At 41.4% G+C, this 72,089-nt stretch overlaps 1 protein-coding gene across 1 annotated transcript; it reads left to right on the forward strand.

Moving 5' to 3' along the window:
- Window positions 1–3,459: 3,459 nt before the first annotated feature.
- LOC113407014 (spermatogenesis-associated protein 48-like) lies at window positions 3,460–45,234 on the forward strand. Its single transcript, XM_026654072.1, has 9 exons — window positions 3,460–3,973; window positions 13,563–13,660; window positions 14,785–14,861; window positions 18,056–18,194; window positions 21,694–21,761; window positions 22,809–22,850; window positions 23,382–23,489; window positions 40,466–40,573; window positions 45,111–45,234. Exons 1-9 carry the CDS (start codon window positions 3,460–3,462, stop codon window positions 45,232–45,234), a joined length of 1,278 nt encoding a protein of 425 aa, XP_026509857.1.
- Window positions 45,235–72,089: the final 26,855 nt, after the last annotated feature.

The raw sequence follows: 72,089 nt of genomic DNA on the forward strand, positions 1-72,089 counted from the left end.
TTTATTAACTAATAAAATATTACTAGAATGCTAAATTGGCATAGCTTCAGTTCATTTAGAAATGAAAGTTCCTTAAGGTGATGGAAAATGTTGGCATAAGACTATGGTAATAACTACAAAGTTTTAATTGTGTTTTGAAATGATTCTGCAGAGATTTCTGCAGCAAAAATATAGCAGCTAGCTTACTTACTCAAATATTCAAGTATTTTCCTTGTGATTTTAATTACAAATGGTATTTCTCAGCTGTCTGCTGTAAAAATTATTATGCTGAAATGCTATCATTTTTAGCAGTATAAGTATGAAAGCACAGTGGAAGAGACTGAAATCCAGTTTCCATTCTGCTCTAATACAGTTTAATGATAATAAAAAGAATTCTTATACTTAAAATGTTTATAGATTTTTTTTAAAATCACTCTTTTGATTGTTACTCAACTACTAAAGCATATTAGTTGTATATTGTATATTAGTTTGGAGTCCCTTGGAGTCACTGTAAGAAAGCTAGTATCACAAATGACATCACATTTCAGTGAGATGGACACCCCAGGCAGAGAGCTCAAATATGCCAACTGAAATTAAAAAAAACGAGGAGTCCTTGTGGCACCTTAGAGACTGACATATTTATTTGGGCATAAGCTTTTGTGGGCTAGAACCCACTTCCCAAATAAATTTGTCAGTCTCTAAGGTGCCACAAGGACTCCTCATTGTTTTTGCTGATACAGACTAACACAGCTACCACTCTGAAACTGTAATTAAGACATTTTTAAGAAACATTTCACACTTCATGATGACAGGTGTGTCACATCTTTGGACTCTTTAGACAGCTTGGACTGAGTAAGATTTTTCTTTAAAAATATAAAAGGAACTGATAGTTATGCTTTTCAGTAAACTGAAGGCAAAAAAGTCTTAAAGGTTCTTTTTCTTTAAAGCAATCTAAACTCAGTTTGCATCAGTGGCTCCCCACTGTAATAAATGGGGCTAATTATTTGCAATATTTTTTATTAATTATTATTAATTATTATTATGTAAATATTAAAAGTTACTGAATTGATTGGGTTATTCTATTTTATTAATTATGAATATCCAGGTATTATTGGGTTATTTATTTATTTATTTGCGCGCGCGTTATTGCAGCATTTAGGACCCGAGGACCAACACCTAGTCATTAACGATAAATAATTAATATCACGCCTCTCCCCGCTACCCCCCGGCGGCCCCAATGCTGGGGGTGGGGGGAGGTACCTGCGAGGGGTCTCTGAAGCAGGAGGAAGAGAAGGGTGACGCCGAGAGCCGGAAGGCGGAAGGCCGAGGAGGGAGAAGCCCCCACCCGCCGCCTCCTACCCCGGCCCCGCCGGCGCGTAGCCCCGGGGGGCGAGTCCGCCATCTCTAAAGCCCCAGCGCCTCGCACCGCTCGGTCCTGTGCCTCACGCGCGCGGCGGCCTAAAAGTTCGTTAGTCGGCGTCGAACCCCGGTAGCGTCACGCTGGCGCTCGAGGGGGAGGGGAAGAGGGCAAGCGCAGAGAAACTGGCGAGGCCCGGCGGCGGCGCGTGCCGACCACGTGCCGAGCCCGCTTCTGCTCGTCATTTCCGCTCTGTCCCCTGCCGGCGCGTGGGCGGCGCGAGGCGCGAAGACGAGCGATATTATTTTGCGGGCCTGAAGCCGACGAGTCGTCCTCTCCTTCCGACTGGGGAGGCCGCCGAACTCTGTGACCTTCCATGAGAAAGTGGGCTGGCCGCGTTGTTCACGGACCGCGCTGACTGCACCCGCTCCCCATTTGCGCTCCCCAGGCGGGCCTGCGTTCCCAGCCCCGCCCCTGGGTCCGGCGGCCCAGCCCTTCCTTGGCAGGTGGTGCCAGCACAGAGGGGAGCGTCCCGCGATCACTGAGCAGCCCAAGGCCACGTGTCTCTGCAGCCAGGCTTTGAAATCCCCCGGGAAGGATCTGTGTGGAGGGCAGCAAGCACCCCTGTGGGAAGCAAGCTGACCTTGGCAGGGGAACAGATCCATGAGCATGGCTGGCTACTGGGCCACGGGAAAAAGTTGGCACCTCCCTTTGTAAATCAACAAGGAATCAAAACAAAAAAGAGACATTCTTTGGACATCTTAATAAAAACGAGCAATTATTCAATTGACCTGGTATGGGGCTAGCTATGAGTGGCGCTTGTATCTAAATCAGTAGGGTGTGCTTAGGAAAAGTGACTATGTAAAAATGGCATAATCAGACAGCAGATTTATAGAGCCCTGCAGGTCTGCGGATAGCTGCTTTATATAATTTGTATCCATGCAGGGCTCTACAGTTTACTCTCTAGAGTGGTGATAGTCAGAGCAACACTTTTGTCACTGAAGACCAATGATAAGTTTTAATTGCTTTTTATTCTTTGTAGCGCCAACACAACAAAGATTGAGTGAGCTGTGAATTCTGTTCCATCTTATGCATCATCAACAGAATTCTTTATTAAATTCTTACTATTTGCAGCTACATAAAGCCAGTGTACATGAGAGAACATTCAGGGCCTGTTTGTCCAATCACATCTACGAGTTGCTCCTAACAGAATTGTAAACTAAAGCTTTAAGTCAGCATTTTCAACGTTAGATGCCTAAAGTTGGGCCCCTAAATCTGTATTTAAAGCACCCAATTAAAAATGGCTTGATTTTTGGAGGTGCTGAACACTTGCATTTAAATCAGTGGGAGTTGGGGGTACGCAACACCTCTGAAAGTTAGGCTGCTTTTTTTAGATCCCTAAATATAACTTTCCAAGCTAACATTAGGAAATCCGCTTTGAAAACTTTGGCTTTAGTCTTTAATGGATCATTGCCATCACGCCTAAAATAAGTTACAGTAAAAACAACTGGTGAAACTCTAGAGAAAAGCAATATTTTGTAAGAGTAGATAATGTTAATGCCAGTGGTCGGTAGAATTTATTTACTCCTATTAATATTTTTCTTTTGTATGTTTAATAACTCTCGTATCAGTTAAATCTGTTTCTGTTCTGTTCATCTTTCTAATCTAAATGTCAGTTTTGTAGTTTACTTTAAAAAGTATTGATTCAAAAATACTAAATAATTCTTGGGAAAATTAAAAACATTTTATTTGTGTATCCATGGAATAAATAGTTGTACTCTCATTTAAAGATCTCAACTGTGTTTCCTCAAGGGATCAGATTATTATGATATACACAATTACAAGTTTCATTGTGTCCTAGTGTTCCACCGTTGCCAAGCAACCAAGAGACTCTCTGCTCATTTGACAGCTTCATTCTTTCTCTGGCTGGATCACTCACTGCTTTTCAGGGAAGAATTCACCATTTGAACTCCTGTCTTGGCTTTTATGGTTTCTGTTCAGTAATTTTTTGGATGATGATCTCTAGCTTTACTGTGGTTTGTTGGACAGGATTTCAGAAAGTCTAAGAAATAGAAGAGAGCAGAGTCTTTTTAATTTACTGTCATCTAAAACAATAAAAGAAAATGACTCTGGTTTCCCAGGGAGCTGAAAGGCAGGTAAATGCCTTTAAAAGCTCCAGTCGGTCAGCTGAGCCACTTCACAAGATGGATCGTCATGAGTATCGAAGTCTGTTAAAGAAAATGTACATGCCTTTTGTGAGAGGTCCTGATGACAAACATGATTTTGCCAGCTTCCAAGAGAAAGACAGTAATTCTTTTCTTAAATTCAATCCTTACAGCCCTCCTGTGGGGCCAGATTACCCTTTATTCCCACACCGGGACAATGTGCCTTTAGCTGATCCCTGCTCAGGATTCATGAGCCCAGGAGCTGATGCTGATTTGCAGCCCTGCTGTGGCAGAACCATTGAGTCACTGGTGGATTACAGTGATGTGAAACCTCACCAGCGAGTCCCGCTCCCAGAAAAGACTGCACAGACTACACACACAAGGCATGTGGTCCTGTTGGAGGAGGTGAGCCAGGACAGACGGTGGAACTCCAGGGCAGTGTCAGATGCTTCTATCAGGGCAAGACTTGGAGGTAAAGCAAATTATTATTATGTATTAATTGTTAATTGCCGAAAAAAGGATGGTACTGTACAAGACACAAATAAGGAGAGTCTTCTCCCCAAAGAGCTTACAAACTATGAATTTAACAGAATATGTTTGCACTGGATGCTTCCACTGAAACCAGCAACTGGAAAGAAGTAGAACAGTTGGATGATTAATTGATTTAGCTGCAAGCATCAGCCAGGTGCCAAAATAGCAAATTGTAACATACATTGACCGAGCAGAGGTCTTTGGAAATAATTGATGTTTAAAAGAATTCATTTTCTGTAAAGAAAGAGGTAAAGTAGAATAATTAAAATGAGTCTCTACTGTAATGTGAGCTGATAGAGCAGATTATTTTGGAGAGTAAGGAAATCGCCCTGTACACTTCTGTGGCATTTTAATGTTATCTGGCAGATATTGTTAAGTGATTCATATTTAGGACCTGCTCCACGTCTATCCCCTTGGTAATCATAGAGAGGATCCAACCCTCTAGATCTGTCATCATGCCTTAGCAAGAATACACCCTATCCATTTATTTTCAAATCAGTGTGTTTTATACAACAAATTTTCAAACAGCATTCAGCTAGTAAAAAGATGACTCCTGTCAAAGTCAACAGCAACTCTTTCCAGGGCCGGCTCTAGGCACCAGCAAACCAAGCACGTGCTTGGGGCGGCACATTTTCAGGGGCGGCATTCCAGCCATCTTTTTTTTTTTTGCTTCAGGCGGCAAAAGCCTAGAGCCGGTCCTGGCAACAGCAGCGCGTCATGCGTGGGGGCGCCCTGGGGCTGCTGCGGTTCACGCCATGGGGGAGCAGCACCCACACCTTGTGGCTCGGCCAGGCAGGCTCCGAGTGGGGGACACTCGGGCTGGGGGTCGCCCCGCGGGACACACGGAGCCGCCTGCAGGTGTCGCAGGGCGGCCGCCCCCCAGCACCACAGCCGGAGCTGGGCGAAGTGGCCCGAGCCGCTCAGGGGCTGCAGCAGAGTGGCCAGAAGCAGCAGAAGCAGTGGGGCCATAGAGGACAGGGCGCTGCCTTGCGGGGCCCGAGTCCCGCTCTCTGGGGCTCCGCTCCCTCTGGGGCTACCCTGCCCCGGCTACTCAGCCCCTTGCCGGGGCGGTCCCCTGTTAAATGCTAGACTGCTGCTAGCTATGGATAAGTGAAAGAAGGTTGGGGAGACAGCACTCCATGGAGTTGTTATGATTATAGTCTCTTCAGCAGGCAGACAGCAGACTTTGGCAGCTGGAGATGATTTGGAAGGGGTAGAGAATAAATCTAGAACTCTCTGTGGCCAAGTCAATCGTTCAGTTCTCAGTCAGAGTAGTGACCTGAAATAGAGGATAGATCTGTGATGCAGGCACAGATCATCGGGCTTTTCTTCAGACACACAGTAGGGCCCAAGTTTTTTCTTGGTTGAAGTCCAGCAAATTCCCATTAATATCAATGGGGCCAGGAATTCACCCTTTAGAGTCTATCTTAGGAAAGAAATCCGTATACACAGCAAAGACCCAAGAACACAGAGAGCTCCAGCAGCAGTATTTTAACGGAGGTTGGACAAAGGTTTGCAAACCTAGTTTTTATATTTAGAAGTTTACCTGTGGTATTGGGGTGGCAGTTGGGAATATACAAATGTAGTTGGCATATAAGGGCATGGCTACACTTGCAGATGTAGAGTGCTTTGAGTTAAACCACCCTTCGTGGAGCGCAGTAGGGAAAGCGCTGTAGTCTGTCCACACTGACAGCTGACAGCGCACTGGCGTGGCCACATTAGCAGCTCTTGCAACGGCCACAGCGAGCAGTGCATTGTGGTAGCTATCCCAGCATGCAAGTGGCTGCGATGTGCTTTTCAAATGGAGGGTGGGGTGGGTGGAGTGTGACAGGGAGTGTGTTGTGTGTATGTGGGGGGGGGGAGAGTGGGTTTTTGGGGGGCTGAGAGCATGTCAGCATGCTGTCTTGTAAGTTCAGACAGCAGCAGACCTCCCCCCTACTCCCCACCTCTCTCTCACACACAGCATTCCACAGTAATGGTTGCTTTGTCTCGGAGCAGATAAGCATGCGGGCTGTTAAACGGAGCTTTCAAAGGGCATATCCAAAGCAATGACAAGAGTGGCCACTTGATTTAAGGGGATTATGGGACGTTTCCGGAGGCTGATCAGAGCACAGTAATGGAACACCTCGTTCATACTGATGCTGGGGCGCTCCAGCGGGGTCGCATCAAACGTTATTCTACTCGCCCAGGTGGAGTACCAGGAGCGCTCTAGCCATGGAGTCAGAGCACTCTACGTGCCTTGCCAGTGTGGACGGGTAGTGAGCTAGTGCGCCCGGGGCTCCTTTAATGTGCTGTAACTCACAAGTGTAGCCAAGACCTAAGAAGTGGTGGGATTATAAACTGGTCCTGCTAAGTTTCAACAGGATAGCAAAAGCAAATTCCTCATTTTAGCCTCACAATCCAAAGACCCACCAAGCAAGCCATGGTCATTTCAGCAAGTGATGAGTTAAGTTACAAATTTAGGCCCAGAGACATTCCACAGCTTGGCTATTTGGAGGATGCCTGCTGAAAAAGATGAATCTTGCATTATGACCTGGAGATTGCCAGACATGGGTTTGTGCTGATCTCTGGCAGTAAGACATTCTACAGCCAAGGGATCCTCACAAAGAACACCATTTTTCATTTCTTGTTGTTCTGGCCTGTTTTTGTATGACAGTCTCTATCCCTGTGCTCACCCCTTTTTCAAGACTATGATAAATTTTGTACAAACTATGTCTTGTAAGATATCACCTGAAAACTCATGATATGCTGATCATTACTGTCCTAGTGGAAAGTGGGCATAAGCTTTCGTGGGTAAAAACCTCACTTCTTCGGATGCATAGAGTGAAAGTTACAGATGCAGGCATTATATACTGACACATGGAGAGCAGGGAGTTACTTCGCAAGTGGAGAACCAGTGTTGACAGGGTCAATTCAATCAGGGTGGATATAGTCCACTCCCAATAATGGATGAGGAGGTGTCAATTCCAGGAGAGGAAAAGCTGCTTCTGTAATGAGCCAGCCACTCCCAGTCCCTATTCAAGCCCAGATTAATGGTGTTAAATTTGCAAATGAATTTTAGTTCTGCTGTTTCTCTTTGAAGTCTGTTTCTGAAGTTTTTTTGTTCAATGATAGTGACTTTTAAATCTGTAATAGAATGACCAGGGAGATTGAAGTGTTCACTTACTGGCTTATGTATGTTACCATTCCTAATGTCCGATTTGTGTCCATTTATTCTTTTGCGGAGGGACTGTCCGGTTTAGCCAATGTACATGGCAGAGGGGCATTGCTGGCACATGATGGCATATATAACATTAGTGGATGTGCAGGTGAATGAGCCCTTGATGGTGTGGCTGATGTGGTTGGGTCCTCTGATGGTGTCGCCAGAGTAGATATGGGGACAGAGTAGGCAATGAGGTTTGCTACAGGGATCGGTTCATGGGTTGGTGTTTCTGTGGTGTGGTGTGTAGTTGCTGGTGAGTATTTGCTTCAGGTTGGGGGGTTGTCTGTAAGCGAGGACTGGCCTGCCTCCCAAGGTCTGTGAGAGTGAAGGATCATTTTCCAGGATAGGTCATAGATCGTGGATAATGCGCTGGAGAGGTTTTAGCTGGGGGCTGTATGTGATGGCCAGTGGTGTTCTGTTATTGTCCTTGTTGGGCCTGTCCTGTAGTAGGTGATTTCTGGGTACCCGTCTTGCTCTGTCAATATGTTTCCTCACTTCCCCAGGTGGGTATTGTAGTTTTACGAATGCTTGATAAAGATCTTGTAGGTGTTTGTCTCTGTCTGAGGGGTTGGAGCAAATTCGGTTGTATCTTAGGGCTTGGCTGTAGACAATGGATCGTGTGATGTGTCTTGGATGGAAGCTGGAGGCATGTAGGTACGTATAGCAGTCAGTAGGTTTCCGGTATAGGGTGGTGTTTATGTGACCATCACTCCAAATAAATCTGTTAGTCTTTAAGGTGCCACCAGACTCCTTGTTGTTTTTGTAGATACAGACTAACACGGCTACCCCCTGATACTTGACACCATGCAAGGCACTGAATTTAGCCGTATGGAGTGGAAATCCATCAACCTCAACAAAAAACTTGCACAGATACAGACAGACATCATCTTCCTCTCCAAATGCAAACAGATGGAAATCATACCAAATGGACTGAAGGTAAAAAATCCATTGCAATCAACATACTACACTGACTATGGTGAGAGACTGTGCCACACACTCTCAAAGAAACTGAGGAACCACCTGATCAGCATCCTGTACAGCAGACAGGAGAAGATCAAGAATGACCTCTCAGAACTGGAGACTCTCATACAATACCAACCTTCCACACAAACTTCCACGTGGCTGGACTTTACAAAAATGAGACAAGCCATTTACAATGCACACTTCACTTCTCTACAGAGGAAAAAGGACAGTAAGCTATCTAAACTCCTACCTGCCACAGGGGGCTACAACAGTGGTACCCTCAACTCATCTAACAACATTGTCAATCTTTCCAACCACACACTTAGGACAGACTCTTCTGCTGGGCTATCTCGGGGGCTCTCTTTCTGTCCCACCATCCCCACGAACACGATACAGTTCTGCGGTGATCTGGAAGCCTACATAGTGTGTCAATGTTCAGAGAGCCCAAAAACATAAAATGAAAACTTTTTTTTAAAAGATCAAGCCTGGCCAATCACTCACCCAAATTACCATAGTTTACATAGTTCACAATCATTACCTTGTACTGCAGTATAAAAAGAGTTAACCAATAACACTGGTCTACAATTTTTGAGAAGTCGTCTGCTTCAGAGATAAAATGTGCTATTTATTATGTATTTTGATGTGCTGAATTCAAATATGACAATTAAAACAACTGATTGGCTACTGTTTCTAAGATATTTAAGTTTTTACATTTTATGTCTATGTATATTGTGTAGATAGTAGAGTTTTAATCATAAATTGTAAACCTAGGTCTTTTCATGTGTTTATGGTTGCTTTACATGATAATATTTCACCTGTCCTGTTTATGTAACACTTTAAAAATCAGCAAAAGGGTTATATAAATAAAATGTATTATGAAACAAAAGGCAAAAAACTATTATGTACATAGTTTAGTCCTATTCAGTGTCTACTCAGCGCTTCTTGGCTTGTCTCTTGTATTCATTAAATGGAGCATCTCTTGTCACTGTCCAGCAATAGTCTGCAAGCATTGATGGGCTCCATTTGTCCTGATAGCGTTTCTCCATTGTTGCAATGGCCTGGTGAAATCGCTCGCTGTGCTCGTCGCTCACTGCTCCGCAGTTCGGTGGAAAAAAATCTAGATGAGAGTGCAAAAAATGTATCTTTAGTGACATGTTGCAACCAAGGCTTTTGTATGCCTTGAGGAGGTTTTCCACCAACGACCTGTAGTTGTCTGCCTTGTTGTTTCCGAGAAAATTTATTGCCAATAACTGGAAGGCTTTCCATGCCGTCTTTTCCTTGCCATGCAGTGCATGGTCAAATGCATCATCTCGAAGAAGTTCACGAATCTGAGGACCAACAAAGACACCTTCCTTTATCTTCGCTTCACTTAACCTTGGAAATTTTCCACGGAGGTACTTGAAAGCTGCTTGTGTTTTGTCAATGGCCTTGACAAAGTTCTTCATCACACCCAGCTTGATGTGGAAGGGTGGTAACAAAATCTTCCTTGATTCAACAAGTGGTGGATGCTGAACACTTTTCCTCCCAGGCTCCAATGACTGTCGGAGTGGCCAATCTTTCTTGATGTAGTGGGAATCTCTTGCACGACTATCCCATTTGCAGAGAAAACAGCAGTACTTTGTGTATCCAGTCTTCAGACCAAGCAAGAGAGCAACAACCTTCAAATCGCCACAAAGCTGCCACTGATGTTGGTCATAGTTTATGCACCTCAAAAGTTGTTTCATGTTGTCCTAGGTTTCCTTCATATGGACTGCATGACCAACTGGAATTGATGGCAAAACATTGCCATTATGCAGTAAAACAGCTTTAAGACTCGTCTTCGATGAATCAATGAACAGTCTCCACTCATCTGGATCGTGAACGATGTTGAGGGCTGCCATCACACCATCGATGTTGTTGCAGGCTACAAGATCACCTTCCATGAAGAAGAATGGGACAAGATCATTTTGACGGTCACGGAACATGGAAACCCTAACATCACCTGCCAGGAGATTCCACTGCTGTAGTCTGGAGCCCAACAGCTCTGCCTTACTCTTGGGTAGTTCCAAATCCCTGACAAGTTCATTCAGTTCACCTTGTGTTATGAGGTGTGGTTCAGAGGAGGAGGATGGGAGAAAATGTGGGTCCTGTGACATTGATGGTTCAGGACCAGAAGTTTCATCCTCTTCCTCTTCCTCGTCTGACTCAAGTGAGAATGATTCTGGTGCATCAGGAACCGGCAGTCCTTCTCCGTGGGGTACTGGGCGTATAGCTGATGAAATGTTTGGATAATGCACAGTCCACTTTTTCTTCTTTGACACACCTTTCCCAACTGGAGGCACCATGCAGAAGTAACAATTGCTGGTATGATCTGTTGGCTCTCTCCAAATCATTGGCACTGCAAAAGGCATAGATTTCCTTTTCCTGTTCAACCACTGGCGAAGATTTGTTGCACAAGTGTTGCAGCATATGTGTGGGATCCACCTCTTGTCCTGATCTCCAATTTTGCAGCCAAAATAAAGGTGATAGGCTTTCTTAACCATAGTGGTTATACTGCGCTTTTGTGATGCAAAAGTCACTTCACCACAAACATAGCAGAAGTTATCCGCACTGTTCACACAAGTACGAGGCATCTCTGCTCACTTTGGCTAAACAGAAATGTGTCCCTTTGCAAAATCAAACACTGACAAATAAGAGAGCACGACACTGTATGATTTCTAGAGCTGATATAGGGCAATTTGTTCAGCAGAGTGATGTAAGCTTCGTTATGATTGCATCATCCATGACTTCTAGGAATAACATGATGCAATTCATATCATGTATGATGCAATACCAGCTTCAGATTGCATCATTCATTGTTTTGCCTAAAAAGCAAGTACTGTCCAAACCCAGTCATAGATGTATTTTAGTCATTTCTGGTTTAAATTGAGATCCCTTCCCTTTATAACTCACTTATCCTCCGCCATTCCCAAGTCAAGGGTCGTATATACTGACCCAATAGCATATCTTGAAAACTAGAGCCAATCAACAATTTTAAGCATCATTTTCATTCTCAGTGACCCAGAATTAGTAAAGTGTGACTACATTTATTTCAGAAGCATTTTGGCTGTAGAGCAGTGTGAAAAATGCCAGCTGGTACTAACCAAAATAAAATGTTCTTAGCAACATATGTTCTTAAATAATTATCAAGCATGCATTGAAATGTGTAATAGTGTGCTTCCTGTTAATCCTGTAAGTAGCTCATCAAGAAAGTACCACATAAAAATCCAAAGTAATCCCTTGCGCTATTAGTAAAACCAATTGTATTTCCTCAAGGGATTTGATTATTATGATTTACAGTTACATATTTCATTGTGTGATAGTTTTTCACTGGTACCAAGTAACAGAGAAATTCTTTGCGTCTTCAGCAGCCCCAGTCCTTCCCTGTTGCTTCTCCTATCATGAAAGTCTTTACAATTTACACTACCATTTTTCATTTTTATGTTTCTCTGAAATCATTTTTCAGTGGCTGATCTGTAGCTTCAATTTGTTGGATAGGAGTAGAGAAAGGAGGAGAACGGCCACAGGGTATATTTATTTTCAGTTATATAAAGCAGTACAGTACAGTTTACACAGAGATTTAAAAAAAAAACATTTATGCTTGATTAAATGATTTACCTCTAGGGCTTCAATCACTTCAACAAGGGGGCACGTGAACTGCATTACCTGCTGTTAGGGTCTGATCCTGCTCCCTTTGACATCAATACCAACACTTCCATTGACTTCGGTGGCTGTCCGGTACAGTGCATCACTTTCACAAGAGGATCGCACTGTTGCCAACTCTTGTAACTTTTTGTGACTCTTGCAATATTAGGTGTTTTTCATAAAGCCTTAGCTCCTGGTTTTATGTGATTACATAAGAACCACAACTTTCACTTAAAAAAATAACAAAAAAACCAACCAATTGTTTAGTTCTTGTAGTTGTGCAGAAAATTTTGAAACTGTGACCAAATGCACCCTAAAGAGGTTCAGGCTCAGAAAACATCATACAAATAAAATGGACACAAAATGTATTATAGACATCATTGATCCTTGTGATGTGATGAGTGAAGGCCAACTTCAAAAAACAAACCAGCTCTGATAGGATCATTAAGTTCTTGGTAAATAAAAGTGTCATGCAACCAAGCTATTGAGTTCCCAACGTGGTCCAGAGAGGCCAGACTGTGCCATCTTCAATCCTGTGGGATGAGCAAGACCAGGAGGGACATTGGGACCTCCAGACACTTGAGCTCTGGACCAGAATTACTCCAAGTATGCTGAATCTCTCCACAGAAACTAGAAAGAGAGAGAGAGAAAACTGTTAGAAGATTAATTATCCTAACAGCAAAAACCAGATGTGAAAATAGCAAATTATAACATACAGCAGAGATCTCTGAAAATGTGTGTTCAATTTAGGGTGACCAGATGTCTCAATTTTATGGGGACAGTCCTGATTTTGGGGTCTTTTCTTATATAGGCTCCTATTACCCCCTGTCCCCATTTTTCACATTTGCTGTCTGGTCACCCTAGTTCAATTAGTAAAGCAAATGTAACATTAGAATTATCTGTGTCTTCTGTATAAGACATGCAGGCAGCACAGCTGTCATATTTACTTTATATATACAGCATGAGGAACAGTGCTCACAGCCTTTGGCACCAAATCTACGTTCTTTAACCAAAGAGCTGAAGGAACAATGTTTTAGCATAACCAGAGACAGTGCCTATGTGTATATAAGCAGGACTGCTTCTCTGCAGTAGAGGGCAGTAGTATGCATACATGTACCAATTAATTACAGCATTACAGGAATAAAACTATTCAGAGCAAGGTTCCTACATGAGTGTGTTGAATTTACTGGTCCCAACTAGCCTTTGAAATTCACAACACACTGAGGCAAATGGGGATGACTTTCACTGTGCTATAGTGAGATCCACATGGGATGTTGCTGTGCAGCATGCTGGAGTGTTGTAGATTCATACCCTGGCTTGCTGTGCAGTAGCTCACTATATAGATAACTTCCTAGTGAAGTTTTACCATAATTGCTGATTTGGATAGTTTTCCTGTATATGTTATATAAGATAGCTTCATTTTCATTGATGATACATTGCATTTTGTTAAGTAGGGCCAAATCACAGCAGATGAAATGCTAATTATTGTTTCTTTCAGCTGCATTTTACTTGAATTTATTTTGCTGAAAGCCTGTAAGTAACTCTCTCTAAAGAGTCAGGAATGGGTAAATATATATCGATGTACTGTATTATAATCTTTATGGTAATGTACAAACTATCTCATTTCATTTGTTTAATTTCTGTTAAAGAAATTAAGTAGAGCTGTAGAATGAATAGCACAATACCAAGTCTTTTCTTTCAGGTTGGACAAGTCCAATGAAAGTTACTCCTGCTTCATCTAAACAAAGAGATTCTTTTCAAATTCATAGCTTTGCATTTCATGTGGACCCAAAACTTAAGGTAGTGTGTCTGGTACTGTTTGTTTCAATGATTATACAAGCCTGGATGACAGAACAAACTTTTAAATCTGCAAACTTCTAGTCTTCAGAGCTATAGTGGTCAATGTTCAAAATCAACTTTTGCCAACACTTACCATGCAGTGGTATAATCTAGGATTCTATATTCTTTTCCTAGTCTAATTACAGTGAAATAAGCATAGTATCCTGTTGACATACTCACTTTGTAATATTGACCACTGGCCCTGATTTTTTTTAAATCTTCTTTTTTATCACAAACCATGAATGAATGCTTAAAAGTAAGATTCATACTGGTGAGATGATTTCATCAACTACATGCAGCCCTGATCCTTGACTGAGGTTTCTAAGTGCTGCTATAAGCTAAATAATTATAATATACAGAAGGCATATATACTTATACGCCCACACCACACACAGAGCTGATGCAGATTTCCAGAATTTACATCATGTGATACAATTGAAATTAAAATAAGCATACCCTGTTTATATCAGTTACTTCCCCTTTAGTCTTTCGCATCAAACAGTTAACTTCCAACAGTACAATTCTATAGTGAAAAGTCTAGTGGTCTTTCATCCTTCCACATCAAGGCCCTGATCTTATTTGAAATCAATGAGACTAATCACATGCTTTTAGTTACACACATGCTTAAGTACTTTGTTGGATTGGGGCCCAAGAACATAATTTTTTCTGGTAGCAACCAACATACACTATAATAGGCATGTCTCAGGGGCTGAGAAAGGTAAGTTTGCACTGCCATTCCTAAAGAACGTTAGAAGTGGAGTCAGCTGGTACATACATTTCAGATGATTAAAGAGATGAGCTGAGTGAGAACATTGAATCAGAAATATCAATAAAACACACAGGAAGCAGAGCCAAATAAAGAGGCATTTTGCATAGCCTTGTGTGGTGCAAGTGAGATCATTTATGAAGAATGTGAAACTACTTGTTTCACATTTTGATATTAATAAATGTCTACAGAAAGAGACCACAAATCCTGCTCAGCTCATCTTTAAAAAAAGTTCAGAATTTTATGAGTGTTCATGAGTTTCCCAAAACTAATTTGGGCATCCTGCCATATGCTCTCTCTCATATTATGTTCTCTCTAGAAATCAAGTGATCCTCCTTCTGCAAGTTGGCGAGAAGAAAAAGCAAGGGACTATTTCTACATCTCAAGTACCCAAAAGTGAGCAACTGTTTCTATCAAGAAGAGATTTTTTTGTTACTTCATATTTATCCACCTTCTTCCTCTATTCATCTTTCAGTAGATGTACATTTAAGAAATTCATGCAGTTTTTCCTACAACCCTAAACTGCAGATGTTGGAAGGAGTAGTTACAATACATGCAGAAATTCAAAACTGGCAGCAGGCAGGGTATATGCGGACAATGCTCTCTATTCCTTTTATATTTCAATTAGGGAAGGCTTTGAATAACTGCTGCCAGTGAATCTATGTCAGGTGTCCCTATTCCTCAAACCCCAACACTGTTTGTGGGGCAATTTCATTACAAATTGTGTATTTAGACTTTTCCTTTCCCATGAAAAGAAATGCTCATATTTATTTCTCCCATTGTCTTTGTTTGTCACAGAGTTGTTTGTTTCCACCCAAATTTTCTGATTAAAATTTGGAGAGTTTAAAATAGGGCCCTATGAAATCTGCGTTAACAAGAATATGGATGGAATCGCGGAATCAAAACAATAACACGGAATCCAGGCTCTCCCCAGCACTAGGACTGCAGCAGCAGGCGGGCAGCAGGGCTAAGCCATGTGCAGCCACTGGAGATAAGAGACCAGCGGGGTGGGGTGGGGCGTGTGCAGGGGGCTAGGAACGCAGGAGGTGTGGGGAGGAGGTGCAGAGGGCGTGGGGAGGGAGTGCAGGGGGCTAGGGCCACGAGGGAGTGCAAGGGCTAGGGAGAAGGGCTTGCGTCCGGGATTTAAGAGCAGCTTCTGAGAACTCAGTTCCTTGCGGTGTCATTTTCATGTCAGGAGCTGATGTGCTCCTCTGGGACATTGGCATCACATTAAGGGAGAAGTTGAAATTCCCATGGGGCGCTGTGTCAATAAAAGTATTCAGTGCCCAAGCGAGTACAGTTTCATTTGAAATAACTTCTTCATGCTCCTTTATGTGGTATCAGTGTCCCCCTTCTCAAAGACCCACAAAAGGAGAATGCATATATATGTGTTATGAAGGGACGAGAGCCTAAAGTAGCAGAGGTTGCCCTACCTTACGTCTTCTTCCCTGTCAGCTCTGTAGCCAGAGAGAGGAGCTTTAGTAAATATTAAAATCTACTTGTTGGCAAGAGGGAATCAGTTTCTGAGGAAAACACTAACGGGCTAACCATAATGTATCACAATGGAGATGTCTGCCAGATATGGCAAAAATAATGACATTGAAGTTTGTCACTTTGTATTGCTACTCAGCAATAAACTATTGATTTGATAGTTTGAAATTATTTAATCACATTTGAAATTAATTGAAGCATTCCTTCAGAATGTAGGAAGCTTGAAAGTACCAGTTTAATTTAAAAGGCAACAATGAATGCTAACGATGAACTATTTTATGTTTAGTGCATTATTTTTATATATTTTAATTATTCAAATATTAATTCAGTTAAATCGATACTGTAAGAGGCTCTTCTGCGGACTTCTTATGTTACTGTTCAATAATGTCAGTTTGGTCATATTACCGAGTGCTGCTTTTAAAAGTGATTTAGAATGTGTTACTTTCACTATATATTTGTTGCAATTGTAGGATTTTTTTTGGTAAAATCATTTTTTCCTATTGCAATCCAATTCTGAACATTTTTGTGCATTTATAGGAAGGCTACTTAATTGTTGTCAATGTATCAAAAAGTTTTGATTAAAAATTACAAAGAAATAACTTTTTTTTTAAATGGAAACAAACGCAATCAGAAAATAATAAATCCGAAAATCTACAATAATAAATTTAATTTCATAGGGCCTTACTTAAAAGAAGCATCCATTTTGGTCATAAATTTATATGATAGAACAATACTTTATAGCTCATTTTAGATGTGCTGGTACTAGAGGCTTTGCTGTCCCTTTCACTAGCAGTTACTTAATCATATTATAAACTCTTTAATGTCTTCTAACCTTGTAAACAACTGTCCTCCCTGGAGTGAGGGTATTATCATTTTTGTTTAACATAATGGGCTAATAGCAGGTTGCGTATGTCTTTATTCTATGCTGAAAATCTAATGCAAATGTTCCACAAATCCTGGCAGCCAGAACAGAATTCCATGGACCACGCTGATGGGATACACAGATGGGTTTGTATAATGTTGCTTGAAAAGAAACAACATGCTATCCCAACTAGGACATGCTTCTTATCCATAGTTTTCTCTGAAAAATGTAGCTAATGATGATTTACACTTACATGCACATTTTAATCTGTGGATATAAAGATGCATGACAAAGGTGGGCATATAGGAATAGCACCACCTTCCTAAAAGCTTACCCAAACACCTAGATCTTATTCTTTAGGAAATGTTCCAAGGCCTTCCTCTTTAGAAAACCTTTCCATCATAAGTGATACAATTCAAACACCCCATTTATGGCCAAACCTCTACTAATTCTCCAGCTTTCCCCCTCCCCCAAAAAACCCTAACCCAAGCAGAGTTTTGACACCAAAAAGAGAGATGTGCCAGAGATTCCATGAAATCCATTAGAGATTTTGCTATTCCTGTTTTTTACATGGAAGGTGCTCATATACTATGATGGTGGACGACAGTCTAAAACCTTAAGATAGATAGGTACTTTTTTTTTTTTTCCAGAGAGGCACTGTGGCTTAGTAGATGAGATTCTGCACTGTCATCTGAGACCTGTATTTTACTCCCAAACTCTGCCATCGACTTCATCCAATCTTGGGCCACCTCTCTGGTCCTTATTTACTCCATTTGCAAGATGAGGAGATATGGTATTTGCCTCTTGTAAAGGAGGGGTGGGAAGTGTGGAGCCTGCTAAGGGCATTCAGTGGAAGAGAAGATCTCCTGGCTTCTAACTCAATGCTCCTTCCCATAAACTAAGGGGTATTTTGGTAAGACAAGTATGGCCACTTTAACTAGCTTTAGTGGCTCACAGTGTGCCAAAAATTCCTCTCCCAGGAGGCAAGTTTTTTTCATGCATTCTCTTTCACTGAGCATCAAGAAAAATAAATCACTCTTTCTCTGCAGTTTCCTGAAATATGTTCTCATGTGCAGATCCAATATGTTAGCAGACTATTAGGAGATTGCATTACAAAATCTAATCCTCACATGCAAAGTACATTTTAATCCCCTAGTTATACATGTCACACCAAGCATCACTTATAATGATTGTTTTAAATATGTTCCTTTTCTTCTTCTTTTTATTAATGGTCTAGAGCTTATGAAGAAGTTCCTTGGGATAAGATATTACCACCCAAAATCCCACAGCCAGAGTCAACAGTAGAAATGATGGCTGATCCCATCTCCCAGTGTTTTACAATAAAGAGATACAATCCTGCGCCAGAAATAAGCCAAGTCAGTGAACCTTTTTTTTAAATAACAGTTTGTGGTTTTTGCTAGTGAAATACAGCACAAAGTATGGCCTGCAGGTCACATTAACCTTTCAGAAATAGGCCCAAACCAATACCCTATATCCAAACATCCCCGTAGTTTGGGAAAGTCCAAAACTGGATTGTGACTTGATGGCTAAAGCCTATCTTTTGTTTTGTTACTTAGTATCTGACAAAGAAAGGGGTTAGTAAATGAGTCAGTTCATGAGAATTCAAGGATGTGAAACTGGAGCATTTACAAGCCACAAAAGCCATTTACTGCAAATCCAATGCCCACTGAAGTCAATCAGAACCTTTTCTTTAGAGCTGGGTGGAAATGGGCAATTTTCCATTAAAAATATCAGTGAAAATGGGGAAAAAATAGTTTTAGTTGAAATTTTCTACAAAAAGTTTTGACTTTCCGTTATTTCAATCGAAAACATTTTTTTTTTTTTGGTTTGGAAATGCTGTTGTGGTTTTGCCGTGTTGGTGGTTAGTTAAAATTATATGTGCTCTGATTCTCCTCTATAACTTGGACTCTCTCACTGTACTACATCTTCCGAGATGCACCACAGTCTCTCCTCCAGGTTGTTATGTCTCAGGCATCATTCACCATGGTGCATTATGGGAGATGTAGTCTGAACAAGGAGCCCATCCCATAAAAGAGAATTTTTGACCAGACTTCCTTTTTATTGATTTCAGCATGCATTGGATCAGGCCCATAGTTTTACCTCACCTATATTTTTAAGAAATATTAACTGTAACATAATATTAAAACATATAGTCCCCTTTATTAGAGTGAGACAGGATTGGATTGCTTAGGGGATTGATAATGAAATATAGAGACTTTCACCACTGTGGCACCACTCTAAATGTGGTGAAGAAATTATCTCCTCTGATTACCGCTAAAAGGCCTGTTTGAACTGGGTCTCCATCTAGTTCCCAGTGGGCAAATGTTCAAGTGACAAAAAATGCCATCACAATTTATACTAATTGGCTCCATTAGCAGCCAACAGAGGCCAAGTTTTGAATTGGCATGAGTGTAAGCTATTCTCTCACCCCGTCAGGACAAGATTGAGGCACTTTCGGGTGTACAGTGTGGGAAATTTCCTCCCTCTGCTTTACACACAAAACCTGTAGCTTATTTACTTCCCCAGTCAAGTAGATTGCATGCAAATACGTCACAAATCAGAAGACAAAGTGCCATGAGGCATGCATCAGGCTGCTTAGAAAATCAGTACCAAAACTATGAGATTAATGCTCACAAATGCAAGGATGTTTCCTTTAGTTTTCAAAAGTAAAAAGCAGGGTCACAGTATTCATAGAGCAGACTCTGCCACTTGACTCAGAAAGCAGCACTTCAGCTGGCTTCACAGGGACTGGCTTCTTTTTTCTCTTTTCTAAATTGTTAAAAAATGTGTCCTAAGGTCACTGCTATAATATCTAGAAATTGCCTGAGGACAGAGGAGTTTATTTGTTATAACCTAAATCACTGACTCTTTCGAGGGAAAAGTGCATGAGAAACACAGTTCATTTTGGAATCTTCCTGTCAGGAATCAGGGCCTGCAACAGAGCTAGTCTCCTTGAAGCCTGATCAGTGCAACTGGCCTGCAGCAAGCTGCCTGATTAGCCATGCAATCTGACTGGCTGCAGAGGCCAACAGGCTGGCTCTTAGACCAGCAGCAGCCACAGCTGCCACACCCTGCCTTGAACCCCTCCTGGCCTGATACCCTGCTTGCTCCAGTTCCGGACCTCCAGTTTGACCCTTGGCTCTCGCTCCTGACCATGGACTCCAGATTGACCCCCAGCTCTGGTAATCAGTTTCTGCCTTCCAGTTTTGACACTTGGCTTTGGCTCCTGATGACAGACTATGGCTCTGACCCTGGCCACTAGGCTAGACTGCCCTCATCCCAGTTGGCTGACACTTCCACTATGTTAACAACTTGATCTGTTTTCCATTCAGTTTAGTCAAGTCTCTCTCTCTCTCAAAAAAAGAGGATTCAAAACTTTATATCATTTGGTCTAGACCAGAGGCTCCAAAACTTATTTGGCCTACCGCCCCCTTTTCAGAAAAAAAATTACTCAGCGCCCCCCTGGAAATCTACCTTCTTTAAGCCAACAAACAGAAAGATGCAGTGACAAATTTGTGTTCTTTTATGTATCTATATTTCTACCTACATCCTACAATATAGTAAAGAAAGATGTTATTAGAATATCGCCCACGACATCAGGTATACAGTGGTTTTTGCGTAAGATGGCAAAAGACAACCAAACTAAAATACTAATGAAACTAATAAACTGGGTTTTGTTCTTTGCTCAGCATTAGATATATGTATTTGATATTAAATTGACAAATATCAAACTAAATTTATCAAGAAATAATTAATTTAAAAAATAATCAATATGCAATTAAAAATCAGTTAATAGTTTTAATTTAGTTTGCCCTCATTTAAATAATTGTTCCTTATTAACACACGCCTTATTTACCAATTAACACAGATGATTCGATAGATATAAATAAATGTTAATAGTTAACAGTTTTTTTACGATTTCATTCCCCTGTTTTCGTTAATATTGTAATAAAAAATATGACAAATATATTGACTGTACACTTCAAATAGTACTGTACCGACACAAGCCTGCTACGATTTTATTATTAGTAAGCACTAGAGACACAGAAACGTACGGTAGATATGTAAGAAAATGTATAAAAATACTCACGTGTAAATTGCTGTTTTATTGAAACAACAATAATACAATTTGCTTTGTATGTGATCCGTAATCCGTAAAGATCGAAGGTATCGAATATGAATAAAAAATTTTAAATACTTATTGCACTATTGTTAACTGCTTTTTACACAATTCAGAAACAATCTAAATTAGATTTCATACATGTCGCCTATTTATAGTATCGTATTGTAAACTAGTCATTACACGCACATATTCCTGCCGATGCATGCTGGACTTCCCGACAATGCGCGACACGCTCGCCTGCCAACACTTGCTTGTTAAGAGCTGTTGGCGGACTTGACACCTGATCGGTTATAATTTGTGAATTTATTTGGAAAATAAAGTAATCACTACAACTTTAACTCTATTTTACACAACAGATGAAACATGTACGAATGGTTTTTCAAAATTTTCTTATATTCTCTTCTTTCTTTATGCTTCCACCGCCCCCTTATTTTTATTCAACACCCTCCAATTGCACCCGAGGCTACTACTGCCCCCCTGGATCGTTCCAGCGCCCCCGAGGGGGCGGTATCGCCCACTTTGGGAACCTCTGGTCTAGACTCTACACTACGTTTTGGTTGTCTAATTAATGATATTTTGGAAACTAAAGCCCAGTCCTGCAATTGGATCTGCACAGGCCAGCAGATCTGACTGCAGGATTGGCACATAAAAATATATCGGGCTTACCTAATTAAATGATATTGTGTTACACAGAGCTCATGTTTCAAGAAACATTCTGATTGTGATTCTAGGTTGTTGGGGGCCTCTGGGACAGATTTCAAACAAGATCTTTTACTTCACCACAAAAACCAATTGATTTGTAAGTTTCTTTTTTATATTTTTATTGTCTTTTAATCATCATGTTTCCTTTATAGATCTTTCTGTGTATGGTATAGTTCTTTTTTCAAATATAGTTACACAGATGTCATCTGAGCTTGCAGTGATTGTACATTTCACCAACATACTGTAATCAGAAAGGTTAAAGATATTCCATTAATAATTTTATTGAAAATTATACCTGAGATCAGGCTTCCTGTGGGAGGATTAGACATGAAAATGTGACTAGAGAGGTTCCCAGTAGCTAGTTACTGTATAATAGCTGCACCTCTGACTCTTTCATTGACAGGTGCGTTTTTATTGTAGAGATTTTACAAATAGCATATATTTACAAAATCCAAGACTTTGTCCTTTTTTGTAGTGTTAGAAATGATCTCAGAATGCATTTCAGCTGAACAGTAGGGGAAGAAAGGGAAAGATTAATAGGGGCTCAGAGGGTGAGTCAGGGACAGGTAAAGAGAGGATGGGAGGTGAGCCAGGGACAGATTAAATAGAAGACAGTAAGGTGAGGCCGGGAGGGGAAAAGACAGGTCGGCAGAGTGAGAAGGGAAGGACAGCAAAGCCCTAATGTGTTGGATCAGAACAAGAGGGACAGAGTAAGAGAGAGAGAGCAAATTCAAGCCTGATGTTAAATTGATATATCTCCCATTGAAGTCCATGGGATTTGAGCTTCCCTCTGAAGAGCAGCTCAGTTTTTAAAAAGCTTTGCCACACAGTGACTAAAGCAGCAATTACCTGTGATATGGTTTGAAAACTCAGAACTCTGCCTGCTGAATAGGGACTTTATCATCTGTGCCAGTCCCCCCCCCCCCCACTACTTGATTTTGAGCTCCCCCCGCCCCCGTCATTCCAAAAGCAAAACTTGGACTTGCTTCTGCCACTCCTGTGAGTCCTCAAAAGTAGGTCTCTAAGTCACTTCCTCTTTATCTTTTCATGTTTGCTGCATAAAAAGTTTGCTTAACATAGTAATCAGTTAAATCAATTCCATCCTTTTTCTAATAACTAATATATCTTGTATTTTTCTTAACAGTGTAAGCCCAAGCTCTCGAACTCAACATATTCCTCTCTACACGTAAGTAAAGATTTAGCAACATTATGTATTTTTTCAGTTTTGATTTAATGCAATCAGCCCATTTGTCTCATCTTCCTAATGCAAGGTTTGCAGCTTGACTATTCTCCTCGACTTATTCTTGGGTAACTCCACTGACTTCAGTGGAATTGCTTTCATTTACAATAGTGTGAGTTAAGAATGCGGCTCCATTGTGTCCTCATCTCAAAGGTATCATACTTTACTGTGGCACAGTATAAGCGTCAAAGAAAAAAATAGGGATGACAGATGTTTCTCACGTTACTTCCAGCTTTCCCGAAACTGATCACTGCACATATGTGATAGAGTTGTCCCTAATTATATGCTGCTGGTTCTGTGTGTTTGTTTTTGTCTTGGGACAGTACTGCACAAAGTATAGTTCATCTCCATGTATTTTCTTGTGGACCATTTTAATAAATAACTATAGATGTGGAGCTTGAAGTATGATTCAGCTGCCTCCGCCAGCTGTCTTATGAATAATGTATATGTCTTTGCTTTTCCTTTTTATCCAAACAGTGGCTGTATTGGTGCAGAGAATTTTGAAGACCTAGACAATGCCAGTGTAGATGTGATTACTCTTGGCAGTGTTCGAACTTCAAAACCTCGCTACACAAGAACTGCTCAGTATGTTGCCTCTATTACCTTGCTTTTACTATAACTACTGCTGGAGTTCTAGTCATCTTGAAAAGAAGAAAAAGGCCTGAGGTCCTGGTCTTGCACAAGAAAGGACATAAGATTTTCCCTATCCTGAATGGAGGGACCTGTATGAGGGTCTGTTGCACAAGTGATATTGTTGGGTTTTAGGTACCAGAGGGTTTTCACTGTGTGGCTCACTGAGCACACCAAAGGCCAAAGGAAAGATAGCCATTGACTTCAATGGCCATTAGAGCACAACTTCACTGCACATGGATCAATGCATTTGAGCCAATATAAAGGACCATTCTGTCTGGATACATAAAATGTAGTCACAGCAGCAGCTACAAGATGATGGGAGATTTTGCTAATAGGTTTATCTTGTACAGTATGGCAAACTTTACCCTTCATGTTTGTGTTAGATTATATCTCCCACCTGCAGCCTAACCTATGAATAAATTCATCACAGAACCCTAGGGCTTGATTCTCCATTGCTCTATTCCAATCTGGTGCTGAACAGTGCTACTCATTTTAGTAGAGTTGAAGTAGTGTAAAACTGGAATAACATTGGCCCTTCAGAAATTCAGAATAGATCTTTTTCCATCTTTCAGAAATTTGATGCTTTTTCAGATTTCTTGCTTTTTCTTTCTCTCTCACCTCTTTTTATTCATTATCCAAATTAGACTTCCTATGGTACAATTATTCCTGAAACTGCTTTAATAAGCACTTCAGGAGAAAATGAAGTTAAGCAGAAGCTTCTGTTTTCATTAATTTACAATTCTATAGATGGGTTACTTTGGAAAAACATAAGTAAATGAGAGGCACCTCTTCACCTCATTAATTCCTGTGTTTCACCAAGTGTATATTCTGTTGGATAAGAATCATTATGGCAAATATCACACTGTACGTCTGCTTAATACTGTCACTCCTCTGCTGGCAGATATTAGGGCAATGAGATTGATTCCCTGTGGAGGAGAAATGAGTGACGTGGATTCTGGGCGTTTTCTTGTAACTATTTTACTCCTTTTCATGGAACGTTTAATTGATATTTTGCTAAATGACCTTGGCTTAAATATGTAAAGAAAAATATCTTTGTGATTGGAAAACATTTGTAGTAATGTAAGTTAAATATGTAAATTCATATCCATCCCTCAGTAGTGTGGTGTTATCCATGATACTAGAACATGTTTGTAATAGCCTACCCACAGTTGTCTGTCAAAAGGTGTAGACTACTTATGATAGTGCCTATACACCACTGTGTCTCTATAATGTGTTATTTATGGTCCAGTGGCTATGGAACAATGTTTGGAGCCAGAAAACATTATATATAAGGGATTATATATTCCTTCCTTTGCAGTTGATCCACTAGGGAAAAACTCTTAGGACCAGATTTACAAAGGTGACTTCAAAAGAAGTTAGGACTTAACCTGCTTAGATGCTTTTGAAAATCCTACTATGCATCTATCTGTGTGTTTAAGTGCCTAAGCACCTGTCTAAATCTGGCCAATAGGGCCTCGCCCACATCTAATGAGTCAATTGAAAGACTCCTCCCATTAATTTCAATGAAGTTTTGGATGATGGCCTCAGACCCAGTTTTTCACAAGTAGTTTCTACGTTTGGATGCTTCTGTTTTCAGGTTCCCAACTTTAGATATCACCGGCCTGATTTTCAGAGGGGCTAAACATCCAGAACTCCAGTAGAAGTCAGTGGGAGCTGCAGGGAACTGGAGTGGGAGCTGCAGGCACACCGTACCCTTAAAACCAATTTCTAGGGCCAACATTTTCAAATTTTACTTTCCAAAGTTAGGGTCCCCAATCCAAAGTCCACTGAAGTCTTGAAGTATTTCTATTAATTTTAATGGGCTTCAGATAAGGCTGACGCTGAGCAATTCCCACTGATTAAAATAAGAGCTAGAAATTGGCCCTAGAAGTGCTCATCACTTCTGAAAACAGTCACTTATTAGGTGTCTAAATATGAATAGTTGTGCCTGATACTAAGTACCTGAGTTAAAAAAATTGTTATAAGTGTATAAAGTTGGACACCTAATACTACTGCTAACTATTATCTTCCTAAAGCTGTAAACCTTTCAAGGCAAAGATTTAGTTTTTTCCATACTTTCAATAAACATAACAGGATAAAGTCCTGGGAGAAACAAGTATAAGAACTCAATAGTTTTGGAGAAGAATGTAGCAGTTTATGTACACTATCCCTCTGCATACATAGGATACATGGCTATATAGCTGTGTTCTTTTGTGACATGCACAGAATCACAATATTAAACAAATAAAAAGTCAAATCACATCAGACTCATTTAATACGACGTCCTTAACAAAATCATTACAAGGAGGTGTTGAATTTTCTGAGGCATACTACGAGGACAGCAATTTCTGGAATTCAGCATTCCGTTTTTTCTGTGGGGGGGAGGGTAGTAAGGAAAAGTCCAATCCTAAATTAGTATACAACTGATTATTACTGTGTTACATTGCAATATTAATGAACAAGTCCATAGATAGCAAAAAAAAAAAAAGGGCATTTTTTCTGAATAATAAGTAGCAGCCCTAGAAATCTGTTTGCCATGGGGAAAAACACAGAATTTGCATTTTTCCAGAGAATCTTTAGTTTTTACTTTTTGTGAAAAAATGAAAACATATTAACTAAATTTTACTGAAAGTTAGAGTGACCATATTTCCCAAAAAGAACAAGGAGTACTTGTGGCACCTTAGAGACTAACAAATTTATTTGAGCATAAGCTTTCGTGGGCTAAAACCCACTCCATCGGATGCATGCAGTGGAAAATACAGTAGGAAGATATATATACACAGAGAACATGAAAAAATGGGTGTTGTCATACCAACTGTATCGAGAGTAATTGATTAAGGTGAGCTATTATCAGCAGGAGAAAAAAAACTTTTGTAGTGATTACAGTCGTTACAGTCATTTTTCTCCTGCTGATAATAGCTCACCTTAATCAATTACTCTCGATACAGTTGGTATGACAACACCCATTTTTTCATGTTCTCTGTGTATATATATCTTCCTACTGTATTTTCCACTGCATGCATCCGATGGAGTGGGTTTTAGCCCACGAAAGCTTATGCTCAAATAAATTTGTTAGTCTCTAAGGTGCCACAAGTACTCCTTGTTCATTTTGCTGATACAGACTAACACGGCTACCACTCTGAAACCTGTCATATTTCCCAAAGTGAAAACAGGATACTGCACAGGGCTGGCCTGAGCTGCCCAGGACAGGGACTGACAGCCCAAGCCCCCACCAAATGTTGCTCTGTGCCCCCCTAATGGCAAAACTGGGCATTTGTCCCATTTGCTCTTTCCCAGTTTGCCAAAAAAGTCAAGACGTCTGGGACAGAGCTTAAAAAGGAGATTGGCCTGGTCCAAAACAAGATGTTTGGTCATCCTAGTTCGACCGATACCTATATATATTGAGGCTAGGGAAACTAAAGTTCAGCGTTTTATTTTAATCACGGAAAAATGCAGATTTTAATGGCTTTTTTTACCAGAGAATTTTGGTTTTTTGTCACGGAAAACTGGGATCTCTGATGATAAGATTGAGTGTTGTAATGCTAAACAAGTGATTACTAGCTTTGGCCACTAGATGTCCTCTGAGTTTGCAAAAGCTGTTTATATTCTATTAAATATATGATTTCCTTTTACTTACAGTATGAACTTGAAAATATTTTTTTCTCTTTATGTCCTTCCTGAATTTTTCTTAAGCGGGCTGAGCTGGTCAGGCATTTACCTGGAAAGCTGGGGTAACACATAAAGGTGGTAAAACAAAAGAGGAACAAAGTTGTTTTTTGTGTACAGTTTCTCATTGGCTAGATCTTTTCTTTCTGTAGTTTTCAGTGAACAGGGGTAGTCCACATTTGTAAGGCAACCACAGTAGGTATATTTTTTGTGGTAAAAATAAGCTTTAAAAGTGTTCTCCCCTCTTCTGCAGAAAAGGCAAACTCCCATTGTCAGAGAGATGGGCCTGCATGACAAATTTCAGAACATATGCTAAACAAATGTCTGGAACAAATGTGGGGATGGCTGGTTTTGTTGTGTTCTTTAGTAATCATTAGGTTCAGTCATCTCTATTAATTTAATACAGAATGTACATTACTTTAAATAGCGCCAGGTGCGGCTACCCTTACTCACTCTGAGTAGTACCTTACTCTTCAGGTAGCCCTACTAATTTCAGTGGGACTACTTGCAGAATAAGATGGTATTCCCTGTGATTAAGGGGATCAGAATCTGATCCCTACTATACACACCATATCCACTAAGCCTAAATAAAAGATTATAAATTTATAGATCTTAAGGGCAGAAGTGACCATTATGATCATTTAGTCCTTCCTCCTGCATAACACTGAATTTCATCCAATCTGCATCAAACCCATAACTTCTGGTTGAGTTGGAGCACAAAAGAATAGAAAATGGTTATCCTGAAATACATTTTTTAAAACGTATGGTCACTATGTTAACCCTATGGGTATGTCCACACTGCAATAAATCACCCGTGGCTGGCCCATGTCAACTGACTCAGGCTCGCAGGGCTTGGTCTGCTGGGCTATAGAATTGCAGGTGGACATCCAGGTTTGGTCTGGAGCCCAGGCTCAGGGACCCTCACCTGTCACAGGGCCACAGAGCTCAGACTCAAGCCCAAGCCTGGACATCTACACTGCAGTTTTATGGCCTCGCAGCCTGAGCTCCACAAGCCCGTCAGCTGACATGGGCCAGCCGTGGGTGTTTTATTGCAATGTAGACACACTCTTTGAAACTGAAGCGGCGGCACTGTCCAAATAAGCACCACGTTCCCTGCCCACATTCTGGGTCTGGGTTTTTTTCACTGCACTCGACAGCAGTTTATATAGTAAGTCACTTTCAATGTTTTGTTAATGATCAGCTGCAATTCCTGTGTCAAGCACTGAAGTGATGACATCACTTTCATGTAGTGCTCTGGGGCAAGTTCATGTTCTTCCCCAGGCCCTGCAAGAAAGTATTTACAATAATAGCAGTAACAAATCTGAAACTAAAACTTCAGGGGCCGACAGTGGGCCAGGTGGCAGAGACAAAGGGGAACAGAGAGGTGGTGAGCAGGTTGGTGTATTCCTCTTGGGCCCATCCATTCTCCCCTTTTGGGGAACAGAAAGCCATTTTTTTACTTTTAAAGGAATTAGAAAAAAACAAACTCTGGTCATTATTATTTGTACTGTGCTAATGCGCAAGGACCCCAACCAAGAATGGGGGTTTATTGTGCAAAATGCTCTACATAGACATAGTATAGTCCCTGCCCTGAAGAGATTACTGTGTAGTCAGGAAATAGTCCTATTCCACTTTACAGATGGGGAACCAAGATATTAAATGATTTGGCTGAGTTGGACAGAGAATTTGTGGCAGACCCAGGAATCAGACCCACATTTCCTGAATCCCAGTCCAGTGCCTTAATCACAAGACTGTAATTCCTCTATAATTCTTTTTACAGCGTGGCCTGTTAGAAACTTGATTTAAAAAAAGTATATTAAAAAATACAAATAAAGATACAGAGATGTATTTGTTCTTGTAAACCATTTTTTCCCTGTGTGAAGCAGACACAAAATAACTAGTGGAACCCCACTCCCATATAAGAAACCTGTGACTCAGCCACAGATGCTAAACTTGTGAACCTATATTTATATTAATCAAAATCATATTTCTGGTCTGGCTCAGTGGCCTAGCATTATCAGTCTGTGTTGCCAGGAGAGAGACCTGGAAATTGATTTCTCAGTGTAATCTCTTGCTCCTCGTCACCCAGTAAGAGATCCCGAATGGCAATGCACTGCATATCACCAGGCCAGCCCTGAGTAGGCCATTGTTAAGGACATTTTGTTTGCAGATTCACTCCTGAGCTGGCTACAAACACATTGGGGTTGATCCATCCCTCCTCTTTCATCTTTATTACATTGGAACACATGTCCGAGGACTGGAAGCACCTAGGATTTTAAGAAAGGGTGAAATACATGTCATTAGAGAAGCAAACAGGCAGACATAAAACTTTTCTCTGTATGTGGTAGTCAAGTGAGCTTCCAAAGTAAATGTTCTGGTTATTTATTGCAGGCAGGGCCAGCTCCAGCTTTTTTGCCGCCCCAAGCGGTGAAGCGAGAAAAAAAAAACACCAAAAAAAAGATCAAGCCGCGATCAGCGGCACTTCGGCAGTAGCCCTATCATGCCGCTTCATTCTTCGGCGGCAAGTCAGCAACGGGTCCTTCGCTCCGAGAGGGACTGAGGGACCTGCTGAAGACCCGGACGTACCGCCCCTTTCCATTGGCCGCCCCAAGCACCTGCTTCCTTCACTGGTGCCTGGAGCCAGTCCTGATAGCAGGTTTTCTATGTAATTTTACCCCCCAAAAAGTATGCCGGGCAACACTAACACCACGGCTATTAGATCTGCTCTTTGTGTCTTGTCCCTCCCCCTCACTTTTGTCTGGCTTCCTCCTTCTCTCTGCACTTATCTCCCTACTTCCTGCTTTCATATTTGTTTTCTTTTCCTTCTTTTTATCTCTTCTCTGTGGCCACAATTCATCAAAGCACTTACACTCCTGCATAAGTCCTATTGTAGCTGATGGGACTTACACAGGTGTGCAAGTGCTTTGTTTATAGGGATGGAACTGAGCACATGTTTATGTGCTTTGACGAATTGGGGCCTTTGTCATTTATTCTGAAGCTACTTTGGGGTTTGAAACAAGCTGGACTAACTAGTTTGCTTGATTTTTTTATTTGTTTGTAAAAAATGAATAATGAAGATGTTTTTGTACATTACATAGCTGGCCAAGTAGGAGAAGTTGTGGGTAATGAGATAATAAGAAAAGTGGACTGTGGTGCAGATTTTCAAAATAAATCAACAGCTACAGTTAGGGCCAGATTTCCAAAAGAATTCAGTATGCTGGATGCTTGTAGGGTGCAACTATTATGAAGAACTGGCCCCAAGTGTCACAATGAGATCTGTTGGCTGCTGATCTGGCTATGTCCGGATGAACTCCTGTTGCAAACATGCGTACTGCGGGAGAAATGAGAGCCTGATTCCTGGTGAAACTCCAATTCCTGTGCATTTTCAAAGAGTAAGGCAAGTCATGTGAGCCAGTTACACAAAGGAAGAGATTTCAAAAGCATCAAAGTGATTTAGGAACCCAAGCCCCACTGAGATTCAATGGGATTTGTGCTCCTAAATTCCTTAGCTGCTTTTGAAACCCACCCTCCCAATAAATAAAAAGAAAATGATAAGAACATAAGAATGGCCATACTGGGTCAAACCGATGATCCATCTAGCCCAGTATCCTGTCTTCTGACAGTGGTCAGTGCCAGTTGTTTCAGAGGGAATGAACAGAACAGGGCAATTATCAAGTAGTCCATCCCCTGTCATCCCATCCCAGCTTCTGGCAGTCAGAAGTTAGGGACACCCAGAGCATGGGGCTGTGACCTGGACCATCTGGGCTAATAGCCATTGATGTACCTATCCTCCTTGAACTTATCCAATTTTTTTTCTATCCAGTAAAATTTTTTGCCTTCACAACATCCCATGGTAACAAGTTCCACAGGTTGACTGTGTGTTGTATGAAAAAGTACTTCCTTTTGTTAGTTTAAAACCTGCTGCCTGTTAATTTCATTGGTGACCCCTGGTTCTTGTGTTATGTGAAGGGGTAATTAACACTTCCCTGTTCACATTCTCCACACCATTCATTATTTTATAAACCTCAATCACATCCCCCTCGGTCATCTTTTTTCTAAAAGGAATAGTCCCAGTCCTTTTAATCTCTCCTCACATGGAAGCTTTTCCATACCCTAATCATTTTTATTGTCCTTCTCTGTACTTTTCCCAGTTCTAGTATATCTTTTGTTAGATGGGGCAACCAGAAATGCGCGTAGTATTCAAGATGTGACCGTACCATGGATTTATATAGTGGCATTTTTCTATTTTCTGTCTTATAGTCTATCCTTTTCCTAATGGTTCCTAACATTTTGTTAGCTTTTTTTGACTGCCACTGCCCATTGAGCATATGTTTTCCGATAACTATCCACAATGAGTCCAAGATCTCTTTTTTTTTTGAGTGGGAATAGCTAAATTAGACCCAACCATTTTGTATGTATATTTTTCAGTGTGCATTACTTTGCACTTATCAACATTTAATTTCATCTGCCATTTTGTTATCCAGTCACCCAAGTTTGTGAGATCACTTTGTAATTCTTTGCATTCAGCTTTGGACATAACTATCCTGAGCAATTTTGTATCATCTGCAAATTTTACCCCCTTTTCCAGATCATTTATGAATATTATAAGTAATGACACAATTAATTTTGTTGTTTATTAACAAAAAAATATTTTATTCAAAAATGCATAATAAGGTTAATTTTCAATACCAAGAGAAAACTCTGTTCTAACTTTAGCACATGGATTCATGACGCCACCTCACTCTTTGTTTATTTAAAAGTCTTTATAGATCTTTTTCTCCTCCATGTACCAGCCACCAGCTTTTTCCTTTATCTGACCCCTTCCCCCATCAGCTGCTGCAATGAGATTATGGTCTAAGTGATATTTTAGTTCTGCAGGTGTTCTAGGGGTCAGTGGAAAAAACTCCCACACTGCTGATGGGGATTTCCTCTGTAGCATTCATGTGGGGGGCACCGGTAAACGCTTGGTGTGACAGACACTGCATGAACAACTCTTTATTCCTGGCACGGCTGTAACTCACTAATGCATGGTGTAGTAACACTTAGTAAATTCCAACTTACATAACAGAGTTTCTTAAAGTGAAAGCTAACAGATCTCCTGAAATGGCAGCTTTAATGCTGCATCTGTCTCGTACTCTCTATCTCACTATTTTTGTACCTTACATATTGTAACAAACATAACTTTCTGTTATTCACTCTGCTCCATATCACAGCCTCCTGGAACTACACAGCAGTCAGGACAGAACTCAAATTCTCTTGCTTCAAAGCACTGGCCCCTGCCTCCTGAACTAAATAAGATTCTCTGGCAGTCATTAACAATATAAGGCCTGTGACAAATAGATCAGCAGTTTTCATTCCATTCGGTAGAGGGCAGTGCTACATGCATTCACTCACTCACTCACACCCACACGCTGTTTAACTAACATTTAATACTTTCTACTTAGCAGCACTTTTCAAGTGTTAACTAATAAATCTCCTTAACACTTCTGTCCAGTAAGAGTTAACTTCATTTCCTCAATTTTCATATCTGGAAAATAAGTGTAAGTGACTCACGCAAGGCCACAGATGATGTTGGTGTCAGAGGCAGAATTAGCTCTTAGAAGACCCACTCCTGCAAGCTCTTATTTGCAGTGGGAGCTCTGTATATGCAGTGTCTAAAGGACAAAGCCCCAGGAGTTCCAAGTCCTGCACTCAAACCATTCACCTCCCATAATTTATATTCCCTTTCTTTGTAGCTGTTCCTCCGAGTTTATCAGCACCCTTACTGTCAGTGCCCCAAGCACACTGAGCCAGTTTATGATCTCACACATGATCTTAGTTGTGTTACTCCAACTCTACACATGGGTTGAGATCAGCCTCTTGCTCATTGTTTTCATGTGTCCCTGAACCATCTTCAAGTCATAACAGAAACGTCATAGACCATAATTAGATAGACATAGGGTCTTGCAACGTCTTGCACTTTGTGTATTCATTTACTAGAACTGGTAAGAAATTTTCCGAGTAACATCTTTTTCATCAGAAAATGACAATTTGTCAAAACTGAAACTGTCACGGGAAAGGGTTCGTTTTGATGAATCTCCCAATTCAAAAAAGTATTGGGTTCAAAATTATCAAAACGTCCTGTTTTGACATTTTCAAAATGAAAAGTTACATTTTTCTGTTCAAAACTATTTTTTGTTTCAAGATTTTAGTTCGTGTATACTATATTTGACCCAATCCAGGGTTTTTTCGGATTATTGGTTTGTGAACATTTATGAGATTTAGAACTTTTCCCTCCATTTTGGGATGGGAAAAATTTTGAACTCTTGAAAACTCTCACAGGAAAACTGTTTCCCGCCCAGCATTATCATTTACACTAGAGCAAAGTGAGTGTGAAACACTACTAAATCAAAATATCCCATTCGTTTATGGTAGTGTTTTTCATCCGCTTTTCACCATTGTAACTAAAAGAAGGAGTAAGAAGCTGTGGGAGCTCTTCCCTGCTTTAAGAGCAGTGTATATTGATCATTTAGTACTCGCTGTGAAAGATTACTCTTTTGCAGAAGTTTTTGTTTTGCAGGGAGAGTTAACAATGATCATGAACCTGTTTACCACTCAAGCTAAAGCACAGGGAACTAAAACCTACATTTTCAAAAGTGATTAATCATTTTGAGTGCCTCAGTTTTCAGGTGCCCAACTTAAACCACTTTCTGATTTTCAGAGAACGATTACCCAGCACTTTATGATAATCAGGCCCCTTAAAAGTGGCTCAAAATGGGCACCCACAAGTGGATGCACCCAATTTCTGTTTGAAATCTTAGGCCTTGTATAACTTCAATTGCTTATGCGTTGAATATGGTGGAGGCTTGTTTTGGTTTTTGTGGGGAGTGAGGGCTGCTAGTGTAATAACAAGGAAGCATCTGAGCAAGATGAGAGAAACGTCATGGTGACAGAAAGATAACTTGATGACGAGAAGCCTAACCACAAAGAGTGTTGTATGTTGCCAGCTGTAGCCTGGTACTCAGTTGTTTTTTTCAGCAGAGATGATCTGGTTCAACATCTCAGCAAAGAAAACACAAGAGAACTAGACAGCATGATCCAAAAACAAAAACCAAAGGGGTATTTTTTTAACCTCAGTCTCTTCTACCTTATCACATGCATAACCGCAGCACATTTCTGCATCCCTTCTTCAGGCTCCCATGAGGGCAGCTGGTTAACGTAGTATAAGCTTTCTTAGTATCCTGGTACTTTTAGCTTCTCTTTACACAGCCTCCTCCTCTTTCAGTGTAACATCCTTCAGCATGCTATGAAGTATGTTAACTGTGTGAATCACTTCTAAAAGGCAGACAACAATCTAGAACAAATCTGAATCTGGGACTGTCTCTTGCACTCATTTTGCTGTTTGTATGTCACATTTGGACATTCATGTTGCTTTTCTCTTATCTTCTTTCCAAGGAAAATATGTTAGTGAAAGAAATTAAATTGTGTAACTAGCTGTGCTAGGTTAGGTGGTTTTGCAAGCTTTAAAGGTCAGAAGATTTTACAAATCAGATGCTTCACAATGCATAATGAGACTCAGATGTCCACACTATTATACAGTTGTTATGTGAGTTAATTTCGACTAGCTTTATGATATATTGCAAGATATTAAGAGATTTCATGCAATGGCCCAAATTCTCTGTCGCACTGGTGCAATTCCATGGAAGTCATTAGGGTTTCATTCTATAACTGAGAGTCTAATGAGGAATTCTCATATGATATCTTATTACAGTAGAACCTCAGAGTTATGAACACAGAGTTACTAACTGACCGGTTAACCATACCTCATTTGGAACCAGAAGGACACAATCAGGCAGCAGAGACAAAAAAAAAAAAAAAGAATATCCAATATAGCAGCGGTTCTCAAACTGGGGTCCGCCGACCCCTGGGGGTCTGGGAGGTTACTCTAGGGGGTCTGTGAGTAATGTCCAGCTCCAGGGTATCCGTGAGTCATGTCTGGGACCACCTGCCCTACTGATCAACTCCTCCCCCTCCCTCCCAGTGCCTCCTTAACGCCGCAGAACAGCTGTTCAGTGACATGCAGGAGGCACTGGGAGGGAGATGGAGGTGCGGGGACAGGGCACACTCAGGGGAGGGGGCAGAAAGAGGTGGGGCGGGGGTGAGGCCTTGGGGGAAGGAGTGGAGTTGGGGCAGGGGCTGAGCTTGGGGCTGAGCGGGGATTGAGCACCCCCTCGGGGAAAATTAGAAGCCAGCTTCTGGGTCAGTGAAAATTTTTAAATCAAAATGGTGGTCCTCGGGTTGCTAATGTTTGAGAACCGCTGCAATATAGCACTGTGTTAAATGTAAACTACTAAAATTAAAGGGAAAGTTTAAAAGAAATTGATACGGTAAGGAAACTGTTTCTGTGCTTGTTTCATGTAAATTAAGATGGCTAAAAGCAGCATTTTTCTTCTGCATAGTAAAGGTTCAAAGCTGCATTAAGTCAATGTTCAGTTGTAAACTTTTGAAAGAGCAACCATAACATTTTGACCAGTTACGAACATTTCAGAGTTCTGAACAACCTCCATTCCTGAGGTGTTCGTAACTTTGAGGTTCTAATGTAAGTATCACATCATCGGGGTAGTAAAATTCCAATCACAGTCAGATTAAAAATAGTCCTGATGGACCAAATGATCAGAGATAGCTAAATGCATGTGTTTGCACAAATGTACCCATTGTACTTACAAAACCTATATTTGAATACACACATTAGATATTTTCACATGCAAATAGGTATGTGTATGTGCAATTCCCTGGTCTGCACATAACCAGGTCATTGTCCATTTGTCCACGAAAAGACAGAGTTTTGCACACACACCATTTTAATTGTTTCAGAAAATGTGCCCCAATATGTCGGAGCATGGCAAAGGGGATAAGAAAAAAAACTCATGGAAGGCCCCTTAGAGCCAGGGGCAGCTAGATATAACATAGAACACCCTCAAAACTACTCCTGTGTAATACTGTTGACCAGATCAGCCTTCCATCAGCCAGTGGATCTGAGTGGGCGTGACATAAAATCCACCATTCCCCTCCAATGTTCCTATGCTGAGTTTAGCTAGACCAGAGGATTGAATCTCTTGTGTGACAAATGAATTTTCCAACAAATCCATCATGTTTTATCTCTGTATCACATACTCTATAGATACAGCATTCTAACATTATCTCTACTCCAATGAGAAATTAGAGTAACAAATTGCCTAGGTACACAGCCAAAGAATTATTTAATAAACCACCTCTCCCATAAGTCGATTCTTGCATCCTACACTGAATTTAGCTTAAAGGGATTTCTGGTCACTGTACTGAAAATTAATAGCTATGTACTATCTCACACTCCAAGATTTATTTTTCTAGGGAGCACATGGGTGTCAGAAAGCACCTTGGAAGCAATTCCTAAATGGGCATTGTTGTTATTTGCAGAATGCACGAGCCCACAAAAGGGTGACATTTGCAAGCTTTACAGTCCCTTGTACTTAGCTGAGTCACAGGCTGAAACAGCTTGTCATGAAAGACTTGTCTGCTTGTGTATGGGCAGTCTGGGTAAATCTATAGTTCAATGGTTACCTATTTTGAGCTGGCAGAACAGGAAATAGTTAACTGCTGATGCCAATAGTTGGTTGCTCCTAATTCTATATCATATCAAAATTGACATTTTTTAAACTATGCACAGGCTCCCTCTCTAACCTCACATGTTTTTATTCCTCAAGCTCTCTTTCAACCTGCTTCTCTCTTCTCCAGGGGCGGCTCTAGCTTTTTTGCCGCCCCAAGCATGGCAGGCAGGCTGCCTTCAGCCGCGTGCCTGCGGGAGGTCCCCGGTCTCACGGATTCGGCAGCATACCTGTGGGAGGTCCCCAGTCCCGCGGATTCGGCGTACCCGCCGCCAAATTACCGCTGAATCTGCGGAACCGGCGGACCTCCCGCAGGCGTGCTGCCGAAGGCTGCCTGACTGCTGCCCTCGCAGGGACTGGCAGGACACCCCCCACGGCTTGCCGCCCCAGGCACTCTCTTGGAGCACTCGTGCCTGGAGCCGCCGCTGCTCTTCTCTCCTTCCCCTCCCAACAACTCTTGCCATTTATTTCAGAGTGGTAGCCATGTTAGTCTGTATCAGCAAAAAGAACGAGGTGTACTTGTGGCACTTTATAGACCAGGGTAGGCAACCTATGGCACGAAGGCGGCACAGGAGCTGATTTTCAGTGGCACTCACACTGCCCGGGTCCTGACCACCGGTCCAGGGGGGCTCTGCATTTTAATTTAATTTTAAATGAAGCTTCTTAAACATTTTAAAAACCTTATTTACTTTACATACAACAATAGTTTAGTTATATATTATAGACTTATAGAAAGAGACCTTCTAAAAACATTAAAATGTATTACTGGCACGCAAAACCTTAAATTAGAGTGAATAAATGAAGATTCGGTACACCATTTCTGAAAGGTTGCTGACCCCTGTTATAGACTAACAAATTTATTTGGGCATAAGCTTTCGTGGGTTAAAACCCACTTCATCGGATGCATGCAGTGGAAAATACAGTAGGAAGATATATATACATATATAAAAAATGGGTGTTGCCATACCATTTATAACTAGACTAATCAATTAAGGCGGGCTATTATCAGCAGGAGAAAAAAAAACTTTTGTAGTGATAATCAGGATGGCCCATTTCCAACAGTTGACAAGAAGGTGTGAGTAACAATAGGGGAAAAAATTAGCATGGGGAAATAGTTTTTACTTTGTGTAATGACACATCCACACCCAGTCTTTATTCAAGCCTAATTTAATGGTGTCCAGTTTGCAAATTAATTCCAGTTTCTGCAGTTTCTCGTTGGAGTCTATTTTTGAAGTTTTTTTGTTGGAGAATTGCGACTTTTAGGTCTGTAATTGAGTGACCAGGGAGGGTGAAGTGTTCTCCTACTGGTTTTTGAATGTTATAATTCTTGACGTCTGGTTTGTGTCCATTTATTCTTTTGCATAGAGACTGTCCGGTTTGGCCAATGTACACGGCAGAGGGGCATTGCTAGCATGTGATGGCATATATCACATTGGTAGATGTGCTGGTGAACGAACCTCTGATGGTGTATCTGATGTGATTAGGTCCTATGATGGTGTCCCTTGAATAGATATGTGGACAGAGCTGGCAACGGGCTTTGTTGCAAGGTTAGGTTCCTGGGTTAGTGTTTTTGTTGTGTGGTGTGTGGTTGCTGGTGAGTATTTGCTTCAGGTTGGGGGGCTGTCTGTAAGCGAGGACTGGCCTATCTCCCAAGATCTGTGAGAGTGAGGGATCGTCCTTCAGGATAGGTTATAGATCCTTGACGATGCGCTGGAGAGGTTTTAGTTGGGGGCTGAAGGTGACGGCTAATGGCGTTCTGTTACTTTCTTTGTTGGGCCTGTCTTGGAGTAGGTGACCCTGGAGTGGGTATTCTTTTGGCTCTGTCAATCTGTTTCTTCACTTCAGCAGGTGGGTATTGTAGTTTTAAGAACGCTTGATAGAGATCTTGTAGGTGTTTGTCTCTGTCTGAGGGATTGGTGCAAATGCGGTTGTATTTAGGAGTTGATCTTTCAATTGTGCTCCTATATAGCTAGAACTCTTTCCTCAATCCTTTTGCATCACACATGAAAACTTCCCTTTTCTCTTTATCATTGACTGTCAGTGTATTGAGCACTGCCAGATATTGAGCACTCTTGCCCATCCAGCAAAGCATTTAAGCAAGTGCTTATCTTTAAGCAAGTGAGTAGTCCTAACCAGACTACCTATGTACTTCAACTTAAACATGTGCTTAAATTTTTGATGGATTAGGCCATAATCCAGGATGGATTCCCTGGATCATATTGTATCATTGCACATATTTGTTTCTTTTCTTTATATGGGTAGCTAAATAAGATTAAATTAAAGACAGTACAAATTCAGATGTTATATTGGATTTTTATAATAATATACATCTAACATCTTAAACTGCTTGTATAAGATAAAAATGTATTGATGGTTCAATGCTTTGTATCCAATAGAACAGGAGCAATGTATATTTTTATTTTTAGGAAAATCACCCAGAATAATATACCAGAAATCATACCTGAAATTTGCAAAACTGTAGAATTGTTGTAGGATTTTGGTTTTCAAACTGGGGGGTTCCCCTTCTTGGGGGAGGGGACGGTGGGGCACAAGGCGGTTAGTGGGGCACTGAATGACCTGACTAGTTATGGATTTTTTTCTTGTTTCTTCAAAATATTGTTGATAAAATAAGAATATGTTTCACTAACTGAGACTCCAGCTCCTGCCAGGCTGGAAGGACGAGGAAGAGGAAGGGTACAAGGAGTGAGGGGGGGAGTGGTCTCTTCCTGTGCATAGAGTGGGTGTGGCTCAATCAAGCTCATTCATCTCTTCAGAAGCTGATGTGCATGGGTCCACTTGGGAGGTAGTTTCTCCCTGCCAGCACAGGCTCTTGCTCATGCATGCTGGGGATTGTGCCAGGGCCAGAAAAGCCTGCAGCCTGTCAGTGACACTAGGGGCACAAGGAGGGGGTAAGCCCAGCTGTCTGTGTCCTGCTGGGATCACCCACCTGGAGCATGTATCTGACAAGGGATGCTGGCGGGCTGGGCTCCCAGATCCCAGGCATCCATGGAAATACTGTTTCTTAGAAAGAGGGGGCCGCACATGTGACATGAATCTCGAAAGCACAGGGAGCATTGAGCAAAAAAAGTTTGGGAACCTCTGTTGCAAGAAATTTTGGCATAGGCCAAAAATTTCAGACTGAGCTGCCTAAAGAAGGTCTCCTAAGTGCCATGTTTGAAATTGGGACCTAAATCCCATCTAAAATGTAAGCCATGTTTGAAATATTGGCCTTCGTGCTTTTGTGAACTACTTGTTCTAGTTCTTTCCTCTTGATGAAATGTTGTTCTTGGTCATGAGTAGTGTACAGACAATCAAATAAAACCCATCATTTCAAAACAAGATGAGAAACACTGGCCTCAGTCATCAAAATTGAGCTTATGGGCCAGATCTTCAGGTGGTGTAAATTATTGCGGCTTCGTTGATGTCAAAGAAGCTATGACAATTTACACCAGTTGGAGATCTGGCCCGGTGCTTTCACGCAATATAATATCACACGTTTACACTCTCTATCACCTATCCACCTTGGATATAGAAACACAAGCTAGTGGTTTTACAACTGTCTGTGATTGATTATTTCAAGCCTGTACTCATTTAATTTAGTCCTTTCCTGCCCTTCCCCCTTTTAACTTTTTCCTTTAGCACTCCAAATATCCCTGGATACACTGGCAAGGTTCATTGGACAGCAACCCACCCGGCAAATTCTAATCTTCCATCAACATCCCCATCGATAATTACACAAATGCATGGGTAAGTAAGTGTAAGGCGTATTACTCAATTTGTTCAGATACATTAGAGGAAAAGTCCTAATTATAGTTATTTAATTAAAGAACAATTAAATTTGAAGCATGACATTTCCTTGGTTTAAAGAAAAATATTGTGAGTCAAATCCAATCACGTGGCTGCCAAGACAATCTAAGATCATTCCTGGTTTTCACGATTCCTTTTAAGCTTACCACAGGAATTCATTAAAATTAATGTTGAGGTTCAGCAGGAGTCCTAAAATATTGATTGTTTCCATGTTATGTCATTGGATATGTTGGCTAGATTATGACCCCTGTGATTATGTTTTGATAGAGATCTGTCTGTTCTGGAATTTTTTGGACTATATTACATTTAATAATGCCAAATATGAGGTTGCATTTTGTTGAGGCGGTCTGAAGCCCTCAAGACATGGATGCTTTCCTCACAGAAAATTGTTACAAATTGTCATCACTCTGTGTTCCCCTTCTATACCAGGTTCATCACTGCAGTAGCTGAGCGCCTTACCAAACATTTTCATTGTAAAAGTCCCTCCTGTGATTCTATATCCTGCTTTCCTCCCCAGAAGCAGCTGGACAATTATTTAATAATTATTTGTTGTCTTCTCCCCTATATGCTTTTGTATTGCCCCTTTAGATCATGGACTGTTTTTCCCCCATAGTGATGTAGGACTTCACGATGACATTGAAGCATCCACTAATTTCTAAGACATTCATCTTTTAAACACTCATTTATTTTGATTAGTTTTAAGACAATATACACTTCTGCACCACCAGTACAAGCTTTGGGGAGCTGACTGGCTATTAAAGAATTCCTCTGTCGAAGCGGTTCATGACTGAGTGCGACATACTGGCACACTCTCCTGATACCTCTGCCTTTTTCTTGTGTGGCTGTACTTGGAAAATAGGCATTCTTCTATAATAGCAGTTTGCAGGTTACCAAGATTGAAAATACACAACCAGGTCTTTGAGATTTTATAGGCTAATCGAGCTGAACTCAATCAGCTTGCTGTAAGACCAAGTTACTTTTAAATGTCACACACATGGATGCTGATGTGCCTTTGCAGAGATCACTGGCAGCATTCAGACAAATACCAAATTTCGAGAGCAAAGAATCAGGTGCAAATGCGATCTGAGAAAGTAAAATATGTCTGTTATTTCCTTTGACTTTCTGCAGGGTTATCATGCAAATGCAGTAAGCAGTGCAACTAAGCATTTCTCTGGTTCTACAATTGAACTTTACTCATTAAAAATAGGGACAAAATTTGTCATGACATTTTGCAAAAATTAATCCATATGGCAGGGCATGGATTTTTTTTTCTGTAATGCATGAAAGAATTCTTGTCTTGTGCTAATGGGGTCTTTCTGGAAACGAGGCAGCGTCACAGGGCTTTCGTAAGGGGAGTGTGTGTGAGAAAGACAGAGAGAGAGAGAGTATAAACAGGCACTGTGAACTAGATTCTGCTACCATAACTCATACAGAGAAGTACCTTTCCCTTTGAGTAAATAACAGATATATTTTACTTTTAGTGGGACTACTCATGGAGTGAGATACTATTCACTATGAGTTAAGATGTCAGAATATAGCCTTATATTTGAAACTGCTGTGTTAAAAACAAAAATGTAGATCCTATGAGTACTCAAGAATTGGTCAGCACAGTACATATTGGAGAATAGCACATACGGTTTCATCCTGCACCTTTTGAAGTTAATGGCAAAAGACCCACTGATTTCAGTGGTGCAGGATGGGGCCATTAATGACCAGTGATGAAGAGGTGAATTCTGGTATTCCTGGGTCCGATCACTCTAACCAGGAAATGGAGTGTATTTTTTAATGGACCCGTATTCTCCTTTTGTGGGGAGGTTATCTCATCCTCTTATTGCTTTCATGGATGATGATTCATTTTGTTTCTACATTTTAGTCTTTATGGACTCCCCTTATTGTAACATTATTGATATGTAGGACTCTCGGTGATGGATATCTTTGTAGCGACCTCATTTGACATGTCAGCACTGTATATTCATTGTTCTGTAATTCCCACTTAGAGACAATTAAGGACAACATAGGAGATTACTGTAGTCTTCATACTTTTTACATGAACGTTCATTAAACTATCAGCTACGGACAGACCAGGCAATATTCTGGACAACTTCTGCACCTCATTTAATTTGAATAGAGATGTACAATATCTGGGGTGAAATTCTTTAGGCTTCTCGTAAATCTGCTGAAATCAATAGGGTCCCATGGGCTATACAACAGCACAAAATTGTCCTTTCATCTTTGAACATGATTATCATTCTTTTATAAATAAAGTATTTATTATTATTATTATTATTTGAGTGGTGCTCAGATACTGTGGTGTTGGGTGATAGATAATTTCAATGTCTTTTAGTGCAATTGAAATATGGGAGCTGAATACTGCATTAGAAATATTTTGTTGAGACTTGATTTACAAGGGAATGTTACAGAGAATGTAGAATGTTTTTGTTTTGCAACTTTTAACGTTTGAAATATCTGTCCATAGCCATTCATCAAGTAAAAATCCACATGGAATACATAGTGTGGTAGAAATATGATGATCTTATCATTACAGTAGAACCTCAGAGTTATGAACACCTCGATAATGGAGGTTGTTCATAACTCTGAAATGTTCGTAATTCTGAACAAAACATTATGGTTGTTCTTTCAAAAGTTTACATCTGAACATTGACTTAACACAGCTTTGAAACTTTACTATGCAGAAGAAAAATTCTGCTTTTAACCATCTTAATTTAAATGAAACAAACAGAAACAGTTTCCTTACCTTGTCAAATCTTTTTAAAACAACTTTCCCTTTGTTTCTTTAGTAGTATACATTTAGCACTGTTCAGTATTTGTTTGTTTGTTTTTTGGTCTCTGCTACTGCCTGATTGCGTACTTCTAGTTCCAAATGATGTGTGTATGGTTGACTGGTCAGTTCATAGTTCTGGTGTTCATAACTCTGAGGTTCTACTGTATAAGCCTTCTTATCTTTTCAACACAGGGTTGCCACTAATTTTGTTTAAATAAGTAGTAAACTCATAATACATAGCATTTGATTGCTTTTGGAGAGAAGGATTGGTTCCTTTCAGCATGCTGTTTGTAAGATTTTGAGCCTGTGGCGCTTTGTAAGGGCAGGAAAGAGAGCTTTAAAAAAGAGGAGAATAGATTTGTTTTGGGAAGTGCACAAGAGGCAAAGTAGGATTTAAAAGACATAGAACCACATTCTGCTCTGATTTACACCCAATGCAATCCACCCATTGAAATCTGTGAGGTTATACAAGTGTAAATAAAGGCAGAATTTGACTCACTCATGTGTATGTGTGGTAGGTATCCCATAGGTATATACCGGGGTGGCCAACCTGTGGCTCCAGAGCCGCATGCGGCTCTTCAAAGCTTAATATGCAGCTCCTTGCATAGGCGCTGACTCCGAGGCTGGAGCTACAGATGCTAACATTCCAAGGTGCTGTGGGGTGCTCACTGCTCAACCCCCTGTTCTGCCCCAGGTCCTGCCACCACTCCACCCTTTCCCCCAAGACCCCTGCTCCTTCCCCCGAGCATGCCATGCCCTCGCTCCTCCCCCCTCCCCACCAGAGCCTCCTGCACACTGCAAAACAGCTGATTGCGGCTGGCGGGAGGCATGGGGAGGGAAGGGGAGGCGCTGATTGGCGAGGCTGCCGGTGGGCGGGAGGCGCTGGGGGCCGGAGGGGGGTAGCAGATGGGGGTCTGCTGTCATATTACTCTGGCTCTTTAGCAATGTTCATTGGTAAATTCTGGCTCCTTCTCAGGCTGGCCACCCCTGGTATATACAACGTAACATAAATTAATTCTGCTATGGAAAATATGGGAAAGCAGTAACAAATCTTGGTATTCTCAGTGAAAGCAAATGAGTTGGCACTCATACAGTCAGTAAAACCTGAGTCCTCAGCCTTTTCTCCCACCACAAGACATAATGAGCCAGATTCTGTCCCACAGCGAATCTGGGCTTAGTGCAGGAGAATCAGGAGGAACCAGGAAGTTACAGCTTCTTGAATCTGAAGTCTTTTCTGCACCAACGCAGGCCCTGATGAGAATTACAATAACTGAGAAATTCTTCTAATTTACATCACAGGAGTAGGTCCTTAAATGACCTGTATGCCAGGAATTGGGGTCCCTGGTGTAGGAACTGCCTATGCCAGCTTTATGGTAGCTGGGAGTTGTCCTATGCCAAAGGGATTTACTGCTAGCTACTTGCTGTCAGAATCTGGCTCTCTGTCTTCACCATAACACCTCAGAATACAATGGAACACTTTGCCTGGGCTGGACGGCGAAGAGTGCCACCAAAGACAACTTTGATGAATTTCCTGCCACCATTGTTGAGCCGGCCGAATCTAATAATGTGGAACTGTTGTGAATTGTATAAATTTTCTCCAAAGTCAGTGGTCACAACGGTTAGCAAAGAATGTGTTTCTGAGAAATATGAAAAATATTATTTTTAAAAGAGATTTTCTTCTGTTTGTAATTGCAGATACATAGCAAAGTGTGGCCGCTCGTCTCGATTTAATCACCAGGGCCCTTTGTCTCAAATACTTACTCCAGTTTATCCTCAAAATTCTTTCAACAAGGTGGAAAGAGAAACTATTAAGGTTTAACAAGAACCAGTCCTGCTACCAGTATGACTGAGAGTTCCAGTGGCTAATGGTGGGAAGGAAGGAAATGTGTGAAATACGTACACCTTAAAAATGGGACCATAGTAAAAGAATACAGAAGTGCGTGTCTGTGTGGACGTGCTAGTCTTTATTACATGTTCTTACTATACTCAGTATTTATGACTTGCTATTGTTTATAGTTAAAATCATTTGAGAAGCAGGAGGACTCTTCACGGTTTGAACTATAGTTACTGTATTGAATTGCAGTATTCAAAGTGATGTGTAGAAAGACTACCCATAAATACTGTATTCCATATGCAGTGTAGTCTGTGTATATAACATTTTTTCAATTTATTAAAAAATAGTCATCCTTTGTGCCTCTCATCAGTAGCTCTCAAAGTGCTTTACAAAGATGGGTATCATAGGGTGAGATTCTAGGCTATGCCTCTTGGAAATGCAGCACAAAACAGCTTTGGGGGAAGGGAGAAGAAAAGGTGCCTTTATGACATCTTTACACCCTTGGAATTCCAGAATGATCCAGGAGCCAAAATGGCTGCCTTCATAATTTAGGCAGCCTGGGGAGCTGTGCTAGGTTACAACAGCCTATCCTGGACTCCCTGTGGGTGGCAGCATTGCCAAGAATGTGCACGGTGCTATGCAATCACTCACTCCAGTCCCTGGTCATCCCCCTGGCACCAGGGCCTGTGATGGGCCAGTGTATTCAGCATATCTCCACTGAGGGAATTCTCCCACAGCCAACTAACGGGGTTTCTATGGCTCTTATATGCTGCAGAGTGATGTACACAGTCCAGGCCTAGTCGAGGGTCAGAGAGAAACCCACCCAGAGAAACTGAAAGATAGAAGTTAAACCCAATGTCACAGAGCAAGGAGGTGGCAAAGCTAAGAAAAGAACCCATATCTCCTGACTCCCTTTCCTGCATCCTCACTCCTGGATCATGCTAGCTTCCTTTATTGGGGCCACAATGGCATGTAGTCTGGTGGATGTTCTCGCCTTCCTCACAGCCTCTCGTTAGCATAGTTGGCTTAGAAAGAAGAAGATTTGAGGTTCATATTATGTTGTTATGATTACTGACTTGTCACAACTTGCAGCTGGTGTCCAGTGCAGGTAAAGGATAAAAGGGCCAGATCCCAGAAGTAAATGAGACTCAAGATTGTGCAGTTGGATCTTACACTTATAAAGGAGGAGCAGTTTGAAGTCTTTGCAGACTGAGGTTTCCCCCACCCAGCCTTGTGGCCTCTGTCACTCCATCCAGCTTAAGCCCAGGGAGGGTATACCCCAAGTTATTGTTTGGTTTGTGGTAAAAGCCCTGTAACCCACTGTGGAACCAATTAAATGCCTGGTATGTGAGAACTGGGGCAGGCAATATAATGGTATAATTAATAAAGTTGTGGCCTGCCGCTTAAACCCACCCAATGTGTCTGTCAATCATTCACCTGTTATTCTGGTCAGTTTACACATGTCTCTGTTTGCATCTACAAAACAGACATTTTAATTCACATGTACATTTGCACATCAGGGAAGTGGATGCTCAGGTGCACATTTGAATGTACAGTTACTTGGTTTGCTTGTACATGTGGGGTTTGCAAAATTGGGTGTGCATATGACTTTTTTCTGCATAATTACAGAGACTCTTTTGCAAATTTCATCCTTTGTGTTCCATTGAATTAATATGTACCATACAAAGGTTCTTGAAAGTTTGTAGTCTGCTCCAAAAACTATGCTTGAAAAGGAGAGGGACTGGTATTCAAATTAAATCTTCTAGGGCCCCAATTCTCCCCTATGCCTGTGCAATGCCCCATTGGGTGAAGGGGCATTGCAGGATCAGGGCCCAAGTTTTGAAAAGTTTGAGTCCCACTAAAACAAATACTGATCATGTTTTAAACTGGAGACGGGTCAAACCCACAAATTTCACTTAGAGAGCCAAACTTCTCCAAAGTTCAAGTGGCTTCAAATTAGGTGTTTAGCTCATCTCTGTTGTATTGTATTATACATGACAGTCAGACACACAGAAAGCACAGGGGTTCAAAGAGAGAGTTGTCAAGTTAAAAAATATGGGCCATGTTCTAGATGGTGTAAATTAGTCTAACTCCCTTTGATGTCAATGAACAGAAACAATGTTCAATGACTTTAATGGAGCTCTGGCAATTTACGCCAGCTGAGGATCAGGATCTGTATGTTTTTAAAATAACAAAACTAATTTCCTTACCTCTGTGTTAGAATGATGACCAAAAATAAAAAGACTTCTAAAAGTCTGATTTACATTTAACTGTTAATGCTGTTTGACCAAACTGAGACCAAAAAAAAAAAAAAAAAAAATTAACAGTGGAAAAAGAGGGTCAATTAAATGTTGTTAATATCAGTTTAAAGTCACTTTCACTTTCTGTGAGACATGCCTAACAGGCAGAACCCTCCAGCTTTTGGGTTGCAAACACTGCAGTTTTGCAGAGCACTGTTTACATCCAAACGGCTCCCTCCCCCATTCTCATTTCACTGGAAATAAAAGCTATGCACATGCTTAAGCATCTTGCTGAAACAGGGCCTTAATATGTGTCTGCTGCTCATAAGCAGTGAAAATTTAAGTTACTAAAAAGCCACTCCTAGACCTGCCCCGTTATGCTATGGCATTGGTACCTAGATGAACAGGAACAGAGTTGGCTTCCGGTGTGCAGTTAAACCACTGCAAAACAATGCTGCTGAGACAGAGCCAGTTTCCTGGGTAGAAATCGGTTGTTTTTCTTTTAAAAATAAGAATTTAAAGCTGATCATTTAGGGCACACAAAGAAATACTATTCCACTCATAAATTGTGGCGACATCATTACTATTTAAAATGCAGGCTTTGAAAATGAATTAACCTAAAGTCACTCGGTATAAAATAATTGTCATGACACTGTGAGCATGTTTTTAATATAGCAACCTAAATGTATATGGTGAATAAGCATGTCTTCAACTACTCCATTCCATACCTTCTTAAACATCTTTAAACAAGTCCTTGTATGTTTTTAAAATGCATGCGTATTAAAAAAATCTCAAATATATTTGTTCTTATTTTACATAGCATGCATCATAATGAAACATTTTGACAGGGAAAAAAATGTAGGCTACAGCAGAACAATTATTTTAACTTTAAATAAAGTTTACAATCTTGTCGGAGCAGATTCTTCTCCCTCTTGCTCCTTTCAAGGCCAGAATCAGAAATATGCATTTTAAGATATTGGTTTCCTTCGCTTTGTTTGTTATTTTATTCCTAATGCTTCTCATCTGCCATCTAGTAAAGGTCACAGAAATATTAATGTACTTCCAAAGCAAGAGGACCAAAAAGCTTAGCTTTCAACATAACTTAGAGTGTGGTGATGCAAATTGCAAAAAATCAGTGGCCTGTGTCTTCTCACAGAATTATTTAGTAATGAATATCCAAGTGAAAGAGAAATATCTGTTGGGTAAACAATACACATAAACAACTATGGTAGAAAATGATCAGATATCAGAAAATGTGGCATTCCTGATCCTGAAATCCTGAAAATGATTTTGGAGAATATACTATACTTAAAGAGGTGGGAAGGTGGGAGGATAAACTAATCAAAAGCTTCATTTTATTTCTTTTTTGACTGAAGCATTTTTTATTTACTAAAATGAGATCAAAAATAGAAAAGCATCACAGCTAACGTGGCAGAAATCTGCACAACCTTGAGAAGCAATTTGAAAGTTAAAGCATCATTTAATTGGAGAAAGACTGGCAGACTAGATGGTAAAAGTAACCTAAACCAAAATGTTGCCTAGTTGGTGGCTAAAAGCCTCTGGTTTGTGCTGAGTTTCAATCAACTACTGTTACCCTTTTTCCCTTCAGGATTACCTAATGATAGGCAGAGAGATGCACTCTGATGGGGCTGGAATTGATGGAGATCAAAACAGGAAGAAAAATATTTTCTCTATTCATGGAGGAAATCTAGACCAATTGGTACAGCGTGAGCATGTGGCAACCCCAGAGAGATTGCTTTTCAGGAGGCACTGACTCTCCCAGTGCTGAGACTGCACAGCTCCTCACCACCAGCTCCACGGGGCTCTGTGCAAAGTATACAGAGATGGGAATAACGTATTAGGAGAGGAAATGGATGAAGCAGAATAGTGTATCCAACAAACTGCAGAGTAATTTGAGGTTGGGAAAATATAATTGTCTGCACTGGAATTAAGGCCAGGGCACCGTGGCTAACAAAAACCCCTTCTCTTACACAAATTGTCATATGACATTTAAAGAGGAATAGAGGTCAGGACCTCAGCTTTATGTCTCATCTGAAAAACAGCACCTTGCTTCAAGAGCAGAATTGGGCATTGGCTCTGTACTGACTTAAAGATCACCACCAACTGAATGATCCCTTCCTGTGTTGCCCTGGATTTTTATTGGAGGTCTCCCATCTAAGTAGTGAGTGGGCCTGACTGCTTAGTTTATGAGATCTGACAAGATCACTGTGTGAGGTGGCATGTCCTTTGCTAGCTTTGGTAATGAGCATAAGAAGCATCTTTCTGACAAGGTTCGTACACTATGCGTTTGTCTACAATGCAATTGAATGTCTACAGCTGGCCCATGTCAGCTGACTTGAGCTCTCAGGGCTCGGGCTGGAGCCTAGACTTTGGGACCTTCCCCCCTCATGGGGTTCCAGATCTTGGGCTTCAGCCTGAGCTTGAACATGTACACTGAAATTTTATAGCCCTGCAGCCTGAGCCCTGCAGGCCTGAGTTAGCTGACCCAGGCTAGCCAAAGGTATTTAATTGCAATGTAGACCTACACATAGCTAACACTGTTTTTGTGCTGTAGAATTTTTTTGTAATGTTGGACAGCTGCTAATTGTTCAATGGCTGTGTATCAGTAAAGAATCCTAAACAGTTCTTCTTTGACAGTGGATTTTATTGTACACCTGCTGTTAGTGCCAGATCTCGGCCATCTTTTTTAAAATCAAGTTCCTTTTTTTTAAATCAATGATGTGGTCCCGGTTGTCATCCATTTTGAGCAAGTTGTTGTATCTCTTTCTCTGACTCAGTTTTCCCATCTACATAATGGGGCTAATGATACCTTCCTTTGCAAACTACTTTGACCTGTGGGATAAAAAGGGCTAAATAAAAGCTAAGTGACATTATTTTATTAAAATTAATTTCAGAGCAACACAAAGCTAGTTTCTTGTCCTTATTCTCCACATTGCATTTCCTATTTCTATGTTCAATCTTAACTTGAAGAGCTGTTAGTGGAATTTTACTGCATTTCCTGGGCTCATTTTCATATTTTTTGCTGACAACCTTGCTTGTGGACAATTAAATAATTTGGGTAAGCAGTCACCCTAATCAAAATGTTTTTCCAGCTAATTAGCAGATCAGATATCAGTGAAAAAGCATATAATTGTATTAGCCACAAACAGTTTGACACGGTAAATACACTAGTACTTACACAGCCGAAACAATTATACAGTCAGCAGACAGTAAACCTAACATACTTGTCCTTAAAATGATTTGAGAATAAAAGAGAAATGATTGAAATAACTGTGGGTCACATACATTCATGAGAAACAGGCAACTTCCACTTATTTGTTTTTAAGTGCTTAATGAGAACATTGATAAAATTCTCAGTCAAGTTTTTCTGAGCCCTAGACATGATCCAAAGCCAAATTCTAGATAGGAATAACCCTAGTTATAGGGAACGTTTTATCCAAATTGCAGCTGACCACTGAGGGCCTGATCCAAAGCTCATAAAAAGTCAGCGAAAAGACATCCACTGACATCAGTGGACTTTGGATCAGGCCTTAACTCTCTAATGGCCAAATCAATATCTTGGATCCAAAAATCACCCCCAACTCCAACTCTGGACTAAGGGAATGTTTGAATCAGGGCCAGGTCCAAACTTTATGTCTCAGAACTATTCTTCCTCAGAACTGTAGAATATGTACATGACCCCAATCCTGCAAACATTTAAGCATGTGCTTACCTTTACTCACGTGCAATCAAAGTGACTATACGTGAGAAAAGTTGCGCATGTGTTTGTGTTTGCAGAATCAGGGCCTCTGCGGCAATAACTTACCTGCCCTACTACTTTGCAAACCCCCAAAGCTGGTTTTGTCTCACAGAGTATGTCTACACTGCAATAAACACCGGTAGCTGGACCATGTCAGTTGAATTGGGCTTGTGGGGCACAGGATGCAGGGCTGTAAAACTGTGGTGTAAACCTTCTGGGTGTGGGCTGGGCTGGAGCCTCGTTTCAGGTCCCAGAACCCAGGCTCCAGCCTGAGGCTGAACGTCTACACTGCAATTTTAGCTTCCTGCAGCCCAAGCCCACTTACATGGGCCAGCCGCAGGTGTTTTATTGCAATGTAGACATGCCCACAGATTCTGATCTGAACTGTTTTCCTAAAGCAGCTTCAAGCACTAGGCACTATTCAATAGCGATTGACTTGCAACAATTAGCTTGCTTCCATACAGACTCTGGTTGTGGGCGGCGAGCAATGAGTTTCCATTATATCAGCCATGCCTAGTTCTAATTTATCTTTTAAGTGGGCTAATGAAATCCAGTGCTACAGCTCAGCCTTATATGAACCATTTCTAGAGCACTGAATTGCAAAGAAAAAAAAATCAAATGTGACAGAGATGAGCGCCCATCATATTTGTAAAACTTTCCCAGGAAGAAAATCCTGTCAACTTTCAAAAGTTCCTCATCCATCCAGACATTTCAGTTAGAGCTGTGTTTTTTGTGTATAATAAATTGCTTCTAGTTGGCTGAAAATCATTTTTTAGCCCTTATCTCTGTGATCGGTTACCTTGGCCGTTCTTTAATGGACTTCACCTCATTATGCGACTAGTCATTAAAAGCTTAGTATCCAGTACAATGGTATCTTATGTAAAGTGATCTATGAGAGCTTTATATAGACTTACCAGCCGCAGCCTTAATTTTACTCATTCGTCTTAATTTTTTGTAATCATTTTTTGTAAAGAGGGTATAATGTCAGGCATGCTTCCCTGCTACTGACAGATCCAATCTAGCAGATAATTACCATAAGGAAATTGATGCTTTAGTGTGCAGGGGAGAATTTAATTTACTCAGACATCCTACAGTACAATGCATTCCAAAAGATATGAGGATTTAAGTTTTTAAGAAATTAAATTTCACTATTTAACATGATTACTTATGTTGAACATCATTAACTAGCGCTTTTTTAACTATTTGATATAATTACAAGCACAGTTATTTGGTCCAAAATCCAAAATTTTCTTTAAATAAGGGTTAAAGATCCATGAAATGTAAAAGAGAAGGCTGTAGTCTCTCCCCCACCCCTCCAAACCTGGCCTTCCAGCAACAGCATTTAAATGCCTATAAAGATTAACTGAGACCATGGATTCTTTGAACTGTAGAGCTTTTCCCAAAGATGTTTTAATAGATCCTTTACTATCAATCTATTCCAGTTCAACTCTGTTGACCTGGGAAAAACATTCAGAAGCATTTGAAAATACTAACCGCAGAAGCATAGAAGAATACCAGAGGCCACAACAGGACACATCTTTTCCAAAGTGGCAATACTAGTTTAGGCCCCGATTCAGCAAGGTACTTAAGGATGTGCTTAACTTTAAGCATGTGAATAGTCCCACTGAAGTCCATGGGACTTAGATTTCGATTCATGCTTAAGTGCTGTGCTGACTCAGGGTCTTTAAAATGTTTAAAATTTCTGAGGAAGTCTTCTCCTTAATCTATTATAGAATGTGAAAGCAGGAGATGTGAAAAGCTACCAGGAAGGTCCAAAAAGTAGTTAGTCCTAATTTGGTTTATACAAGCGCTGAGATTTCTGCCTCTGCCCAGTCCCATTGCTTATTTTTGAATTTCCATTATTTCCTTGTCTGGAGAATTACCCCAGGTAAACTCTGATTTTAGCTCTTTTTATTGCCTTTTAAAGCCAAAAGCAAAAGAAAATAGGAAGCTTGATACCATGTCAAGATAGCTGAAATTTTCCAAATTTCAATATTTTGATGAAATAATGAATCAAAAATTTTTAATTTCAATCAAAAAGGATGATTTTTTTGCAAAAAAAAAAAAAAGAAAAAGTTTTTTTTTTTTTTTTTTTTTTTACCAATTCTAAGATCTAAAGTAAAGAAAAACTGATTTAATCTGAGTAATACTGTACAGGAAAAAAACAGAAATCTGGGAATTACAGATAACATCATCAACTACCCAGTTCTATGAGCTGATGCACACTCAAAGCTCCCATTGGCTTAAACAATGATGGTACATCAGATTTAAGAACATCAGAACAGCCATATTGGGTCAGACCAGTGGTCCACTTAGCCCAGTATCTTGTCTTCTGACAGTGGCCAATGTGCTTCAGGAGGAATGAACGGAACAGCTAATCATCAAGTGATCAGTCCCCTGTTGCCCATTCCCAGCTTCTGGCAATCAGTGGCTAAAGAAGTAGTCTTTCAAGAGAAGTGGTTTAAGTCCCTATCATTTGGGACATTTAAAACTAGGCTAGGCATATTTACTAATATGCTATAGTTCTCTCTCAGTGTGGGCAATCATTTTAAAAAATACTTCCAGCACAGGCCCTGTCTGATAGAATTGCAAGGCCCGGATTCCCCACTGCCTTGCAAATTGTGCCATCATTTACACCTGTGCAATGTGAATCCTGATTTGGGAGCATTTTCACCCACTTTGCACTTCCCTTTGCCCAGGTGTAAATGCAAGGGTAAATCAAGCCCAAAGAATTCACTTTCCCTTTAGAAAGCACTGGCTATGGAAATCTTCAAAACTGTTATAAGGTGAGTACCCTGCATTTATTAAAAATGTGGGTTAATGTAACAGTTACTTACTAACTTAAAAGTTACTTTTAAAATGTTCTTTCAAAATTATAAAACTTTTTTTTCAACAACTTTGGAAATATGATTCCCAAAACTTCCTTTCACGGAAATAGGTCTCTCACTTCTGTTTTGCATGTTTAAGCTGTCAAGCTTCTAACTTCTTTGTTTGCTTTATTATATGTAAGACCCTTTGAATTGTGTTGGATTTCCTCTTTCTAAACCTTAGATGTAGTGATTAGCTGTGAAATCTCTTGTTTCACTGGAGTTTTCTATGAGTGTTATTTATATTGCTGTAGTGCCTAGAAGCACCAGTCATGGACCAGGACTCCATTGTGCTGGGTGCTCTACAAATGCAGAACAAAAAGACAGTCCCTACTCTGAAGAGCTTACAGCCTTAGGCCCCAAGCCTACAAATACTTAGGCATGTGTTTAACTTCACTCCCATGAGTTGTCCCATTGATTTCAATTAGACTACTCATCATAGTAAACTTAGGCATGTACATAAGATTTTGAAGGATCTGGATCTCAATAAACTACTTCTCCTAACAGTGCTAAATACATTCAAGTTTTGGTTTTTGAATGAAAAACTGAACTCAAAATATGTTCAGTTTTGAAAAACGTTTTTGGTTTTAGCTGAAAATGTTTGCTGAATTTTTTTTTATTTCTATTTTTCATTGAAAAACCAGAAAATTTTGACCAATACAAATATTTTCCATAGGAAAAAAATTCTTTTGATAAATCTCAATCACTTCTACTTGACAAAGTGCCAGACAGAGGGAAGGGGAGGCGGAGTGGAGACAGTACTAAGCAGGTTAGAGAACAAAGGACCAGATCGTTCCCCTACTGGTACCTGGAAAACTCTGGGGAAGGGACAGGAATCTCAGTAAGGCCACCATGGGAAGTAACCTTGGTGTGCTCCCCTCCCCGCCCAATCACTGACGAACAAGGCAGTGGTTTTTGTTTTAAAAGCATGGATCCCCTAATTTCTCTGTGATCCATTAAGGCTAAGGTTATCTGCTTGGAACTCCCTGCTCCTTTCCTCCACAACCTTGTCTGCACAAGGGCAGTGATACCATGCTGACAGTCTTTCACCTGCCACACAGCTGCTCCAGGAAACCCATTCAGAGGGGGAATTCCACAGGTCAGAGGGGCTCAGCACAAAATGTGATGCAGCCCCCCCTCCCCCAGTTTTGTAAGTAACTTTCTGCAAACTTCCTACTTGTTTTGGATAAATGACTACCTGAGAGGAGGTATTGGAGAAGGTAACATGGGCCAGGATTTCGTCCATTGGAAGGAGAGCTTGGAGCGGCACAAGGGACAGAGAAGGATATCGCGAAAGGGAGAGAAGAGAGATGGGGAAGATTAGCCAGAAATGAAAGTTATGAGAGGAGATTATGAGGCTGAAGCTGGCATAAGGGAGAATGGAGAACGATATTGAACCAGATTCATTAAACTGCCAAAGGAGTGTCTGGTCCTGGGAAAAGGTTGAAATTCTTGGACGCTTGGCCACACAGAGCTAAGGGGGCCTTGATTTATATAGTCTCATCCTAAAGACCATCACACTGTAAACTACACAATAATCAATTGATCCATGATAGCAACAACAACTGAGCCAATTGGACTGGGAGTTGACCCTGTGGTTCAGGGAGTGAAGAAATTACACACCTGATGGTTAGATCCTTGAGCTATCTTTTTCAGGTAAGTTAGATGCAGAACATTCAGTTTGTCAAACAAATTCAGTTGCAGCAAAACACAAATGACCACAAGAAGAGCTTTCAGTCCCATGTATGTTTGTTCATCAGCTCACAAAACCACTATATGCTCAATAGCCTGCAAAATACTTCTAGTCCAGCCTTGCAAAATTCCATTCACCCAGGCTCTCTTTTCTGATGGGTGAGTAAAATATGTTTATATTTTCATTATAATTCTATCTATGACAAAAGTTGGACAAGTAGATATTGGGAACAATTTTCAAATGAACCTAAGTGATTTAGGAGTCTAGGTCCTGTTTTCATATGTCACTTAGGAGCCTAAGCTTCATTGAAAGTCAAGGGAATTAAGCTTCTAAATGCTTAAGTTGTTTGAAAATGGGAAGTATTCTCTTAAATCACTTAGGAGTGAATGCTTTTGAATATTTTACCTATCGTGTCTGGGTTGGTTAAATTTTCAGGCCAATTTCAGCAGTGTACTTTAATCAACATAAATTTTAAATCAAAGAAATAGTCTAATATACTAGGCTAAAATAATGCCACAAAGATAGAGAATTAAATAAACTAGATATGGTTTCATGCAGGCAGGACCTTCTGCATGATCAACAAAGGATTGAGACCTAACAATTTGCTGCTGTTATGCAGCTTCTAGTTAGATACCGAAGACAGAATTTGAGTGGTAGCTTGAGAGTAAAAATTCAAGTAGATTGTGTTCAAACCTTGGAGAAATGGTGTGGAGGGGGAAGGGGCCTTGAAGGGTTGCAATTTGGCAAGGCACTGCCTAAATTGACAATTGTGTCAAGCTTGATTAGGTGCCTGATGATATTCCTATTCGTGTATTCTAGCCTTTTGTGGTTTTGTTTCCCTAAGTGCAGCTTCCATCATAAACCACATTGCATCTCAGACAAAAGCAGATCACTGCAGCTAAGCTATATCTCACGGCATGTTTGATAGTGAATTTAACTCTACCTGGTCAGTAAGGGCTTGGTTCTAAGACACCAGTCAAAACTCAGTTAAAATAGAGGAAGCCACAGTAAGACATACATACACATCCTTTAAATTCTGATCCCTGCTATAGGTTCTCAGCCAGGAAATAGGTTTTCCTTCTCCTACATACACATTTTCTGCAGTTTGGATTACCACTTAATATGTTATAACATGCAATTTATTGTAGCCCCCAGCTTTGGGTGCTGTCCTCTTAATTCTCATAGGAATTTCAAAAATAAATCACAGAGGTACAGTATTGCATTTGGAAAACTATTTGGTTGCTCTGATGCTAGAAGCAATTTCACAGTTGCTGCTGTAGTATTTTGGCCAAAGTTTTTATGTTATGTCCCCAAACCTCCTAGATAGGGTTGCCAACCTCCTGGTTTAGCTGGGAGTCTCACGGAATTGGGCTTCATCTCCTGGAGGCTACTGAAACCAATCCAGGAGATTTTAGGTCACTAAAAGTTCGGCGGTGCAACGGGGCTAAGGCAGGCTCCCTGCCAGCCCTGGCTCTGCGCCGCTCCTGGAAGCGGCCAGCATGTACCTGTGGCCCCTAGGAGAAGGGGGAGCCAGGGGGTGTCCGTGCGCTGCCCCCGCCCCGAGCGTCGACTCCGCAGCTCCCATTGGCTGGGAACAGGGAACAATGGCCAATGGGAGCTATGGGGGTGGTGCCTGTGGGCAGGGGCAGTGCGCAGAGCTGAGCCTAGGAGCCACTGCTGGACATGCCGCCGCTTCCAGGAGCCATTCGAGGTAAGCGCTGCCTGGCCGGAGCCTATACCCCAAACCCCCTCCCGCCCCTCTGCCCCAGCCCTGAGCCCCCTCCCACACCCAAACTCCCTCCCAGAGCCCATACCCCAAATCCCCTCCTGCACCCCAACCCCCTGCCCTAGCCCACTCCTACAGCCAAACTCCATCCCAGAGCCTGCACCCCAAACCTCCTGCCCCAGCCCTGAGCCCCCTCCCACACTCCAACCCCCTGCCTCAGGCTCAGCCAGGAGCCCCCTCTCACACTCTGAACTCCTCAGCCTCACCCCCCAGCGCAGAGCCCGCACCCCAACCCCTGCCCCATCCCAGTGAAAGTGAGTGAGGGTGGGGGGAGAGCGAGCAAACAAGGGTGGAGGGGCTACAGTGATAGGGGGCGCGGCCTCAGAGAAGGGGCAGGACAGGGGCATGGCCTTTGGGGAATGGGTGGGGTAGGGCGGGGCAAGGGTGTTTGGGTTTGTGCGATTAGACAGTTGGCAACCTTAATGAGACTGTCACTTCATCAAGTTTGCTAAAAGAAACGCAGTTCTTTTCTACTAAAAGCATTTCGGAGGCTCCGATCACTACACCTTAGGTGTTGAAAATGCGTTGTGTGTGAGATTTGCAAAAGGCTCAGTATTACAGCCTAACTGTGCTCCTACTGAAGGCAGTTTGTCATTAATGCCAATAAGTGTAGAGTTAGGCCAGCACGGAGCTCTTTTTGAAAATCCCGCCCTGAATCCAACAATGTTAAATCACTTTACAAACATTAATGAATCAAGGCTTTTAGCACCTTTTTTAGGAGGGTGGTATTATCCTCATTTTTTAATTTGCACCAGCAGGGGTTAAATTACTTGCCCAAGATTCCACAGAAATAGGACTAGAAAGTAAGTCTCCTGACTTCTCAACCCTGGGCCTAAACCACAAAAGCATCCTTCATGCAGGGGCAAGATTAGAAAGGCAAAGGCACAAAATGAGCTCAAACTAGCTACAGGAATAAAGGGAAACAAGAAGACTTTTTATCAATACATTAGAAGCAAGAGGAAGACCAAAGACAGGGTAGGCCCACTGCTTAGTGAAGAGGGAGAAACAGTAACAGGAAACTTGGAAATGGCAGAGATGCTTAATGACTTCTTTGTTTCGATCTTCACCGAGAAATCTGAAGGAATGCCTAACATAGTGAATGCTAATGGGAAGGGGGTAGGTTTAGCAGATAAAATAAAAAAAGAACAAGTTAAAAATCACTTAGAAAAGTTAGATGCCTGCAAGTCACCAGGGCCTGATGAAATGCATCGTAGAATACTCAAGGAGCTAATAGAGGAGGTATCTGAGCCTCTAGCTATTATCTTTGGAAAATCATGGGAGACGGGAGAGATTCCAGAAGACTGGAAAAGGGCAAATATAGTGCCCATCTATAAAAAGGGAAATAAAAACAACCCAGGAAACTACAGACCAGTTAGTTTAACTTCTGTGCCAGGGAAGATAATGGAGCAAGTAATTAAGGAAATCATCTGCAAACACTTGGAAGGTGGTAAGGTGATAGGGAACAGCCAGCATGGATTTGTAAAGAACAAATCATGTCAAACCAATCTGATAGCTTTCTTCGATCGGATAACGAGTCTTGTGGATAAGGGAAAAGCTGTGGATGTGGTATACCTAGACTTTAGTAAGGCATTTGATACGGTCTCGCATGATATTCTTATCGATAAACTAGGCAAATACAATTTAGATGGGGCTACTATAAGGTGGGTGCATAACTGGCTGGATAACCGTACTCAGAGAGTTGTTATTAATGGTTCCCAATCCTGCTGGAAAGGCATAACGAGTGGGGTTCCGCAAGGGTCTGTTTTGGGACCGGCTCTGTTCAATATCTTCATTAACGACTTAGATATTGGCATAGAAAGTACGATTATTAAGTTTGCGGATGATACCAAACTGGGAGGGATTGCAACTGCTTTGGAGGACAGGGTCATAATTCAAAATGATCTGGACAAATTGGAGAAATGGTCTGAGTTAAACAGGATGAAGTTTAACAAAGACAAATGCAAAGTGCTCCACTTAGGAAGAAAAAATCAGTTTCACACATACAGAATGGGAAGAGACTGTCTAGGAAGGAGTATGGCAGAAAGGGATCTAGGGGTTATAGTGGACCACAAGCTAAATATGAGTCAACAGTGTGATGCTGTTGCAAAAAAAGCAAACATGATTCTGGGATGTATTAACAGGTGTGTTGTGAGCAAGACACGAGAAGTCATTCTTCCGCTCTACTCTGCTCTGGTTAGGCCTCAGCTGGAGTATTGTGTCCAGTTCTGGGCACCGCATTTCAAGAAAGATGTGGAGAAATTGGAAAGGGTCCAGAGAAGAGCAACAAGAATGATTAAAGGTCTTGAGAACATGACCTATGAAGGAAGGCTGAAAGAATTGGGTTTGTTTAGTTTGGAAAAGAGAAGACTGAGAGGGGACATGATAGCAGTTTTCAGGTATCTAAAAGGGTGTCATAAGGAGGAGGGAGAAAACTTGTTCACCTTAGCCTCTAAGGATAGAACAAGAAGCAATGGGCTTAAACTGCAGCAAGGGAGGTCTAGGTTGGACATTAGGAAAAAGTTCCTAACTGTCAGGGTGGTTAAACACTGGAATAAATTGCCTAGGGAGGTTGTGGAATCTCCATCTCTGGAGATATTTAAGAGTAGGTTTGATAAATGTCTATCAGGGATGGTCTAGACAGTATTTGGTCCTGCCATGCGGGCAGGGGACTGGACTGGATGACCTCTCGAGGTCCCTTCCAGTCCTAGAATCTATGAATCAGAATCTATGAATCCTAGAAGTGCTGGAGGAAAGGCATATCACAGTCAGATTTGTAGACACAACAGTAAGTGTTGGGAGAGTTATGCCTCTCTCCCACTAACTCAGCATGGTTACTACATATATGCATCTACAGTTTTGTAAATCATGTGCTTGGAACTCCAAACTCCCCCAGCCCATGTAGGCAGTGGGTTACTTGACTCCCCTGGTATTATTTTCAGTACTTTTTTTCCCTGTGAATCAAAGCAAGGGCTATTTGTCACTTGTAGGCACACACTACTAAAGGTAGGAGTTGGAAAACGGGTTGCTCAGAGTGAACGATATGACTAATGCTATGTTGTTTAATGCGGTCTGCACCATTCTTCTCATCCTTCCAGAGGCATGAGACACTTTTTTAAAGAAACTATGATGCAGTCATGTCTAGTTCCTTGTCCAATTATAGTTTAACAGGGGGAGGGATAGCTTTCAGGGTCACTTCCAGTTCTATGAGATAGGTATATCTCCATATATTATTTGTTTAACATTCCTATTTCTGGTTTCACCTAGTTCTACTGTGGGGCATAGTTTTAAAATGGCCTATGCAAAAAAATCTTCATGTAATTGAGGGCCTAATTTGCATATACCAGTTTTTGTTAAGTGCAAACAACCAGTTATGCATTTTGAATGCACAGTCAAGATAATTGATCATGGGCTAGGCAAATAGTGACAAAATATGTTCACTAAATCTGTCTTGCAGTTTGATCAGACCTTGTTTATAACCTTTATTCACTTTTCTGCAAACATTTGGACAACTGTTTTTTTGTTTGAATGACTGTTTGGGGAACAGTGTTTATTTCTTTAAAAAATGGGCATTTGTGTATAAATGAGCAGATTTCTGCTAGAAATGCTGGCATATCCACCTCTGAAGATACCAGAGTGTGAGTTTGGTAGAGCGGACATAAGGAGGGAGGAAGAGACAGGTTTAAAAAAGAAATCACTGGCACTTTCAAATAAACTTCATATAACATCAGCAGGAGCAGCAGTGAGGAGGGAAGGTGATAGATGTGGGTAAAGTAGAAGGGAATCTCTAGCAGGAAGATCAGCACCATATCTACATTCAGACCAGGGCTGTGTATGTCATTTTGTAGTGTAATGTATATGGGGACAGAGGAATACACAGCAGCTCCATGAAACTGCCTGGCCAGAGTCCTTAAACTCAGCAATGAAATTATCCACACAGGGATCTTGCCACAATCTTCATTATTAGTACCCTATATGTACATGCATATGCACGTACTTGGTGTCAGAGTGGCAAGAAATAAGTAAATGTAAAGTGTGGTAGATAGCTTTGGCCTTTCTCTCTACCTCACTGATGAAGGACCCCAGCTATTTTTAAAACAGATATCCACTTCTGTAACTTAATATAATCAAAAAGCGGATAGGAAAAGATATAAAATGTCCTACAGTTCTCCATGCCTGCTATTTCTTCCTACCCCTACAAAGTGCTCCCTTCTTTTCTGTTCCATGAAAGAATCAAAGCCCCAATGACCTGCTCAGACATGTCTCTTGTTTATAGAGCTTAGGTCCTCCAATGAAGGAACAGAAACAATCACACCATTAAATTTACAGATATTCCAAAAGCAGAAGACAGATTGCCCAGTGGTTAGAAAACCAGTACAGGACCTGGGTTCAGTTCTCTACTCTGCCACAGACTTCATGTGTGACTTGGGCAAGTCACTTAACCTCTCTGTGCCTCAGTTCCCCATCTGTAAAAGGGGGATAACAGCACTTCCCTACCTCGCAGAGGTGTTGTGCAGATAAATATATTAGAGATTGTGAGGCGCTCAGATGCAATAGTAATAGGTGCTATATAAATACTGTGGGGAGGTTAAAACAATGAGGAGTCTTTGTGGCACCTTAGAGACTAACAAATTTATTTGGGCATCAGCTTTTGTGAGCTAAAACCCACTTCATCAGATACATGGAGTGAAGAATACAGTAAGCAGAATATATATTATAGCACATGACAAGATGGGAGTTGCCTTACCAAGTGTGGGGTCAGTGCTAACGAGCCAATTCAATTAAGGTGGAAGTGGCCTATTCTCAACAGTTGACAAGAAGGGGTGAATACCAAGGGAGGGAAAATTACTTTTGTAGTGCTAACGAGGCCAATGCAATCAAGGTGGCCCATTTCAAACAGTTGACAAAGTGTGAGTATCAGCAGAGAGAAAATTACATTTTGTAGTGACCCATCCACTCCCAGTCTTTATTCATGCCTAATTTGATGGTGTCCAGTTTGCAAATTAATTCCAGTTTTGCAGTTTCTCCTTGGAGTCTGTTATTGACATTTTTTTGTTGAAGAATTGCCACTTTTAAGTCTGTTATTGAGTGTCCAGGGAATTTGAAGTGTTCTCCTACTGGTTTTTGAATGTTACAATTCTTGATGTCTGATTTGTGTCCATTTATTCTTTTGCATAGAGACTGTCCGGTTTGGCCAATGTACATGGCAGAGGGGCATTGCTGGCACATATCACATTGGTAGATGTGTAGGTGAATGAGCCCCTGATGGTGTGGCTGATATGGTTAGATCCTATGATGGTGTCCCTTGAATAGATATGCGGACAGAGTTGGCAACAGGGTTTGTTGCAGGGATTGGTTCCTGGGTTAGTGTTTTTGTTGTGTTGTGTGTAGTTGCTGGTGAGTATTTGCTTCAGGTTGGAAGCTATAATATATATTCCGCTTACTGTATTTTTCATTCCATATATCTGATGAAGTGGGTTTTAGCCCACGAAAGCGTATGCCCATATAAATTTGTTTGTCTCTAAGATGCCACAAGGACTCCACGTTGTTTTTGCTGATACAGACTAATACAGCTACCACTTTGAAACCCGTGGGGAGGTTGTAATTTGTCCACACAAATGACTTCATTATGAATATTGAACAAATTTGGGGAAGATTGTGATCCACTCATGAACAATTCGCAAACAAAAAGCAATTACAGGAACAGGATAAATGATAAGTTATGAATAGCTCAGCCAGCTCTCTTGGTCCTTCCCATTAGGTGCAGAGTGATGCACACCCAATTGTAAAGAACAGACCATTCATATCTAGCTTTGGTGCTCGTATAATAATGCCTAGTTCTAGTTTCCAAATTACAAATACAAGAAAGCCCACATGGCAAGACCACATGTGAATCATAGGATAAAAGAAGAAAATGTAGTTAGAGACACCCCCCAATATATTACACATTTATGCCAGGTGCATGCTCAGGACAAACCAGCCCCTCAGCTGGTATAAACTGATGGAGCTTCATTAAAGCTCTCCTGATTAGCACCAGCTGAGGACCTGGCCATCAGTCATTAATTATCCCCTACCAACCAGCAGATGGATTTCACTCCACTGCTGCAAAGCAGCCAGAAAACAATCTTACCTGTTATCTGGGGATTTCTCTTACATAAGAGGAATCCCTGGATGGAATAGAACTAGCATAGCAGCTCTATGTCACCCCCTCTCCTGGCTGGTATGGGAGCACTTCTTAGAGGAAGGGGGGACGGCCAGACTGGCTCCTCATTCAGGTGTTCTCTGACTGCTGGAACAACTTGTTGGGGCCATAGGGAGCCAGGTCTAGATCAGATCCACCTTGATGCTGCTCTAAGTGTCTCTAGGCACCATATTGGCACCCAGATGCTGCCAGGTTTGGGGTGCTGCAAATGTGCCCTTTCTCCCCACCTGGTCAGTCCTGTACTCCGCACAGCCAGACAAGAGAATCTAGGCCCTCCTTCCAAATTCTTCTCTCAATTGCACCATACGTACTATGGTGTAAGTGACAATAAAAGGTGGCCCTTATCCTTTTTAAATATCTTTCATTGAATACTGCAATGGTTTTAAAGTTGTGTTTAATCTCAGAGAGCTGGTTTTGTTCTTTTTGTTGGGATGTTAGTTCTAGGGTAGATTAGATGAACAGAAACACTTGACACTGAACTTTTTCCTTGCTCTAAGTGCTGGCATCTACATGTAAGCCCCTCAAGCCATCTCCCTTTTAAGTTCTCAAGGATAAGCGCTCAGATTTCACAGTGATAGATGTAGTATAAGCATATGACTAGAACAGAATATTAGTGAGAGGCAAAGGCTTGTTTTGGCTAAACTGCCCATTGGAATGTTTATCTGACTCTTATCTAAGCACCTTTCATCTGGAAATATCTCAAGATGATGATGCCTAGGGAGATTTCCATTACTTCCTTTTTTCAGCCACCCCTGAAATACTGCTAGAAAAATCTTTCCTACCATATTTAAACTACTTCCCATCCTAGCCAGAAGGAGGGGCAGATTACCTTTAAATGGGACTCAAAGCCACTGAAACATTGGGATGCATGTGGGAAGAACAATCATTTGGTCTTTTTGGTGTGTGTATGTGGGGCAGGGGGAGAATGCAGATATGTAAACTTTGTAAAGAAGAATCTTGGCTTTCATTTAAAAATAAACATGGGTCTCTCTCTACCCCTGTTCCTTATGCAGATTGCCTTGAAAATGTGCTGAAATCCTGATTTCGTCCCATTCATGCCAGGATAGAAGGCAAAGGTGCATGAAAAATATTTGTAAATAAGTGACAGCAATGTTCAAAAAAATTGCAGTTCAGTTTGTAGTTAAAAGTTTGGGTCTCTTCTGATTTTATCTGAACTGGTCCACCTTCTGATTTCAATTACGTTGGCATACATCCAGAGATGTGAGTCACTTTGATTATATTCCAGATGAGATTAGAATTAGTAACCAAGATTAGAATCTAGCTCTGTAATCCAGGCCTGTCTATAAATTGGCTGACTTGGAATAATTATTCTAACCCCACTATACTCTGTGTAAACAGTGAATTTGGCCTTTGTAGTTTAAGAATTGGATGTGATCTATGAAAGAGTGTTTGTTTTTTGGGGGGGGAGGGGATTGGTATTAAATAGCCAAAAATGTTTTAAATAACTAACTTCAGTTTTACAGCGCCACAATTAATTTATTTCAAAAGACATTTTTGCTTATGGGCTGGGGAATCAGAATTCCATCCAACACTGCTCTTTTTACCTCCAGTATTTGCAGCATAAAGATTTTGTTTAATAAAATTATTTCTCCTGTGCTACCCCCTACACAAACAAAGCTGTTACATGTTAGAATGTTTTCCATAAAATACAGACGTTACTCTGCTGAGAAGCATCATTCTGGAGAATTGAGCTGACACTCGATCAGCTTTTAGTGGTTTGATGGGCGTTGCATTGTTGCAGTGGAGGAAATTACGGCATTCCTTAGTCAAAACATTCCTAATAAATCAAGTGTAAATATCGACCATACTTAATCATACAAAAGGAGCAGGCAGAAATGTAGGTGTTCCCCTTACATCAACCTATATCCTGTTGACAACTTAAATGGCACCAGGACATTTATTGGTTTCTAGTGGTTTAACTGCCAATGTCTTGGTCACATAAAATGTACTATAAATACCATACTTTGTGCTGCTTTGCTGTTCAGTGGTACACCGAGCTTTCAGATGGCTGAAAATGTTGTTTCCCAATGGGAAATGTGGCATTTGACAATCAGTTGCTCCTGTTTCCTTAGAGGGTATTAAGGGAAGGTTTACAAAAGAAATCCCTGAACTAAAAGGAGCCGTACGAGACCAAAAAACAGTATGCACTATTGAATGGTAAAGTGTAGGCAATATTTATCATGCTCTGGGATGAGATAGTGACTGCATATTTTTACTTCTAAAGAGAAATTCATGCTTGTTCTTTTCACCCACAAAGTTGGTGGAAAAACTCTTTAAAGTTGATGTCAGTAATTTGGGAATGAACTCCATTCTTGAGACTGATTTTGCAGCCAGAAAGTGGAACTCTTCGGGCACTGTAGTTTGAAGAGTCGCTATGGAACCAATTCGACACCCATTGCAGTCAATGGGCAATTTGCCAATGATTTCAACATGAAGAGGACTGGGCCCTGAATAGACAAACTGTGTCATCCTGGAATCCCAGAGCAGGGTGAAAAACACCAAACTCTTCTTCATCTTAAACAGGGATGTCTGTAGAGAGAGGAGAAAGAAACAGCAGCACTCATCCTTTCCTCTGGGGAACTATGTAGTGCCATCGTGCCACTATTGTGTCCAAGAAAACCACAGGAATGAAGAAGAGCTTACAAGAAGAACCAGGAAAACCTGAGGGTTGAACACCATATAAAATTAACACATCTGCTGCTCTTTGGCCCTACTTTATTTTTTCCATATATAATATATTTGCCACCCTGGATTTTTCTCTCCATCATCAGTGGGACTTTTATTCTTGGCCTTTTCCTCTGTATTAATTTTAAGCAAAACCTTCTGTCTCTCCCCCACTCCACCATGGTTTCATTTTTCATGACTCTCCTCACCACCACTCCTACCCGCATCATTCACCAAGCCTTTTACTCCATGGAATTAGCAGTTGTGGTGGGTGATATTAGGGGAGAAGGGCATGGGGCTGAATGTTTTCTAGCTTCATCAGGATGAATTTTAGTCACCATGTAAGAGCATGAATTACAACTCCCAGGTGAAGGTGCAGGTGTAATGAAATGAAACAGTTAAATGCTGATCTGAGAATAAGACATGAGACCACAAACCATTTTTAAAGCCTCGGAGTAATAGTCTCACTGCTGAAGCAAACAGAAAATGTGTTGTCCGTGCAGATAAGGGAGAGCCTTAGTGTACATTAGAAACTGTGACTCAGCACTCTTGTGCTACTACTGTTTTACAAGAAAGTGCTGACTCATTTGCTACTTAGACATTGATGGCGAAACTTACTGGAGCATTGACTGGAAAGTGATCAGATGCTCTCCAAAGTTAGCAGGCCAAATTTGGAAACTACAATTGACCTTCAGAAGTTCAATAGTGGGGGAAAACATCTTGATGGTTCTGGTTGCTGGGCCTTGTGGGATACAGATTTTCATTTGAAAGGGACAACCGAAAAGTTTGAATGCTGCCACGGGGAATGCAAGTGGCAAAAGTAAAGACAACAGAAAAGACAGATTCAGAGCTAGTGTTTCTGCTGCTGGTCATGCCTTCCCAGGCAATCTGATTGGCAGGTTCTCAGAGATCTCCTTTTCACAGCTTAAAGAAGGAGGGAACCAAACCCTGAGCTGCTGTACAGTTGCATAACTTCAGTGAAGATCTAATGAAGATCTGTACTAGCAATTCTATTTTTCTTTTACATTTTCCATGTGATTTTAATAGTTGGCCTCCAAACAAAACATTTTGCTACCCTATAGTTAAGGTTGTTCAAACAAACCTCCTGTCAATGCAGTCACTAAAAACCAACAAAATTACAGTTAAGCTACCATTAATATCCAGACCAATCACAACTGACATACTAATACTCCATCCTATGTGGGGACTTATCCACTCCAGGACAAGCTGTGTTTCAGTTCTAGTGTATGACTACCCACATTGCACACATCCGTTTCTTTGGGCTCACTTTCAAATGTACAAACCTTAACTCCAGCCTCCGTATTACTGTATTGACATGTCCCCCTGAGACATACTTTTATAGTGTAATTCTATGTCATGTGCTATTACTACCTAAAAATTCTGAGGTCAGAATTTGTTTGACTGTAGCTTCATCTTGAGTGGGACTCAGGAGGAGCCAAATTTGCTGTATGTCAATGTCTTGTGTGCCGAGATAGCAGCACCATGGAGTCTGTCAGTTGCGAATGCCTTGTTCCCCCAATCACACGTCTCCCTCTGACGTATAGGAATGGGGGTAGTATCCCTTTAAATAGTTTGGGAGGAATCTAGTAGTTCTCCCTGTCTTCTATTGCAGAAGCCACCAGAACCCTGCCAGAGCAACCGTGTACATAAATATACAGGCCTAGCTATGTATATACTTATAGTTAGCACAGTCATTTGGAACCCAGTTGTGTCCCTGTGGTTTCCTCACATTCTTAACGTTATGTAGAGAGCAAAGATACAACTCCCCTTCCTATCTTGGCCCAGTTCCCTTCCCACCACACTTTCCACCTGCCCTATCAGCTGCCCAGGCATGCTATGGGGAGATATGGGGGAGAGAGCAGCACCATGGGAGGGCATAGGGATCTGACTACCACTTCTGATGCAACTTCACTTGCAAGCTTCCCTGTCTTCCTGCCCCTGGTTTGGGGAGAGTAAGGGCTGCTCTGAGTTACTCCCAGCTACAACGGCTGTCAATGGACCACTTCAGCAGCTGAGTCTCAGGAACAAGGGCCTGCAGCTGTGCCTGGGACTAACTAGCTTGGTCTGCAGGCAGAATAATGAACACAGATGAGCTATAGCGGAGCCACCTGCTTGGCCAACCTGCCTGATTGGCATGCTTTTGAGCCCATTGGTTGCTCAATGCTTATGGTGCAGCTGTGATTGTTTCTGTGCCTGCCTTGTTCCTAGCCCTGCTCCCTTGCCCAGCTTCTGACTCTGGCCCTGACCGTGGCCCTGGCTCTAGCTCTAGCCACTAGGTCAGGCCACCCATGTCTCAGTTGCTGACGCATGCTTTCCTACAGTCATGCCATTGACCTATCTCCTAGACTGCAGCTTTGTGGGGCAGAGTGTTGATGTAGCGCTGGTTCTATGCCCGTTTTAAACCATTAGCGTATTCCCTCTAGGCAAAGAGAATGCACAACAGGGCTTTAGGACTGTTTTGTGCCTTTAAAACTGCTCTGTGCCATCATAGCAGACATAATGGGGCCTAGGATCAGGCTTGGAGATTAAGTTCAGTCATTAAGGTCAGAAATAGTTGACTGTCTCTCTCAACACCACATTAACACTGGAGCTTTCAGGATGCCTCCAAAATCAAAGATGCTGTGTAAATAGGCCTACAGGTTAGAGTCTTCTCTCTCAGTGGTTCTCAGCCAGGGGTATGCATATCAGTGGTGGTGTGCAGAGGTTTTCCAGGAGGCACATCAACTCATCTAGATATTTCCCTAGATTTACAACAGGATACATCGGTGGTCCCCAACGCAGTGCCCGCGGGCACCATGGCGCCCTCCGGGACATCTATGTGCGCCCACGTACTCGCCAGCGGATGAGCATCCGCCGAAATGCTGCCGACAAGCAGCGTCATCCAGAGGTGTCGCCGCCGAAATGCCGCCGATTTTCGGTGGCATTTCAGCAGCGACGCCTCTGGATGACGCTGCTTGGCGGCGGCGATGCCTATTGATGTTGCCGCTTCTCGGCGGCATTTCAGCGGATGCTCATCCGCCGGCCACGGTCCGCAGTAGCTCGTCATCTGGCACCCGCCAGACAAAAAAGGTTGGGGACCACTGGGCTACATAAAAAGCACTAGCAAAGTCAGTACAAACTAAAATTTCATATAATTACTTGTTTATGCTGCTCTATATACTATACACTGAAATGTAAGTACAATATTTATAGTCCAATTGATTTATAATTACATGGTAAAATGAGAAAGTAAGCAATTTTTCAGTAATAGTGTACTGTGACACTTGTATTTTTATGTCTGATTTTGAAAGCAAGTGGTTTTTAAGTGAGTTGAAACTTGGGGTATGCAAGACAAATCAGACTCCTGAAAGGTGTACAGTAGTCTGGACCACAGGCACTGACTTTCCAAAGTGCTGGGGGGTGCTTTACCCCCGGCTCTGCCCCAGGCCCCACCCCCACTCCACCCTTTCCCCCAAGGCCCACCCTGCCCCGCCTTTTCCCACCCAGTTTTGCCCCCACCCCAGAGCATGCTGTGTCCTTGCTCCTCCCCCTTCCTCCCAGTCTCCTGCATGCCATGAAACAATTGATTGCGGCAGGCTGGAGGTACTGGGAGGGAGCGGGAGATGCTGATCTGTGGGGCCTGCCCACAGGCAGGAGGCACTGCGAGGGTGGGGGGGGGAGCTGATAAGGGGGGTGCTGGTGGATGGTCAGCATCCACCATTTTTTTTCCCGGGGGTGCTCCGGGCCCGGAGCACCCACGGAGTCAGTGCTATGGTTTGGAAAGGTTGAGAGCCACTGCTCTATCTAACCAGATGACAGACAATAGAGGCAGCAGCAGGGCAAGCTTCCCCATGTTGCCCTGCCAACATGCATCAGCCCTAACCTAAAGGAACAATTTTTAGGGATGAGGGGCTAGTTTGTTCCCCATTCCCCTTGTGGACTTCTTTGCTGGGCATAGTAATACGTATCCCTAAAGAGAGGCTCCACATGTAGGTGCCTAAATAAAAATGGCCTGACTTGCACCTCTCTAAAGTCCTCAATGATCTGTGTATGAAAAGTGATATATAAAACACTAAAGGTGAAATCATGGCTCCATTGAAATCAATGGGAACTTTGCCAGTGAATTCAACTGGGCCAGGTTTTCACCCTAAATAGTAATGTCTAGAGTATTTTGTTTCTAATTTGGGATCTCAGGCAGGGTTTTTTTTTTTTCAATAAAATATTTCACTTGATCAGGACAGGACTATTTACAGTGAATGTCTGAATGCAATAGCGTGATAAGTCACTTTACATGAGTTAATGGAGCTCTGCTGCTTTACACTAGCTGAGGATCTGGCCCTGAATCTCCACTGCCATAACCCTGGTCTAGTCATTCACACCTGTGCAAGATGAGTATAAGCCACTACCAGATCATAATGATTGTATTTCACACCCACTCTGCACTCACTTTACATAGGTATGAATGAGTGCACCAGGGGAGAGGTAGTAGGAAATCAAAACTCATACTCTGCTCTCCCCAAGAGTGTGGGTCACCACTACTTTACTTTTGCACCAGTGCAACTACATTAACACGAGGGTAAGTGTAGAATCAGACACTGGCTTTAACAAGACTGACCGCAAGTTATGTGAAATTACCACTACCCATGATTTGGGAGGAACCCTTGCTGAGCACTGATTTTTAGACTTACCAAATCAGGGACATTATGCCAGCAGTGAATCTAACTCCACCATGACCCCCTGCCCTTCCCATCCTGTAATGTTTAGGAATAGAAGAGTACAACTTTAAATAGTTTGTGAGCCCACTAGCGTTCTAAGTTATAGAAGCTGCCAGAAACCAGCCAGAGCTTCAATATGTATATAGCTAAACCTGGCATAGTTGTGTATACAGTTCACTGGGACCCAACTGTTCCCATGTGGTTTCTTCATATTATTTTTTTGGGGTAAAGATCTAAAGACACAACACATCCTCTCCTCTCCTACTTATCTTCTCTTCCTCCTGACAGGCCCCTGTCTTCCCTTCCTGCCGTGGCATCCCACTTTTCTTGCCCTGGTGTGCCTCTTTCTCTGGCAGGCAAAGCTCCAGAGTAGGAGGTAGCAAAGCTGGTGTAGGAACTGATGGAGCTATCTCAACCAGGTTTACGCTGGTGGAGAATCCCCCTGCCGAGGGGAATCCTCCTGGGAGCCAGTTTAGGTTCATTTTGCACTGCATAAGCAATATATAGTGAATTTAGTGGGCTGGAGAATCTGAGGATAATGTAATGGCAAACCAAAACTTAACCTACATAACTGATTTAGTTTGGATAATTACTGTATACTTTGCTCTTGAATTTAGCTTTCTCCACCCCTTATGCAACACCTTTACAGGCAAGAATGAGGTGTAGCTCACAAAAAAGTGTTTCCAGAATAAGAGTACAGTCAGGGTAATGCTTCCTGGAGATTAGTTCATAGTTGGTATGACTCACCCTGGTCTAAACTGATCTTATCAGGTTTAGCTGATCACAATTTCTGCCAAGAGGCCTAGGATACAACTTTAGGGGCTTGAGCCTGTTCCCAAAGAAGTCAGAACTACCACTGACTTGAATTGTGAAGGATAGACCTTAAAGGCTGAGC

This window comes from Terrapene carolina, unplaced genomic scaffold (assembly GCF_002925995.2).
Source record: "Terrapene carolina triunguis isolate 2854851 unplaced genomic scaffold, T_m_triunguis-2.0 Scaffold180, whole genome shotgun sequence".
NCBI classification, from domain to species: domain Eukaryota; kingdom Metazoa; phylum Chordata; order Testudines; family Emydidae; genus Terrapene; species Terrapene triunguis.

What these genes read in the sequence shown, in the direction of transcription:
- LOC113407014 (XM_026654072.1), top strand. Translation starts at nt 3,460, where the DNA reads ATGACTCTGGTTTCCCAGGGAGCTGAAAGGCAGGTAAATGCCTTTAAA. An exon ending in TATCAGGGCAAGACTTGGAG is followed by an intron (nt 3,974 to 13,562) that starts GTAAAGCAAATT and finishes CTTTTCTTTCAG; the next exon opens with GTTGGACAAGTCCAATGAAA. An exon ending in TACATCTCAAGTACCCAAAA is followed by an intron (nt 14,862 to 18,055) that starts GTGAGCAACTGT and finishes TTAATGGTCTAG; the next exon opens with AGCTTATGAAGAAGTTCCTT.